Below are 70,246 nucleotides of genomic sequence, written 5' to 3'. Positions count from 1 at the left end.
CTCGTACCTGCAGGGGCTCCCCAGCCCCATCCAAGTGCCCAAGTACCCTCAGGGACTGCCCCATTCTCTCCCCACAGTGCTTGCAGTACACCCAGGGCTTCCCCATTCCCCCTCCCACTCCCCCTGTCCCATCCCACTGTAAAAGGGGGAGTCAGGGAGGATTCTTGCTGGAAGGTTTCTCAGATAAAAATGAAGCACAAACATGGCAATATTATATCTGAGAACTGTTTATTGATAAAGGAGGGTAAGGGTTCTTACCAAAGGGGGAGAGAAGGGAGTAGAAAGGAAAAAGGACAGAGAGAGAAACAGAAGACAGGGACAGCGTTACCGCAAGAAGCCCGGGCGCTCTGTGGGCATCAGCTCGGCAGATGGAGTGTGTGTGCTGCAAGCCAGGGCGAGCCCACATGGCTTTTGTGAGTGGCTGGGCGTGATTTCCAAGGACGGCACCTGCGTGTCTCTGGCATTGCGAGCGATGGCTGCAGGGGCTGCTGTGGGCTGGCTGCGGGCTGGTGCTGGGCACTGGTGGCTCTGGGCTGGCTGCCGCAGGCTGGGGCTGCCGTGGGCAGGTGCAGCAGGCTCGGGGCTGTGGGCAGCGTGGGAAACGCGGCAGAGGGGGCGGGTGGGCGCAGGCAGCATCCGCTCCATCGGGGAAGCAATGAAGGAACGTCCAGGAGGAGCAGGAATGAGCTGCCTCGGGGAAGCAGTGAAGCAGGGAAGAACGGGTGTGGACGGGGAAGAAGGACCACCAGGAGGAAAAGGTGAAGGCGGGAGGGAGTATGGGTGATATTTTTGCCTGACAGCTGGGAGGAATGATGCACCTGACTCCATCTTTTCAGAAGGCTAATTAATTACTTTATTATACTCTATTATTCTATGCCATATTACATTACATCTAAACTGAATCTGCCAAGCACTCAACTGCACTCTAATGCACACAATCTCATGACTGTCACCCAACAGTCCCCACACACACACACCTGGATTCAATTGGTCAGTGAATCAAAACACTCACACCAGAATCCAGTTACTAATTCCCTTCAGGTACACAATCTTCCACAATGCATTCCACTTGTGAAAAACACAGGAGCAGTAAATGAGGTAAGAATTTTTTTGATCATTTTTTGCTTCTCTCAGTGCTTCTCCGAGGTTATGAGAATGTGAATCCCACAGGGGAGGAGGGCCAAGCTGACCCTCTGAGCAAGCCCCTGATCCCTCCAAGAAACCCAAAGCAAAACGCTCCTGTTGTGTCACAGTTTGCTGCTTTGGTTTGCAAAGGCTCTTCCCACAGCCGGATTTCCTGGGAATTTTTCCCAGACATTTTTCCCGGGCATCTGTCCCACCAGCCAGTGTGGGTCACTCACAGCCCGATCACTGAAGCTTTCTCTCCCCTGATTCTCTGTTGTGTGAAGCCTCGCCAGGGACAGGGTTCCCAGCACATGGACAACCACAGAGTAATTATTCAGTCATGTGTAGCATATGTTAAGACATAAATCAAATTGAGATTTGTTCCTCTTAACCCCAGTGTGCTTAGTGGCTCTGCAATCCCCCTCCCAGTGCTCCCATTAAGGTGGCCTGCTGGTGCCCATCCCAGGTCCAAAGGGGTACAGGACCTGGTTCCCTGCTCCTGGGACAAAAATGCAGCTCTTTGGTTAAACGGGCAGAAATGGTGTTTCTTTGTTCTGCTCTGTCAAGGAAGCTGAACAAGGTGGGAACCTCCATTGGAATGGAAAATACAACCCCCATCACTCTGAACTATTGTAACATTGAAATTACGAGGCTTTTAGGCAAAGATGTGAGAACAGGAATAAGAGCTCTTTACTGGTATGTATTGTGAGAAACAAGTTAATGGAAGTTGACTTTTGCTGGATATTATATGAATTGATATTACATTATTGGTGATATTGTTGATTAAATATTGTGATGTTGTTAGTGTTGGGACAGTGATGTGTATTGTGGAGTGGCTGATGTTGTTGGGGTGTCCATTTAATACTGGGGCCCAGCCGGGGCCCAGCCATGGCCCAGCCCCACTGCACAGGGATGGCCATTGCCCAGCCCTGCTCTGCCCAGCCCCAGGTGGCAGCCAGCGGCTGAGGGTCCCCCCTGCCCCCTTGGCTTTGATTCTGGCAGCTTTAGAGCTGCTGCAGAGGGGAGAATTCTATGAGGGAGAAGGCCTGGCTGTGGTTTGCTCAGCGCTGCAAGAAGCACAAAGCCCAAAGGGAGCCCAAGCAGTGGCTCTGAGAGGGCTTTTGATGGTTTTCAGAGCAGGGCTGGCTGGAAAACTTCCCCTGCAGGGGCAGCTGAGAGGGAACCAGTCCAGAAATGCAGCAATTGATCATTTTGTCCCTCTTGGCAAGGGACTGAGGGAGCCCCAGAACTACTGCAAAGACAACAACACTCTGCTCAACAAGCTGAAGTGGGCCGTCTTTTTTAAAATAACCTGCGGCCTTCTGAAACCTCATGGAAAGAATGTTTGGCCTCAGGCTGTGGTCATCAGATAAGAGAGAAAAGTGTGGAAATATCGAGCAGGAGCTCTGGCCATTGTGGGGAGTGACCCTGTCTGGATTCCAGGTGGCCCCAAAGCTGCTCCATCCCTACCGTCCTCATCTGAGTGAGAGGCTGAGGGTTTGCAGGAATTGTGGTGTAAAGCCACCAGAGATGCTGTTGTGGACCCGAAACCTGCCTGGGGTCAGGTGCTGCCTTCCTTCCATTCGGGATCATGGAGAGCGGTCGCGGGTGTTGTGCAGGGCGTGTGCCTGCCCCGGGACACTGCTACGCTGCCAGTGGGCACTGGGATCCAACCTGCTGCCTTGGCGGCTTCTGCCCGCTGCCGGTGGTGGTGCTGGGACCGATTGGTGGCTGTGAGTTTGCAAAAGGAGCGATTTCCCCTCCTCCCTCCCGTCTGAGGCCGCCATGGCCCCTGAGGGGATGGAGCTGGAGCAGGGCGCCCCCTGCTGGCCGGGAGTGCTCCCTGCAGCGCCCCCTGCGGGCCGCGGTTATAACTGCCACAAAAACCAACCACGCTGAGCGGGAGGGAAAGTTCTGGGTTTCTGTTCTTTCTTCTGTTCTGCTTTATAAATTTCCCGGTAAAGACCTGTTATTCCTTTTCCCACATTTTGGCCTGCAAGCCTCATCATTTTTCAAATTTAAAAAATTTTAGACATGGGTCTCTTTCCATTCCGAGAAAATTCCCTCTTTCCTTGACAGAGATTTCTCATTTAAATGAACGTCTTGACCCACCCCTGCCAAACACAGCTGTTCCAAAATGTCTCCAGTCATCAAATTTTCCTGTCTCTGACAACCCGCCCTGTACCATGGCTTGATCCCGACTGCCCTGGCAAAAGGGGAGACTCCAGAACGCCCACAGGGCATTTGTGAGATCATCGTGAGGGGAACACGGCAGAGAAGAGGTTTGGGACAGGGAACAAGAGAATCCAGAGCCTCCTGAAGGCTGCTTTGGCCACCAGAGCAAGGAAGGTCCAGGGCCCTGCCAGTTCCTCTGGTGGAGAAACGTGCTGAGGGAAACATCTGAGGTTTGTTCCTTGTTGTGGCTTTCCCTGGAAATCGGTCTTTGCGTGACCATTTGGACTCTCAGCCTTGTTGCGGTTGCTGTTGGTTTCATTCTCTCTCATTGCTCTTTCAGGAAATTGTTCTTCTCTCAGCCCTTTGGCATCTTTGTGCCTCAATGGGGTGCAGGAGGGGCAGTTTTTAGTGGCAGCACAGACACGAGTGGGTGCCCATGGGTGGGGACCCCCAGTGCCCCCAGTTCCCCCCAGTGTCACAGCACATTCCCATAGATGTCACCGGGTTCTCATGTTTGCCCCTGGGGTCCCCGTAGCTCCGCGTTGGTCACCTGGGGATGCTGGAGGGTGGTGGCACAGGGGGATGCTGCGAGAGACACGGGCTGTGGGATCTGGGTGGGGTGACACTGGTGGGTGACGTGTCCCTCTGCGTTTGTCCCCCCTGCACTGACCCCCTGCCCTCTTGGTGACCACGACGTGGGTGTACAGCACCTCCCCCTCCTCTGGGGATCTGGGGGGCCCCGAGGGAATAAAGGGGATGTGCGGAGGGAATGGGAGGTCCTGGGGGTTGTGGTAAAAGGGGAGAGTGTGGTTTGAGCCCCCCACTCACCTTTCTTGCTGCTTCCTGGCAGCTTCAAAAGAAAGAGGGGAGGGGTGACTGTGGGCGTTCCCCAGGGCCCTGACCCCTCTCCGGATTGTTGAAACCCTGCAGGACCCTCAATTTTCCTCAGGACCCCAAAAAATCTCTGGAGCTCCCAGAATCCATGAACCTCTCCTGTGCCCCCTACCAACTCAGCCTCAATATCCAAAGCCCGGCAGGGAGAGAGACCCCCCCAGATACCCCCAGGGCCCCTGAAAGAACCCCCAACATCCCCACAGGACCCTCCAGCACCTCCCCAAACCCTATCAGCACCCCCAGCCAAGGTCACAGTTCTGGGGCTATGGGTGCTGCCCTATTGCTCTCCAACTCTGGGGGCCTCTACAGCTCCCTGGGACCCCTGTCCCCCCATTGTCACCCACCCAGGTGCTGCCACGGGCACCAGGCTACAATGACACCCACAAGCAGGAGCAGGAACAAAAGGGCCCCACCAAATCTGGTGGCCACTGCAAGTAACAGAAGGGGACACATCAGGGTTACCCTGAACCCTGGGTGTCCTGCACTCCCTGATGACCCCGTGTGGCCCCACCTTTGTTGCAGTGTCACAGCCACGTCCAGCTCAGTGCTGGGTGCCTGGAACACGCAGTGCAGGTCCAGCTGGTTGGTGGCCACACACCGGTAGGTGCCTGAATGTCCCACATCGATGTCCCTGAGCTCCAGGAGGGGACCCCGGGCCACCTCCTGCCCGTTGTGCAGCCAGGTGAATGTGAGAAGGGCTGAGCCCACCTGCACTGAGTAGCGCAGTGTCACCGTGTCCCCCTCCAGCAGCGCCTGCGCAGGCACATGCAGCACCAGCCCGTCTGGGGGACAGAGGGATCCTGTCACATCCCATGGCACCAAGACCTCCCCACTGGGTCACACCCAGTGCACCAGGGGTTCCCAATGCCAACACTGGGATCCCCTCAGTCTGGGATGCTCTGGAATGTCCCCAGAGCAGGGGATGGGCTCTGGTCACACAGGAGGTGACCCATGGAGCGGAGCCCACCCAGACTCCTTGGGGTCCCCGTGGGTGCCAGGCTGGGGACACCCAAACTTCCATCACCATTTAAGACAGTCACAGGGGGGCTGAACCTGGTGCCGGGTCTGTCACACTCACAGGTGCCACTCTCAGTGAAAGTGAAATGGTCAGGTCCCTGCTGCCCCCATGGCTGCCCATCCTTGTACCAGGTGGTGGCACCAGCCGTCCCCAAGCCCTGGCAGGTCAGTGTCACCCGGTCCCACAGCATCACAGGTCTCCAAGGGGGCTCCACCAGGAGCTGGGTGGTCTGGGCACCTACGGGTGACAGGGAACACCAGCCTGCCAGGGCCAGTGTGGGGCTGGGGACAGCGGGGTGGGGCCATGGCATCCCCCGAGGACTCACCAGCGAGGCCGAGGGTCTGGGCTGGAAGGGAGAAGGGACAGGGCTGGGTGGGGGTGGCACTGCGGGGACAGAGGCACATTAGGCACAGTGTGTGGGGGCTGTCCCCAAAGTGTCCCCATGGGGACAGCCATTCTTGTGAGAAAGTGCGTGGGGGTGGCCCCCAAAAGATTTGGCAAAGCAGGGGGCTATGTCTGTGTCACAGCCACCTGTGCACCACATCTGTGTGGCACAGATACCCTCGGAACAGGAACTTGTCCCTTTCTGTCCCTGCATCCCAGTTGCCTTGTCCCTCACCCTATCCCCACAGCTACCGGAGCCCAAAGGTGCCAGTCCCCACATTCCTGTCCCCACATCCCCATCCCCAAATTCCTGCCCCCTCTTCCTGTCCCCAAAGTCACCCTACATCCCCAGTCCAACCAATGTCCACTGTGGGTAACACGGACTGGCACTGCTGGCACTTGGGACCTCAGGGGACCCTGCTGCCCCCCTTTGCTCCCTCCCCTCCTCATCCCCAGGCTTTCAGGCCCATGCCCAGGGCACTCACCCCAAAGGAACAGCATCACCATCCCAGCCATCCCAGTGTTGCCAGCCATGTGGACTGGTGTGCGAGTCTGTCTGAAATATCCCTCATCTGCCTCACAATCATCATTGGGAGACCACTGAAGAAAAGACCCCCCTGTCTAGCCCTGTAGGAGAAAGTCATATGCCAGCCAGGCCCCGAGACCTGAGAGCATTGCTAAAGTTTTGTTTTCACAGGTGTATTTACTATATGCTACACTGAGCTCAACAAGAAGAAAGAAGGACATTCTGACCTTTTGCAACAATAGCTGTGGGATTTTTCTCTTGGCCTGGCTGAACTTCTCCTGAGTTCTGGCTGGTCCTCCTAAGAAGACCCCTCTGGCTCGTTTGCAATCACCGTGACAGACAAACTGAAATGTAAGAAGCCTCTTCACCAGAGAAAAACCGAGACATGAAACTCCTATGTGAGAAGGCCCCCTCTCATACTTTCCAAGGTCTGGGACTGAAACCCCCAACCAGGGAGGTGTGCGGGGGGAGGCAAGCTGACCAAAGCAAGATGGATGTTGCAGGTGGGAGCATTGGACCACGAAGACAATGGCTCTCACACACTGCAGAGAATATGGACTGTGTGTACCCTTTCCAAATACCATTCTTTTCCCCGAGGATACAATAGACTACCTTTGATTCGGTTTCAATATCTATTCCCCTCCCCCCATCAAAAAAGGGTATTATTAGAGTGCAGATGGACTGCACTCCCTGGACGTGACCTGGTGAACTCCATCGGCTGGACACCGAAGGACTCCGCAGTACTACGTTTGCTAGCTACATTCCTTTTTCTTTTTCCTCCCTCTTTTCCCTTTTATTTTTCCCTTTCCCCCATTTCCTCCCCAAGGCATTTTCACTGTGGTTGTTTCAATAAAGGTGCATTTGTTTTGATTATCACTGCAAACCCCCTTCGACCGTGTCGGTTCTTCTTGCACTCTGAGATCACGAACCATCACGAAACCGATCCGTGAGGACGGCTTGTGACAACTGGCTGTCACTCACTGCTGTGGCCACCGCTCCCCTGGCTGGCGGCTCTTCGGATGAAGGGCAAGGAAGCGAGGTCACATCTTGTCCCAACATGGAGGTGGCCCTTGGTGGGGGCAGGGTGGCCACAAGCTGGGCACAGGCTGGGGACATGGTGGGACAGTCTGGGGACATGGTGGGGGATGGTCTTGCCAGGACTGGGGGGGCTCAGGGGATGTAGGGAACCAAGGATGGGTGTCCAGCAGAATGGGGGTGCAGGGGAATTGGGGTCTCCATGCCTGGGGGCATTCAGGGATGGGGGTGCTGTGGGAACATGGTCCCCAGGGATTTGGGGTCATGGCAAGTGGGTGCCAGGGCTGGGGGTTCAGGGGGAAAAAGGGGACCTTCGGGAATAGGGGTTCCGGGGAAGAAGCAGCCCATGGGATGGGATCAAGGCAATGGTGGTGCTGGGCAATGTCAGTCCTGGGATGGGGGTCCCCAGGGAGGAGAGACCAAGGCAATGGGGGTCCCATGGTTGGGTTCCCAGGGGAATGGGGGTGCCAGGGATGGGCAGTGGCTGGGTGGGCACGGGGGTCACAGCTCCTTCATGGGGTGCCTCAGATTTTGGGGTGACCCAGAGCCCAGCACAGCCCCCAACCTGCAGCACCCCAGGGCTGTCCTGGGAGTCTCTGTGTCCCTGCCCCACTCACCCCTGGGTCAGGTCCCCCCATTTCCTGGCTCAGCCATCCCAGGCAACACTTGATACCAAATTGGTTCAGACAAAATTACACACCCATAGAATAAAAGCAAAAATCTTTCCCACACCATTGTTTTCCCAATAAAGAACAAACTCAGCAAAAATCAATCTGACAAGGTATAAAATGCTCTGGTTTGTAAAATCCTTATAACGCTTTCTGTCCCAACAAGTCCCTCACAATAAAAACACAAACAAATCACAAAGAAATGAGACTTTTTGGGTCGCTTTAGGAGCCCCTTGGTGCATCCCACAGTCGCGTTTTCTTGTGGATAACACAGAGGGTGAAATCTCCCTGAGTGTCCAACAGCTCCATGGGATTGTTCCCTGCCTGCTGGGCAGCAACCCAGCACCTAAGGAAGCCTTTCCTTGGGCCATATTTAGGAACTCTTCCCATTTTGCTCGTTCCCACCCTGAAACTTGATTGACTTCTCTTGGAGGAAAGGGAGAAGCTCTGTCCATGCTTGGGACAGTGCACAGGAATCTGTGGAAATGCCCCTGTGTGCCTCAGGGTCTGATTCCCTGGTAAATCCACTCCAGCCTGCCCTGAATTCCCCTGCCTGGGCACTCCCTGCTCCTGCTGTGACACCCCTGTTCCCCAGCCCCTTGTGTGCAGCCCCTGCTCAATATTTCCACACTTTTCCCTCTCTTCTGCTGTGCACATCCAGAACACAAACATTCTTTCCATGAGATTCCAAAGGGCTGCAGGTTTTGTTCTAGAAGGAGGGCGCGGGTCAGGTTGTTGAGCAGATTGGTGTGGGATTTGCAGTTGTTTTGTGGTATTCTCAGTCCCTTGGGGCAAGGGACAAAATGATCAATTGCTGCATTTCCAGACTCGTTCCTTCACAGTCGCCTCTGCAGGGGCAGTTTCCAGCCAGCCCTGCTCTGAAAACCATCAAAGGCCCTCACAAAGCCACTGCTTGGGCTCCCCTTGGGGTTTTGTGCTTCTTGCAGGGCTGTGCAAACCACAGGCAGGGCCTTTTTCCCCCACAAAATTCTCACCTCTGCAGCAACTCTAAAGCTGCCAGAATCAAAGCCAAGGGGGCAGGGGGGACCCTCAGGTGCTGGCTGCCACCTGGGGCTGGGCAGAGCAGGGCTGGGCAATGGCCATCCCTGTGCAGTGGGGCTGGGCCATGGCTGGGCCCCAGCCTTGCATTGACAGGGGTCCCCAGGATGTGCCACCCCTGGGACAGGCACCCGGCCAGGAATGTGCAGGGACATTTCTGGAACTGCCATCCCTGGGACAGGAGCCCCCATGCCAGGATGTGTCAGCCCCTGGGACAGGATCCCCCCAGGACAAGAGCCTCTGGATGTGCCACCCCTGGGACAGGCACCCAGCCAGGAATGTGCAGGGACATTTCCGGAACTGCCATCCCTGGGACAGGAGCCCCCATGCCAGGATGTGTCACCCCCGGGGACAGGATGCCCCCAGGACAGGAGCCTCTGGATGTCCCCCCCCAGGACAGAACCCCCCCTTTCCCATCTGACTCTCAGCACAAACGGCCTCTTCCTTCTTGTCCAGGAAAAGGAAAGTGAAAGTGTTGAGGGGGCACAGCCCAACACCTCCTTCCCCCCCAGCCTCCCCACCATTCCCTGCACCCCCTGCTCCCCATTTTTCCTCCCCCCCTGGCTCCCCCCAATCCATTCCCTGCTCAGGTGCTCCCCGGGATTGCTGAGCCAGGAACGGGGGCAGAGGGCACCTGGCACAAAAGTGAGGAAAATAAGGAAAAAAGAGAAATAAAGAGAGGAAAAAGTCAAGGGCAGGGGAGGGCACAGAGGCAGAGCTACCCAGGACCCCCATGTGATGCCTGCACAGGAAATGAGCACCCCAGGGGTGGCAGTGCTGGGCCCTGGGTCACACCAAAATCTGAGGCACCCAGGGAAGGAGCTGAGATCCCTGTGTCCATCAAGCCACTGCCCATCCCTGGCATCTCCGTTCCCCTGGACTCCAACCATGGCACCCCCATTCCTTATGTCCCACCTTGCCTGGGAGCCCCATCCCTGTACTGACATTCCCCAGGATCTCCATGGCCCAGGAACCCATTCCCAAGGAACCCTCTCCTGTTCATTCCAAGCCCTGAAATCTCCCATCCCCCAGGACCTTCATCCTCTCAGCTCCCCCATTCACCCATCATCCACATCCAAAGAACCCCCATCCCATGACTCCAAATCCCTGGAGCTCACGTTCCATTAGGATTCCTATCCCTGAGTCTCCCCAGCCCTAGGATCCATATTTCCATGCCCCCCACCCCAATCCTAGGTGACTCCCCCTCTTCAGGACCCCCATTGTTCAGGGACCCCATCCCTGGGACCCCCCATTCTCCTGCACACTCATCCCTGACTCCCCAAACCCATTGAGCCCCCCCCTCCTTGGAACTCCATGTCCCACCTTGTCCCACCCAGCCTTGTCCCCAGCCTGTCCCCAGTTTGTGGCCACCCTGCCCCCACCAAGGGCCACCTACACATGGGGACGGACGTGACCTCGCTTCCTTCCCCTTCATCCAAAGAGCCGCCAGCCAGGGGAGCGGTGGCCACAGCAGCGAGTGACAGCCAGTGCACATGGCTGGGGACACCGGGATGGCCGGGAAGGTGGCGCTGCTCCTGTGGGGTGAGTGCCCCGGGCATGGGCCTGACAACCCGGGGATGGGGAGGGGAGGGGGCACAGGGGGGCTGTGGGGTCCCCTGAGGTCTCCAATGCCAGCAGTGCCAGAGCATGAGGTCACCAGAGCCATGGGGTGGATGTGGGGATAGAGGAAGGGGGACAGGAATGTACTGCTGTCCACATGGGGACAGTTTGGGGACATCTCCCACACCTTGTGCCCCCGGTGCCTCTGTCCCCATGGTACCACCCCCACCCAGCCCTGTCCCTTCTCCCTTCCAGCCCAGATCCTCGGCCTTGCTGGTGAGTCCTCGGGGGATGGCATGGCCCTACCCCACTGTCCCCAGCCCCACACTGGCCATGGCAGGCTGGTGTCCCCTGTCACCCACAGGTGCCCAGACCACCCAGCTCCTGGTGGAGCCCCCCTGGAGGCCGGCGGTGCTGTGGGACCGGGTGACACTGACCTGCCAGGGCTTGGGGACCGCTGGTGCCACAACTTGGTACAAGGATGGGCAGCACTGGGGGCAGCAGGGACTCGACCACCTGAGTGTCACTGAGAGTGGCACCTACACGTGTGACAGACCTGGCAGTGGGCACAGCCCCCCCGTCAGAGTCTTAGATGGTGAGTGGGGATCTTAAATCATCTGGGTGGCCGCTGATAGATCTGGGTGGGCTCCACTCTGTGGGTGGCCTCACACCCCTTGTGTGGTGCCCTGCACACAGGAACATCCCAGTTCATCCCAGTGCACCCACATGTCCCCAGTGCCATGGGGACTCTCCTTGCACCTGTCTCAAGCCTCTCAGTGAGATGGGACCCTCCTGTCCCACAAATGAGCTGGTGCTGCAGGTGCCAGCACGGGCACTGCTGGAGGGGGACACAGTGACCCTGCGCTGCCGGGGCTGGCAGGACAACCCGGTCACCAGGGTGCGATTTTACCGGGAGGAGAAGGATCTGTGGGGGTCCCTCAGGGGAACCGAGCTGTTGCTGTCCCCCCTGCAGCTGCACCACAGCGGTCACTACAGCTGCAGTGGCTTTGTGAAGCCCTTTCATTCACGGTCAGCAGCAGTGACAGTGACAGTGCACGGTGAGCACCCCCAGGGCTGGAACTCCAATCTCCTGACACCTCCAAAGCCCCTTCCCAGCAGACTCAGAGTCACAGTCCTCACCTCCCCTCTCCTTCCCTGAGCTCTTCTCAGTGCTGGTGCGTGAGGGTCCCGCCATGCCCACCGAGGGATCCCCCCTGACTCTCAGCTGCCTCAGCACCCCCAGCCCCCTGAGGCCCCGAGCCCCCCTCCTGCACGTGTTCTACCGGGACGGGCAGGTGGTGGGGGGCCTGCAGGGGTCCCCGCAGCTGCTGGTGCCCGCCCTGGGGGTCTCCCACTCGGGGAATTACAGCTGCCAGGTGCACTCTGAGGGGGGGTCGTGCAGAAGAGCAGAGCCCGGCTCCGTGTAACGGTGCACAGTGAGTGCGGGGATGGGCATGGGGAGCCCTCACGGTCTGTTTGGGTCCCCCATCACTGTCTGGGGACCTCCATCAGTGCCAGGAAACCCCATCCCTCACTGGGTCCCTTCACCCCTTCCTAGGTTCCCTCCCCCCTCTCTGAAGTCCCATCACATTCCCCAGCTCTCACCATCCCCTCCCTTGGGTCCCTGTACCCTCCCTGGATTCAGCCCCCTCCCTCACCACGTGTCCCTTCCCTGACCCCCCAATCCTTCCTCGGAGTCCCTTTCAAGACCCCCCAGTCTCTTCGCAGCCTCTCCCTCACTGGGATCCCTCTTCCCCTCCCTTACCCCCCAGGTCCCTCACTGTCTCCTTCTGTCACCCCCTCCCACAGGGGTCCCGCTCTCGGGGGTGTCCCTGTCAGCACAGCCCCCCAGGGGACAGGTGGCACTGGGGGACCGCCTGGTGCTGAGCTGCACGGTGGCCGCAGGGACAGGTCCCCTGTCCTTCTCCTCGCACCAGAAGGGCTCAGGGACACTGCTGGGCACCAGCCCCCACCTGGAGCTGCACCACGTTGGGGACAATGACAGCGGCCAGTACCGGTGCCGGGTCAGCAATGGGTACAGCGTGGCCGAGAGTGACCCCCTGAATGTCACCATCCTGGGTCAGTGGGACCCTCTGGCTTGGGGTGACCCAACTGCAGCACCCCCATCCCACCTCACCCAGTGCCAGCCTTCTTTATGTCCCCACAGTGCCTGTGGCCAATGCCACCATCATCCCCAGTCCCCCATCACACCAGGTGCGTGCAGGTGACAACGTGACCCTGCACTGCTCAGTGCAGGTGGGCTCAGCCCCTGTCACCTTCACCTGGCTGCACAACGGGAAGGAGGTAGCCCAGGGTCCCCTCCTGGAGCTCAGGGACATCGATGTGGGACATTCGGGCACCTACCAGTGCATGGCCACCAACCAGCTGGGACAGGACGGGCACCGCGTGTTCCGGGCACTCAGCCCTGAGCTGGCCCTGGAGGCGACAGCGTGGGACACAGAGACACACAGGGTCACAGGTGGGGTCATACAAGGTTACTCGGGGATGCAAGACCCCTGGGGTCATGGGTGACCCTGACGTGTCCCCCTCTGTTTCTTGCAGTGGCTACAGGGGTCAGTGGGGCCCTTTTGTTCCTGCTCGTGGGTGTCATTGTGGCCTGGCACCGGTGGCACCGTGTCGGTGGGTGACAACGGGGACAGGGGTCCCAGGGAGTTGTAGAGGCCCACATAGTTGGGGAGCGATAGGGCGGCACCCACGGCCCCAGAAATGTGACTTTGGCTGGGAGTCCTGTAGGGTTTGGGCAGTTGCTGGATGGTCCTGCAGGGATATTGGGAGTTCTTCACGGGGGCCCTGGGGGTGTTTGGTGGTCTTTGTCGCAGCTGGGTTTGGGTGCTTGAGGCTGACTTGGTTGGGGCCACTGGAGAGGTTCACAGATTCTGGGGGGTTTCAGGGATGCTTGGGCATCCCATGGGGGTTCAGCAATCCTGAGAGGGGTCAGGGCCCTGGGACCCCACAGTGACTCCTCCTCTCTTTCTTTTGCAGCTGCCAGGAAGCTCAAGGAAAGGTGAGTGGGGAGCTCAAACCACACTCTCCCCTTTTACCCGAACCCCCGAAGACCTCCCATTCCCTCCCCCACATCCCCTTTATTCCCTCAGGGCCCCCCCGGATCCCTCGGCCCCCCCAGAGGAGGGGGAGGTGCTGTACACCCACGTCGTGGTCACCAAGACGGCAGGGGGTGAGTATGGGGGGGACACACGCAGAGGGACACGTCACCCACCAGTGTCACCCCACCCAGATCCCACAGCCCGTGTCTCTCGCAGTGTCCCCCCGTGCCACCACACTCCAGGATCCCCAGGTGACCTACGCAGAGCTGCGGGGACCCCAGGGGCGACTGCGGGAACCCGGTGACATCTATGGGAATGTGCTGTGACACTGGGGGGAACTGGGGGCACTGGGGGTCCCCACCCATGGGCACCCACTCGTGTCTGTGCTGCCCCTAAAAACTGCCCCAATCCCTCCCCGTGGGGGCACAAAGATCCCAAAGGGCTGAGAGAAGAACAATTTCCTGAAACTGCAATGAGAGAGAATAAAACCAACAGCAACCGTAACAAGGCTGAGAGTCCAAATTGTCACACAAGGAACGATTTCCTGGGAAAGCCACCAAAAAAGAACAAACCTCAGACCTTTCCCCCATCACATTTCTCTCACCAGAGGAACCTGGCAGAGCCCTGGACCTTCCTTGCTCTGATGGCCAAAGCGGCCTTCAGGAGGCTCTGGATTCTCTTGTTCCCTGTCCCAAACCCCTCCTCTGCCGTGTTCCCCAAACAAGGATCTCACAAATGCCCTGTGGGGTTCTGGAGCCTCCCCCTTTCTCAGGGGAGTCAGGATCAGGCCATGGCACAGGGCGGGGTGTCAGAGACAGGAAAAGTTTGATGTCTGGAGGTATTTTGGAACAGCTCCATGTGGCAGGGGTGGGTCAGGCCTTGCTTTTGGTGAGACAGGACCCCACCTGTCCATCAATCTGTCAGCCATGGCACACTGGGGACAGTGTGATGCTCTTCCAAAGCCAGCTCCTGAGTGGCCGGGTGACCAGAAGTGCCAGCTGGGAAGAGGGCCCGTGGTGGCCCAACTGGCTTTTAAATGGCAGAGCATGAGGTGGCCAAGTCCCCGACCCTGTCTCCTCTTGCATCGTCTGTCCCATCGATGCTGGAACCCAGGAGCTGACAACTTGTTTCAATGAGAAAAATCTGCTCAGGAAAGTGGGAACATTCCTGGAATGGAAAGAAGACCATACCTAAAATTTTCTTTAATTTTAAAGAATATTGGGCTTCCAGGCAGAACTGTAGGAAAAGCAATAACAGCTCTTTACTGGAAAATTTATAAACCAGAACAGAACCAACAACACAAACCCAGAACTTTCCCTCCCGCTCAGCGCTGTTGGTTTTTGTGGCAGTTATAACCGCGGCCAGCAGGGGGCGCTGCAGGGAGCACTCCCGGCCAGCAGGGGGCGCCCCGCTCCAGCTCCATCCCCTCAGGGGCCATGGCGGCCTCGGGCGGGAGGGAGGAGGGCAAATCGCTCCTTTTGCAAACTCACGGCCTCCAATCGGTCCCAGCACCACCACCGGCAGCGGGCAGAAGCCGCCAAGGCAGCAGGTTGGATCCCAGTGCCCACTGGCAGCGTAGCAGTGTCCCGGGGCCAGGCACACGCCCTGCACAACACCCGCGACCACTCTCCATGTTCCCAAATGGAAGGAAGGCAGCACCTGACCCTGGGCATTTCTCGGGTCCACAGCAGCACCTCTGGTGGCTTTACACCACAATTCCTGCAAACCCTCAGCCTTTCACTCAGGTGAGAAATGCAGGGATGGAGCAGCTTTGGGGACACCTGGAATCCAGACCGGGTCACTCCCCAGAGCTCCACCATGGTCGCAGCCAGAGCCCCTGCTCGGTATTTCCACATTTTCCCTCTTATCTGATGGCCACAGCCTGAGAACAAATATTCTTTCCATGAGGTACCTCAAGGCTGCAGGCTTTGTTCAAGAGGAGGGTCCAGGGCAGCTTGTTGAGCAGATTGGTGCGGGATTTGCTCTTCTTCTGGAGCTCTCTCAGTCCCTTACCAAGAGGAACAAATGATCAATTGCTGCATTTCTGGACTGGTTCCCTCACAGCTGCCCCTGCAGGGGCAGTTACCAGCCAGTCCTGCTCTGAAAACCATCAAAGGTCTTCTCAGAGCCACTGTTTGAGCTCCCATCAGGGTTTCTGCTTCTTTCAGAGCTGCAGAAACCACAGGCAGGCCTTCCCCCCCATAGAATTCTCACCTTTGCAGCAGCTCTAAAGCTGCCAGAATCAAAGCCAAGGGGGCCGGGGAGACCCTCAGGTGCTGGCTGCCACCTGGGGCTGGGCAGAGCAGGGCTGGGCAATGGCCATCCCTGTGCAGTGGGGCTGGGCCATGGCTGGGCATCACCCTTGGATGGGCACTGGCTTCATGGAGCAGGAGTCTCTGTCTCCTTCCAGGCTGGGGCTCTATTCCCCAGCTCCTCTTGCTGGCTCAGATTCTACAGGGGACGAGCAAGAATGGAGAAGTCTGGACCCCTCCAAAGCTGCCATGCTCCAGGACAGAAGCCCCTTGTCCATCACGTGTCCCCCCTGGGACAGGATCCCCCCAGGACAGGAGCCCCCTGGATGTGCCCCCCCAGGACAGAACCCCCCCTCCGTGTGACAAACGTGTCAAACGGCCTCTTCCTTCTGCTGCAGGAGAGAGAAAGTAAAAGTGTTGGGGGTGTAAAAGCTGGGCACCCCCATCCCCCACAGCCTCCCCAGCCCTCCCTGCAGACCCCTCACCCCTGCTTCCCCCACCCTGGGCTTCCCCCAACTCGTTCCCTGCTCAGTTGCCCCCAAGGATCATCAAGGCAGCAACTGGGGGACTGTCGCAGACATCTTTCATGAAAAATCCTTTCTTAGGATTTTTCCTTGTGAGAAGCTGCAGTTTCAGCAACCAAAAGTAAACAATGGTTATCTGCTGCTTTGGAATTCAACAGGTAGACCTGTGATTGGTCTCCTGTGGGTGTTTGGATTTCCTGACCACTCATGGCAGAGCTGGCTCTTGCTCTGTCTGAGACACAGATCTTTGTTATTTCATTCTTTTCTATTCTTAGCTTAGCTAGCTTCTGAAGAAACCCTTTCCTTTCTATTGCTTTTTAGTATAGTCTTAATGTAACATATATCATAAAATAATAAATCAAGCCTTCTGATCATGGAGTCAACATTCTCGTCTCTTCTTCATCCTGAAAACCCTTGTGACCAGGGTCACAGGGGGCTTGTGAAATTGAGGGGTAAAATGATGGAAATGGAAATGAAGAGAGGGAAAAGTCACTGGGGCTGTGGGAACAGACCCAGAGCCCCTTGGAATCTTTCTGGGGTGATCCTCCAGGTGTATTTCCCCCGCCTATTTATGCATCTGCTCTTCTAAGTGTTCCTCAGCACTCTGGATATGCCAGAGGATGTCGATACCTGTGGGAAGTTAGGGACAGGCAATCGGACAGGCAATCACGTTGTACAGGCAGACAGAAGCCCTCCCCTCAGCTCTTAAAGTTATTTAGCCCCCTGTTTGTTGGCCAGTGACCCCCATTTGTGATGCAAGCAGAAACGAGGTTATATAACCCCATGTAAACAGTTAATAAACGCCATTTTGCCATCCACCATATAAGTGTCTGTGAGCACGTGGCCTGAGCAGCTGGAGGTTTGCCGCCGTGCCGTTCCTGAACCAGGTCACTACATCTCAGTGGAGGCAACAAGTGGTGCCAAAACCCAGGAAATTAGCCGGGAAACGGGAATCTCCTGGACGGGTGAATGGTAGCCGTAGTGGCTGTGCCTGCTCGGCGGGGAGGACGCTCCTGGACCAGCGAGGAGGATGGAAGCTCTCGCGAAGGTCGTATTTCAGATCCATAAGTAATGGGGTATTGATTGTAATCCAAAAGACTTTACCCTCACAGTGTCGAGGCTGTTACAAATTGGGGTCATTGACCAGCCGATGAACATACTCGACCCAAAAATATGAGATAAATGTACCAAGGCTCTAGCCAAGGAAACAATGTCCTCAGGTTTGGGGAGAAATCTTAAATCATGGGGAAAAGTGGTACAGGCTCTGCAAAAGGCTCGGCAAGAGCAGGGAACTTGGAAAGCCACGTGGGACTGTTTGCTAGCAGTGCCCTGGCTGGGTGTTGGGGCAACTCCGCAGACTATGGGCGATTGTGGTTCTGCCGAGTGCAAGGATTTGCAGCCACGGGGATCCTCTTTACAGCTCCCGAGCCCAAGCCCACCGGCTGAGGGATAAGAGCAGGTGGGGTCTTTTTGGGACGGGCTGTCAGGGGAGGCGAGGAGCGCCGCCATTAACTTGGAGTCTGAGGGTGCCTGGGAGGGACCTCCACCTTACGCACCACAGGGTAGTGCCGAACCCCAGAGAGACGGGGGGGACGCGGACGCGGTCGGTGGGAATAGAGAAGGTTTGCAGGACAGCACAGACACGTGCGAGCAGGAAAGAGGGTAGAGATGTGGAGGGGGAATCAGAGCCCCTCAGAGCGTTCGTTTGGAAACATATTCCTGTAAGAGGTGAGCCTCCCCCACCAGGAGGCAGGGCGAGCCTAGAGGGAAGGAGCTGCCCAATGCTAGAAAAAAGGGGCGGGGTCAAAGCCTGAAAAAAAGGCTCTGGAGTCCGTAAGTATCCAGTCAGTCGACTTCTGGACCTGAGTCAGACTCGAGCTGGGATGAGTGGTTAGACAAGCGGTCCGTAGCTGACTCCGATTCCGACTCCGACAAGGAGGGAGCGAGAGTATGTAAGATTAGTAATCACAACACTCCTGCTTGGGTTAAGGGGAAGTTAGAAAAGAGACGAACTCCACTTACAGACTGGAGGAAAATAAAAATAGCATGCGCCAATTGGGCCCCATCAGCCACGCTAGCTTTCCCAGTCTGAGTGGGGGGGCACGGCGGAAATCAGAGAACCTACTCGCCGGTAAACCCTAAGGATGTGCAAGCCATTGTTAAAGCAATTGCAGACAGAGGGATTAATTCAGCTATGGTTTCCACTCTTATCGATAGCGTTTTTGGAGGAGATGAGTGCTCCCATTTGATATTAAATGAACTTGCAGATTAATTTTAAATGGGGCAGGGATGATCATTTTCAAATAGGAATGGGAGGACAACTGCACAAAGCAACTAGCCTTAGTGACTGGGGCAGACCACCCACTGCACGGTTCTAGTATACAGCGGTTAATGGGTACATGTCGTGAACGGCGGGAGAAATGTGACACACCATATGCGTGAATAGCAAATCCCAAAGTTTATTGAAAACCCACACATATTTATATTGGTGTTAATGAAGCTTATACATATTGCAAAAGCTGAGCTCATTATTGGTTAAAGCACACTTAGATCAACCACACCTACTTCTATCTTCTAACAAATATTTTGCTTCTATGTTTGCATTCTTCTAACTTCTCTACCTGCGATATCTACATTTTCTGGCAAGCGATTTTCTCCCCCGTCTTCCCATTTCAGAGAAGGTCATTGTGACCTTTGTCAGTGATTAGACACTGGTTGCTCAGTTCCCAGCTTGTTTCCCCTATCCTTATCCATCGGTATCACATCGAAATGTCCTTTCTCAGCTAACCAATTATCCAAAAAGCTCTCTACATTTCCCCCGTTTTTCTGTTGAACAAGCATGGTTTGATTAAATGCGGTAGTTATCATCTTTCTCACCATATTCTGCAAGCATATACAAAAACAAGGCAAGACTAATACTAACAACAAAGCTACAATAGCTACTACAATGCTAACCTTAACAATAGAGCGTAACCATGATCCTAGGTTTAAAGATTTGAGCCATCCATCAATACTAAGGCCTGATTCTACCTGTAAGTTCCCAGTTAACTTCCGTAACTCAGAGAGCTGTGAGTGTACAGACTGTGCATGATCAGAAAGATTCATGCAACACATGCCCTCAAATTCATCACAGCCATGGCCTTGTGCAAGTAAGAGAAAATCAATTGCAGCTCTATTTTGAAGTGTCGCATGGCGAATAGAATCTCCATTAAGCAAAAGACTGGAAATTGCTAAAGAAGTTGCATTTGTTTGTTTAGCAAGCCAACACCCTAACTTATTTAAAATAGCATGAGCACCTGCTGCCGATACCCCTGGAGTTAAGAAAGATGCTGCAACTATGGCCGCTGGGGACCAAAACTTTACATCGTCTCGGCAGTCAGCTGCAAAGGCATGAGCCATTCATTTACTTCTACGATGGCAGCAGCTCATGTTCAGTATCATGGACATGTTAGGTGTAAGTAGAGACAGCCGTCCAAGTGTACATGGTCCCCCGTGCAGCATTGATGGGATACCGGCCCAAGCACGGTCTCCACATATCAGGAAATATCCGGCTGGCAATTGAATAGGGTCATTTGATGAGACTGACACTCTCTTTGTTGTATAATTGCACCAGGCCGATGCATTTCGGTAGACAGTCATGCTGGAAGTTATAACATTAGAGTGGTTCTTGACTGACAGCAGGCTTTTATGGTTAAAATGAATGCATGCATCTGCCATCACTGACCCTAACAACTCTAACTCTTGGGGCTCCTGTGGTGCTATAGGAAAGCGGGAAATCCACTGATCCCAATTATCCACATTCATCCTAGCATTGCTGACCTTACAAGTTGGTACATGTAAAGGGCACGGCCAGGGATCTGCTGGTAATCCAACCAAACAAGTTGTGAACGGATTGCCAGGAGAAGACAGTGACAGGCAAATAGTCTCTTGTTTGGTTAAGTTTGCCAGGGTGACCCATATGTTAGTTTTGGGCTGCGGTGGGGCCCATGCCTGATGGTCTACACTGTCCCCAAAAGAAGCAAAAATTAATAAAGCAACACCATAAAGTTTCCATCCCATCTTGATTTTCCCAGGCACCCTTTTGGGCCACTCGGCCATCATGTCTGTCACAAGCTCTAAAGAACGTCTCTTTCTCCTCAGCTTCAGCTTCTTTAAGTTCTTCAGACAATCTTCCCACACTTGGTTGGGATCTTGACCTCCCAAAATAGGACCTATCACGTTCGACTGTGCCAGAGGAATATTTCTACCACACAAGTGGAAAAAATATACTGTAGCCAAAATACCACTTTTGAAATGAACAAATAGTTTAGATGCCTGATCTGTGTGAAGCCTTTGTTTCAGTGAAGTCTGATGTATCAACAAAGTCCTTCATCATCTTGGTTAGACACAGGAAACAGAGAAAAATGACTCAGAACTAACTCACCTATAAAATATTAAGAAATACAAATCAAATGACGTGTTTTAGATCAGATGTTTGAGACAAATAAGCAGTGTAGAATAACTCATGTGCTTGTGTATCTTCTTATGCAAAGCCAGTGAAGAACTTAACACATGAGAGACAAGCTACAGCTCACACTGGTTATTTTCAGAGGGAAAAAAAATATAAGAAGTGATGGAGAAGTTACAAGTTGAGTCAGGTGCTTAGAGTATTGTGGGTTTGCTTTAAATTGAACAGGTACAAGAAATATGTTTCTGAGTGCAAAGGGACGTTAATGCTGTGGTATGATTTTTAAACCCATATTCTCTTTCAGATTAAAATGTAAATTAAATGAGAGAATATTTTAAATGACATATTGTGTTCTCACTTGGACAAAGAAAAAGGATAGCAACTAAGTACAAAATACTCTTTGTTCGATGTTACAGGAAAAGCTAAGCAACAGTTTTCCTGTAGACTGAAATCATTATTCAAACAATAGAATGAATGTTTTCTAGGCTTCAAACATCAGTGTTTATGTTTTATGTTTTAAAAGTCAATTGATGCTTGAACAGTAGGGATGAATATATTCTTTTTGGTAATTATTTATCAGAATTGTCCCCAATAATAATAATAATAATAATAATAATAATAATAATAATAATAATAATAATAATAATAATAATAGTATTAATTTTATGGTTGGAAGTCTATTATATATTTTAGTATTTGTTTTGAGTGGGAGTTTTGTTGTTTTTGTTGTTTGGAGGGAGTTTTTTTTTGCGCAAACTAACATTCAGGTTAAATTATAGTTCTAAATGTTACATGACATCCAGTCCAGTTTTCTAAACATATAAATATGTACAATGAGTAACAGTTGTTTGGATTTTCTTCCTGCATCTGTGTAAGCAGTTATAGCATCCGATAAGGGCTTTAGTGATCTTTTTGGGCATTGAATCCAACCACATTGTCCTATCACGACCTTTTTTGAGCAAATCAGCTAAACTTTCAATCTTCTGAAGAAGGGTTTTATGTTGTTGAAGTGGAGGAGATATCCATTCCAAGGCCCATGTCTCCCCCGTTTTTCTGTTATGCTGAGTAAGTGCACCCAGTAAAAATTTTGGTCCACACCAAACTGTCAGCTGTACAGGGAGATCAAGATCACGTGTCTGAGCACTGCCTTGTGTAACACAGTCTAATATCTGCTGCAGTGTCTTAACCTGTTCAGGGGTTATACGAACAGGCTGTGCTGGATCAGTTCCCTTTAAAAAAGTTCGAAGTTCATCTAACAGTTCATTGTTCGATTTGCATAGGTGGAAAAGGAGTATACAGCATAATAGAAATCTCTCCTGTATAATCAGCGTCAATTATTCCAGATAAAACAAATAATCTCATCATTGTAGCCGAGGAACATCCTAAAAGCAAAGCTCCCATAGGTAATCCATCAATAATAAGTGGTCCCTTCACTCCAGTTGGAACCTTTTCTGGGTGAATAGTTATCAGGGTTACTGTCCGCCGTTGCTGCCAGGTCCACTCCGAGGCTCCTCGCGGTGGCGGGCTGGAGGCCGGTTGAGCCAAAGCGGTGACAGCTGCTACTTGTGTCTGGGCGCGGCGGCTGGTGGCCGGGAAGCAGAGCTGTGCCGGGCAGCCGCGGGGCGGGCGGACCTCCCGGAGCCCACTGCTCCACAGGGGGTGGGAGGCCCGTCCTGCCGCCCCCTCAGCTCGGGGGTCGGGGCGGCTGCGGAGCGGAGCAGGCGGCGGAGGAGGTGTAGGGTTTAACACTGGGGCAGGCAGCACAAACGGCACGGCTGGAGTACACGCGGGGGGGGGCTGCTGCCCAAAGCAGGAGCTGATAGCTGCAGGGAGCTGCTGTCTGGAGCGGGAACTCGTGTCAGCAGGGAGCCGCCGCTTAACATAGATGCCGGTGCCGGCAGGGGACCGCCGTATGGGGCAGGAACCGAAGTCGGCGAGGGGGTGCCACTTAAAACAGGCACTGATGTCGGCGGGGCCGTGTTGCTTAGAGCAGGCGCCGATGGGGGTGGGGAACTGCCGTTTAGAGCAGGAGCTTGCGTCGGCGGGGAGCCAAATCAGTCTCTGTAACTCCTGTTTCTTTCACGGGCTGCACTAGCCTGCTGGGCAGCTCTTTCCTCTGCCTGGTATTTCAAGAATTCAGCATGCACGACTCGCCCTAAATTTCCCAACTTTCTCGCGGCTTTATCATCATCTATGACTGCCTGCCACAACTAATCCCCAAATATACGGCACTCTGATAACCTATGCACCGTGCAAGGAGTCCGAAAAAGTCTTTGAGCATACCCATGAGCTAACAACCCATTAAGCTCTTTCTGCAACTCTATACTCTTAACTTTACGCTTTTATAAAAAGCTAGGAAATAAATTATATACTGCTTGCCTTTCTTTATCCGTGTTGAACGATAACAGCACGCTTCTTGCAGCTCTTTTCAGGCTCCGGCAGCACGTATCAGCCGGGCCCCCCTCTGGGGTCACCCGGGGCCTTCGCACCTTCCCTTTTTCAGCCATGCTTTTGCCGTCCTCAGCTGCGATAGGACCTGACTCCGCTCACGCCTCCGACCGTGGCTAGTCCCGACGTCCGGGGTCACCATTTGTCGTGAACGGTGGGAGAAATGCGACACACCATATGCGTGAATGACAAATCCCAAAGTTTATTGAAAACCCACACATATTTATATTGGTGTTAATGAAGCTTATACATATTGCAAAAGCTGAGCTCATTATTGGTTAAAGCACACTTAGATCAACCACACCTACTTCTATCTTCTAACAAATATTTTGCTTCTATGTTTGCATTCTTCTAACTTCTCTACCTGCGATATCTACATTTTCTGGCAAGCGATTTTCTCCCCCATCTTCCCATTTCAGAGAAGGTCACTGTGACCTTTGTCAGTGATTGGACACTGGTTGCTCAGTTCCCAGCTTGTTTCTCCTATCCTTATCCATCGGTATCACATCGAAATGTCCTTTCTCAGCTAACCAATTATCTAAAAAGCTCTCTACAGGTACAGACCCAACCATGGTCACCCCGCAGGCACAGGCCTTCGGGCCTTCGGGCCCATGAGGTTATGACAACTACCCGTGTCACTAGAGAGGCTATCCTCTCTAGGATATGAAGCAATGACCTGCTTCTAAGGTCATTGCTAGACCATCACCATGGTCTACTGTAAGAAAAGTGAGAGTCAAAGTTTTACACAATTTGTGGACCACCTCCAGGTAGCACTTGATTCCTCAGCCCTACCCTCAGAAGCGAAGGGCCCTTTGTTAGCGGAGTGTTTGCGCCAACAATGCAATTCAGCCACTAAGGACATTTTATGGTCATTACCACCCGGGTCTAACATCGTGGACATGATTAGGCATGTCGCAAAAGAAAAACATCTAGCCCCAATCCAGGCAGCTGTCCACACTGCAATAACTAGTGTGATAGCATGCTTTAAGTGTGGCCAGGCAGGTCACGTTGCAATGAACTGCCCCCAGTCAGGGTATCCACCAACAGCTGTTCCCCCATGCCAGACGAGACCATGGGGGCCATGCTGGGCATGTGGCAAAAAGGGGCATTTTGCCAAAGAGTGCAGATCTAAATATCAGGGAAACAGGAGGCGGGGGGGGCACCCGGGCCGCACACAGCTCCCTCCCACCTGGGACATGAAGCGGCCCAGTTATGCCAATTCTCAATGGGGCGCAGAGCTCCCGCACCCATGGCCCCCTCCAATGACCAATTTCTCAACTCAACCAACAGCTCAGCCAAACCCATCTACACCCCAGGAATACCAAGAACGGCTCCCTGGGGGCGAGGTGGCCCTGGCCATGAAAGCGTGGGAGCGGAACCCCTGGGTGGCCTTCACTGTGAAGGTGGGCAGACACCGGCTGATAGTGTGGGCAGTTTCCTGTCTCCATAACAACTCTGATGACTCTGCTATCTGCCTCCCCTTTTGGGTTGATACGGGTTTAGAAGTTACCGTCATCCCAAACATACACTGGTCTTCACAGTGGAAACTGGAAGAAGCCCCCATGGTGGGTGGGGTTGGAGGGCTGTCTTGGGCCCGAAAAAGAACCCAACTGGTAGCGATAACGCTCTGCACCGAAAGAGGACTGGGGAGAACTATCACCCTTTCCCCATATGCTATGTCAGAATGCCCAGCCTTGCTGGGGAGGGATGCCCTAACCCTGTTGGATGTCAGGATGACAAATTTATTCTAAGGGCCACTGCCGCGTACCCGCCACTACCCATCAAAATAACATGGAAATCAGCGGACCCAGTATGGGTGGAGCAGTGGCCCTTGTCAAAGCCTCGAATGACTGCCCTTCTTGAGCTAATTAGCTGTGAGCTACAGCGGAACCACGTAGAACGCTCCACAAGCCTGTGGAACACTCCAATCTTTGTAATACCCAAACGTTCCGGTGAGCGCTTCAGCCTCCTGCACGACTTGCAAGAGGTGAACAAAAGAATTCAACCAATGGGTCCTGTACAAACTTTGCTGCTGATGAATTTGATGATACCAAGAGGACAGCCCTGTGCAGTTCTTGACATTAAAGACTGCTTCTTTTCCATTTCCCTGCACGAGGAAGACAAAGAGCGGTTTGCCTTTTCCGTCACCTTCCCGCACAGCCAGCGGCCCAACCTGCGCTTCCAGTACAGAGTATTGCCTCAGGGAATGGTCAACTCCCCTACCATTTGCCAAATCACGGTGTACCAAGCACTAGCACCAGCTCGGCAGAACGATCTGACTGCGACCATTATTCAATACATGGACGACATCCCGATCGCCGCACCATCAACGAGCCAAGTAGACTGGCTAGTGTCGACAGTCTCGGAGACCTTGAAAATTAAATGGGTTCAAAATCACAAGTGCAAAAATAAAAAAGGGACTGTGCGTAACTTTTTTAGGAGTGAGAATCTCGAACTCCTATATAACTCCTCCCCAGATAAAAATTTGCCGAGACATCAAGACGCTCCATGACACGCAGCAGCTGGTAGGATCCCTACAATGGCTCTGTAATATCATCCTGATCCCTCCCAAGGTCATGGACCCCCTAAACTACCTCCTGAGAGGGAAAAACCCATGGGAATGAAAAACTCTGACACCAGAAGTGATAATTTCGCTCAATTTTATCGAACATCAAATGTCAGTGAGTACGCTCACCAGATGGGACTCAGGTGCGCCGATTGACCTGTATGTCCACTTTACAAAGAAAGGGGGAGTAGGAGCCCTAACCCAAGGGCCCCCCAACAAAGCCCAACCGATACAATGGGTGGTCTTGGGAAAACCATCTTGCGCTTTTTCCCCAGGAGTTGCGTTCCTTAGCAGCCTTATCATGAAAGGCAGGAAACTCGCCCTAAGGCATTTGGGCATTGAACCTGCCAAGATATATCTGCCCTTCTGCACGCAGCTTTCCACACAGTCAGCGACAATATTAGAGCATCTAGCCATAGCCCTTGCTGGATTTGGAGGAGAGATTCGCTATGCAGCAAAATCCCCTTGGACTCAGCTGCTTGTGATTGTCAACATTGATCTCCCGCCAAAAATAACTGACCGGCCGCGAGCAGGATCCACGGTTTTCACGGACGCATCTTCGCTAACCTCCACTGCAGCAGCAGTATGGCAGTCAGGAGAACAGTGGCAATGCATCAAAACGACCGATCCTACGCTTTCAGTCCAGCAACTCGAAGCAGCCGCCATAGTACTAGCATGTGGACTGTTTCCAGAAGAGCACATCAGCATCGTAACCAACTCTATATTTGTGGCTAAGCTTTGCCTAGCCATGTCTGGACCCGGCCTGTCAGTGTCTGCGGTGGCGATGATGCTCAAAGAGGCACTTTTTTCACGAAAAGGCACCATATCTATCATCCACATTAACAGCCATAATACGGTTAAGGGATTCTTTCAAATTGGCAACGACAAGGCAGATGCTGCCGCAAGAGGACTGTGGATGCTGAGAGATGCCCATCAACTACATGAGTCTCTTCATATCGGAGCTAAAGCATTCGCGAAAAAATGTGGGTTTTCGGCCGCTGATGCAAAGCACGTTGTCGCCACATGTCCCCACTGCCAAAAATTACCACTGTGGTCTAGCGGCATCAACCCCAGAGGCCTCAAAGCTACAGAAATATGGCAAACAGACTTTACATTAAGTCAGCTGCTTAGACCCCAAGCGTGGCTTGCAGTGCCTGTGGATACATATAGCGGAGTGATCATGACCACACAACATCAAAAAACTGATTCCAAAGCAACCATCCAACATTGGTTAACGGCCATGGCATGGCTTGGTGTTCCAAAGCAGATCAAGACAGACAATGGCCCGAATTTTGTTTCAAAATCGATCCAAGCATTCGTTTCAAAATGGGGTATCACTTTAGTACATGGCATCCCATACAATAGCACTGGGCAGGCCATTGTTGAGTGAGCAAATCAAACTCTGAAAGCCAAGTTAGAGGTATTGGCAAAACCAGAGGGTTTTACTAATTCCGTTCCCCTGAGAGACCAAGCGCGCATACTGGCAACTGCTCTGCTAGCATTAAATCAATTCCCTAGGGGGGACGAGACAAACAGCCCCGCCCAGAGGCACTGGGCCACCCGAGCATTAGAGGAAGGCCCACAGGTTATAATTAAAAATGAACTAGGGGAATGGGAACAAGGTTGGAGACTGGTGCTTATGGGGCGAGGGTAGGCAGCTGTTGAAAAAGTCAGTAGAGTTAAATGGTGCCCACTTATGTCTATCAAACCAGACCTTAAGAGTAGAACTAATGAGAATTGTGAAGTTTTATTTGCAGGACTGGACCCTTGGACGCCCCCGCAACCGGTATACCCCAGTACCTGAGGAAAAATCATCAAGCACCCCGACAGCTCCCAGGAATCCCACACCAGTGAGATCCAAGCGGCAACGGTATCTCTGTGTGACCTTGCTTTTCGGTTAGTTGGCAGAGGGCAGGCCAATGCAGGGCATTACCCTCACCAGCCATTCAGGTGGGTTTTACGTCACCTCTCAAGCGATAACATTATTAAAGAAATCATCACACCGGATAGCCCATCCTTTGAGTTTAAGCTAAGGGATGTAGTAAACCCCATAGATTTAGGAAAAGCACCATGGAGGATATGAACAATAGGAATGCTGAAACAGCAAAAGAAAATTCCTGGTTTTCTGTCCTCCACCCCTTAACCTACCTCTGTAACCCTATAAGGCAATGTCATGTTAACCCCTTACCCATTGGTCAAGCTTGGATCCTTTCCAACCCTATAAAAGAAGCATACTGTACCCCATTAGGGGAGAAAGAAGAAGAGCAGAGACCCTTCACGGACCTCCCTAAATAAAGCCATCTCCGTGGAACAGCCTGCGCCTTCTCCTTCTCCTCTCTCTCCGTCTGCTGCAGCCTCCAGCCCAGGGCACCACTACCTAGCAAGCAGAGCTGAAATCCTGAGAGCTTGCAATCACTATAGAGCTGATAATCACCATGCTTGCTAGATGGTAGCCCCGCGGCCTTGGCATGAGCGAGCTAGCTTCGGGCACCCGGTCCCTACCCAGGGACTGAGCTCCTGAGCCCTAGTGCTCTGCATTATGATAAGGCCAAATAAGAGGCTTTATTAAAAAGGGACATTTTCCCCCCACAACTAGGATTCCCCAGCTTTGGAGATTTATCACTATACAAGACCTATTGGTGACCTGCTTCCAACCCAGGCAAAAGTTTCTGTAACTATCCAGGGAACGGATATTGCAGATATTGCGGTTGTGAAACTATCGTGACAAGCAATAGATGGCAACCACAGCAACCTGATAAGTTCCTGCAAGTCAGGTATGCTCCCCATGGCTGTCTCGAACCAAAATTTGGAAGTGACAAGCAAATATACACGCCCCAAGACGGGAGAAAACACAATTGTACAAGCTACACAATGACAATTTTGCAGCCGAGCAATGAGAACTGGACCACGCTTAAGGTGTGGTCGGTGTTTGTCCGCACCTTTCACGACATTTGGGTGAACATACGAATTATCAGGCTCCTACCGTCAGTATCCCGATCAATCGGACCCAATCTAATTCTTACAGCAAGTGGGCCCAAGAGGGGGATCACAACTAGCGCCAATTTTACCCTTAATGCACAGGTAGTAAATTTTATCTCCTCCCCATCTGGTCTTTTAGATACACCAGCTCCTTACGACTCATTTTTTGGTATATTAAATGCTACCTTTTTATCACTGAACCAATCTAACCCGAACTTCACTAAATCATGCTGGTTATGCTATGATGCAAAGCCCCCTTTTTATGAGGGTGTTGCCTTTAATGTCCCCTTTACCTATTCAATGGCAGAGAATCCACACCAGTGGAGGTGGCACACCCCCTGGAGGGGAATTACCCTGAGTCAGGTCACAGGCCAAGGCAAGTGCTTTGGCAAAGCAATTTTAGCAAGGCAGATGGGCAACATCTGCACCGAATTTATTGAGCCTAATGGAGGGATCTATAAGTGGGCGATCCCGTCTACATCAGGAATATGGGTCTGCCAGCAATCTGGAGTAAGCCCCTGCGTACTCCTTGATAAATTCAATAACTATTGATTTTTGTGTCCAAGTTCTAATTGTTCCTAGAGTCCTGTACCACCAAGAAGAAGAAATGTATCACCTTTTAGAAAAACCTAACTGGCTCCACAGAAGGGAAGTAATAACGGGCATAACCATTGCAATGCTCCTCGGTCTAGAAGCTACCAGTGCAGCCACAGGTGTCTCGGCCCTTGTATCTCAACACCATGGACTTTCTGAACTGCAGATGACCATCGATGAGGACAGACAGAGAATTGAGAAATCCCTCTCCTTGCTTTCAGTTGTCCTGCAGAACAGACGAGGATTGGACCTCTTGCTCATGCAACAAGGAGGCCTGTGTGCTGCCTTGAAGGAAAAATGTTGTTTTTATGCAGACCATACCGGGGTCATACGAGACTAGATGGCTGAACTAAGAGAAAGGCTAGCCCAGAGAAAGAGAGAAAGGGAAGCTCAACAAGGATGGTTCGAGTCATGGTTCAATCGGTCCCCATGGCTGAGTACCCTTGTTTCAACTTTAATAGGCCCTCTTAATATGATACTCCTGACCTTGTGTTTTGGGCTTTGAATATTGAACAAATTAGTATTGTTTGTTAAAAACTGTTTGGAAGACGGTAACATTTTATTTGTTGGCCACCAGCAATTGCTTTGAGGCGCACTTGTTGCAGATATGTTGCATTGTCTTTTACCATTTGTCGGTTTTACCATACATCAGTTTAAGACCCTTTGCAATTTTATAACGTTTCCACTTCGTATGTTTTTATTAATCATGAGGGAGGGGGGAAACATGGGAAATTAGGGAAAGGCAATCAGAAGATATTGCATTGTACGGGTAGACAGAACCCCTCCCTGCAGATGTTAAAAATACTTAGCCCCACGTTTGTAACGTGTGGCCAGTGCATGAGATGAGGCTGCAATGACTTGTGATACTCCCTCCATGCCAAGCACAGCTCCATTGTGGCACAGCTTCCCATCCATTGACCAGTCCATTGTTTCCCTCAAGGGTCAAATTCCCACCAGTTAAACCATAAGGTTTCCTTCATTGTCTGTTCTTCATTATCTTGTTGACACGCACAACAGCGGACCAAATATGGCAGGGCCTTAGACACCACTTTGGTCCTGACACACCGGCTCCTTGTCCCACTGCTGGCCTCCAGTGTGCTCAGCAAGATCTGGATCTGCACAGTGCTCTGCAACTGCACCTTCAGCACAGGGACCTTTCCAGCCTGGCCTGCCCTTGTTCCTCTGGCTCTGTGCACAAAACATGGCGTGGCAGAGAATGGCAGCAGGGGCCTGTGTGTCCCAGGGCCGCGGATTTGCTTCACCTCCACAGGCATGCAGGCAAAGTGAAGAAGCCAAACTGTTTATTCACGGAAGGCCAAGCAAAGGGAGGAGTGGTGAGGGAAGAAAGGGGACGGGCAGGGTCTGAGGGCTGGGGAGGCACGCAGTTGTCAACAGGCAGGGAGAAGGCAGGAGCTATGGCAACTTCCCACAGGCTCAACTGTGCCAATCATCAGCTGTGCCAATCATCAGCTGTGCCTGAAGCTCCAGCTGGTCTCTCCTGGTCTCTTCTGGTCTCTCCAGGTGATCTCCTCTTCCATGGTGTCTTTAGGCCTTTTAGCAGCAATGGTTCTTCTGAGCCGCCAGATAAACGGAGTTCTGCAGATCTCTCCATGATTCTCTGCTGAAGCGCTATGTTCCTTTGGGAAGGGCTGTCATCTCTTCTCAGGCCTCGAAGGGCTGCAAGAGAGATGAGCAGAGCCACAGTCAGAGCCTGGATCTGCAGGTAGCCAAGCAGGCCTTCCTGCCAGGGCCATAGCTCCTAACTCTGGCCATGGACAGGAGGCAGCAGGAGACAATGGGATGGGTTAGAAGGTGCTGGCCACCAATCTCCCCTGCGCGTCTCCCTGAGATCTCTCTGTGCTTGTCCACACAGGGAGCGAAGCCTGCCGCAGCCAGGCCAGGATTTGCAGTTCCCCCAGCGACAGCCCCCGCTGTCAGCCCGCTGCCCGCACTCACCCTCATTGAGGAGCTGAAGCTCTTCCTTGCGGCCCCTCATGACCATGCCGGCCATCCCTGCCAAAACAGAGCCTGTCACGGCCCCAGCGGCGCAGCTCCCTGCCAGCGCCGCTGCCGGCGCCGCGGCCACACGGGCTGCTGGCCCGGCAGGGCTCAGCCCGCGCCCTTGCCGCACGCTGCCGCCCCAGGGCGCAGCTGCCAGAGGGCGGCAGCAGCGCCCAGCCCGGCCGGGGCTCCACGGCGCCGGGCCCGGCCGGCGCTGCTGGGACAGCAGGTGGAGCCGGGGCCGAGCTGTGGCGGCCCAGGGAGGGAGCCCAGGCTCGGGACTCACCGATGATCCTGACGGCCGCCTCTCACAGGGGCTCCTGTGGGCTCTGCAGGTAGCACAAGGCCCCACGCAGGTGCTCGGCCACTCGGCTCCTGTCCTCTGCCAGCTGCAGAGAGCGGCAGGAGGGAAGCGTTGGCGCGGGCTCAGCCCCTGGGCCGGGCGCTGCCTGCGCCCAGCCCCGGCCTCCCCTGCCCGCACCGCCCTGAGGCGTGGCCACAGCAGCTGCTGGCCAAGGGCTCCCGAGGGGAGGGGGCAGAGGGACGGCTGCTGCCTGGGGAGCCGCCGTGCCGCCCCGCAGCCCCGCCGGGCCGGAGCTCCATGGGCACTCGCCTCGGGCCCACGGGAGCCTGGAGAAGAGCCCGCGCGGCCTCTGCCTGCAGCAGCGGCCACGGGCACAGCTGCCAGTCCCGCACCCTGAGCACCGCCCTCAGGGGCCTTCTCCAGCCTCAGCCTGGGCCTTCATGGCCCTCCTTACCAGCACCTCGCTGAACTTTGACAGCTGCCCCTTCTTCACCAGCTGCTTCAGCTTCCTCCTCTTCAGGAACTTGGCCACACCAAGCAGCGTTTCCCGAGAGGCCTGCAGGGCACCAGACACCCACAGATGGCCCCACGGGCCAAGGCACAGGACCCACATCCCTGTGCCAAGGCCTGCACCAGGCTGCACTCCTGGAGGTGCCAGGGCAGGAGGCAGCCCAGCCCCCTCCCCAGGATCCACCAGCATCACACAAAACCTCACCTTTGCCACACACTGCTTCTCATCATGGCACTGGAAGAAGAGTGGAAGGAGGCTTTGGCTCAAAATCTTCACAAGGGGCTTTTTTCCCTCGTCCACTACCGACTCCATCACCCTGAAGAAGAGCTCAAGGGAGAGCACTTGCATGTGGCTGTTGTCCTGGAGGAATGCAAGAGGATCAGGCCTTTACACCAAATACTCCACGCTCACCTGGCCAAAGTTTCTGGGCAGCAGCCAGTGCCCGCAGCTGGGGACACAGAGCCTTACGTGGTCAAAGAGCAGCAGCAGTGCCTCAGCCAGCTTGGGGGCAGTGCTGCTGGATACCAGCATGTCTGCCTGGAGCACATTTGTCAACACATGCATGGACATGCTGACCACCTTTCCATCGGCCTCAGCCAGCAGCTCCAGAAGGCTCTCAGAAAGGCTGCACATTCTCCTGGCCTGGGTGGAACACAAGGCTGCGCTGCAAAGCCATGGACGGCTGCACCGCCAACACCGCCCTGGCACTGCAAGCCCACCCTGCTGCTGCTGCTGCAGGGCCCACAGGCCAAAGGCCTGAGCCAAAGCACTGGGGCAGCTGAGGCAGGAGAGCTGGGAGCAGCTGCCTCAGCTCCTGAAGCCCTGCACGCCCAAGGGGCTGCTTTCCACAGCGCAGCTTCAGCCGCAGCCCCCTTCTCACCATCCAGGGCTCCCTGCTGAGCACCACCAGGCCTCTGAGCGCCAGGCGCCGCTGCTCCCTGCTCTCCATCTGCAGGCAACTTGACATCATCTTCACAAGAGTGCCAGCACATTTCCTCAAGTGCAGGCACTTGAGGACCTGAAAGGCACGGGGCAGTGACAGGGGAACCATCCAGCAGGAGCCCAGAACCCCACAGGGCCAGGCCCAGGCAGCAGCACAGGGCGTGGGCACTGGACCAGGCAGCTGTGGCTCTGAGAGGCCAGAGAGCTGCGAGGCAGCTCAGCCAGGCACTGCTGGCCACCAGGCTCACCTCCACAAGGAATGCCAGCAAGGGCAGATCCCAGCTTGGCTTTTCACTGCTGAGCAGCAGGAGAAGGCCATATGCCACATGGGAACACAGTGGGCTCAAGTCATAACGCATCTCCCTGGCAGGGGGAAAAAAGGCACCGAGAGCCTAGGTGGGGGACAAACCTCTCCCAGAACTGACTCACAGAGGCCTGGTCTTTCCCCAGCATCCCTGCAGGGGATGTGGCTGCTCTGGGAGGTGGCCCCTTCTGGGCACTCTCCTCTCCCAGCCTTTTCCAGGCTCCTTGGCCGTCCCTCAGTGACGAGCCTCTGTGGCCCATGCCCACAGGGACTGCCTGGAGCACAGGGCACAAATGCCGGGGACAGCGGGGACAAGGGGGTCTCACCTGGCCAGCAGAGCCATGGCATAGTGCTGGCTGTCAGCACACAGCAGCGTCTCCCAGGCACACTTGCGCTCCATAGACATCACCACGTGCTCACACCGCAGTCGGCAGAGCAGAACCTTCATGGCCTGCACTGCAAACCTGTGTGCAGAGCAAAGCCCAGGTCACACTAGGAGCGCTGGCGCTGGCCACAAGGGCATGGCAAGGACAGGAGGACTGGCACCTGTTAAGCGTGATGGGAAGGCGCTGCTCCTCCTGGCACGCTCCCCAGAAGCTATCAACTTCCTCTGCTGGCGGCTGCTGTGTAGTGATGACAATATGGAAGAGCAGTGCCAGAAACAGTTGCTCAGAATAAGGGATCATGGCCTTGAGCCACCCGGGCACCTGCACAGTCACCAGAGCTGCCTGCAAAAGAAGCAGCCAGAGACAGCGCTCAGTGCCAAGGTGTCCATGGGGCAGGGCCCAAGGGCAGATGCAGGAGGAGCAGCGGGCCTGGTGCCCCCTGAGCCTGCCCCTAGCCCAGCTTTCAGCCCAGTGACTCCAGCACTGAGAGCACTGAGAGCTACTGCAGAGGCCACCTGGCGGCGAGCATGGGCCCAGAAACTCACAGCCAGGGCAAAAACATCCCTGTCATCACCATCAGAGGCGCATGCGCTGTGCAGTGGCCAATCCTCCATTACAGGGAGCAGTGTTGGCAGCACTTTCTCCATTGTTACTCCTGACGAGCCAATGCTTCTCCATATCCTCGCAGCAGCTCTGTGGGATCAGATCTCTGTGTCAGGGGCATCTCAGTCACAGTACCGTGCCCTGTGCAGCTGTGCGAGTGCAGGTGAAAGAGCCCCGGTGCCCTGGGGGGCAGGGGGGAGCATGGGCAGCAGGCTCGGGAAACAGAGGGGCCCGAGGCTCCTGGACCTCTCTGCCTGTCCAGCAGACCCCATAGCACAGGCTGCGCAGGGCCATGGGCCCTAAAGGCTGCTGAGCCCTGAGCTCTCCAGGCACGTGGGCCCCGTACCTGTCACATGTTGGGGCACAGCGCAGGAGGGTCAGCACCACGTTGGCAGGGTGCTCTTCAGTCCGCCTCACAATGTGGCTGTGCAGCCTGACATCCACAGTGCCATGGGACAGAAGAGTCTGGTGGATGTTTCTTACCAGGGCCGGCACCTGGAGGAGGCATGGGGGAGATTTGGAGTGCTGTCCAAGGGAGCAACTTGCCCAGCTTCCCCCAAGAAGTGCTTCCCTTCCCGCCACACTCTGCTGGCCTCAAAGGCTGAGGGGGCCCAGGGACCATGGCTTGAGGGGACACACCATCCTGGCAGGCCTCCAGGCCCAGCCCCAGGCTGCTTACCTGCTCCTGAGAAGGAGCAGCACTGTCCTCCAAAAGAACCTTAGTGGGAGCATGAATCCCAGTGAGAGTGGGCCTGCTGCCAGTATTTGAGATGTCCTCAGTCTCGGCGGTGTTGCTGTTTGTCACGGCCACATCCTCACTTGCTGCCTTGTCTGCCTTTGCCCTGTCCTCGTTCATTGCAGCCTCAGAGTCTTCTGAGCGCTCAGCCCAATCTGGGCTGACATCAGGCTCTGCCTGGAGCTCGGTCAGCCCCGAGGCAGGCTGGGCTGTGCCCTCAGCTGCTGTGGGGCCCACCTTTCTACGTCGTCGAATGCGCAGCAATTTCCCAAACATCTGCAGGAGAATAAAGGGCAGGGAAGCCAGGCATGCTCCGTGGCATGCTCCAAGCCTGCTGCTGGGCTGAGCAGGGACAGCAGGCTGGGACAGCAGGGACAGCAGGGACAGCAGCCCAGCTGGGGGTAACTGCAGGTACCTTCAGGGTTTTGCGCAAGCGGCCACGGCCGGCTTCCTGCTCTTGTGTCTTCTCCAGGGCTGCACCTGGCAAAGAGCGAGCGCAGCCAGAGCTGAGGGGCTGCGGGAGAGGCCGGAGAACACAGCCCAGCCCTGCGCTCCCCAGGCAGGGAGAGCCCGGCATGACCCAGGCGATGGAGCGCGGCCATTGTGGGCTGTCTGCTCTGCCCCTCGTCCATCCTGTCCATGGGCATGGGCATGTCCCCAGGGCATGGGATGGGATGGCATGGGGCCAAGCTGGCTGTAGCCATCAGCCCTGTGGCCCAGCTCTGATACTCACCATCCTGCAGCGTCTGGATCTGCTCCGGGTCTTCAGGCTCTTGTGCTGGGGCGGCTCCAGGGCTTCTCTTTTTTTCCCCCCTGAACACTTTCAACAAGCTGGGCAATCTGGCTGCCATGCCAGAGTCTGTTCTTGAGGGTGCCTTCAAGAGAGATGCCTCAGGATATCGCCAAGTCAACAACTGCACTTGTGCCTTCAAGGCACCTGTGACAGACAAACCTCAGGAAGGCTGCAGGACAGCAAGTCCTGCACTCTGCTCTTGAGGGCTCCTGCCACAATGACAGGAGACTCCTCCTAAGCCATTCAGGTGACCAAATCCCACCATCTGGACTTGATGGCGCTGGCCGCAGGAATGGCAGATGCCTCAGAAAAGCTCCGAGTCACAGAGTCCCGCAGGCTGGCCTCGAGCTCAGCTGCGGGAATGACGCTGCGGAAAAGCTCCGGCTGAGACGGGAACGAGCGAGCTGTGCGGGGGCTCCTCACGGCACCGCTCTGTCCCCTTCTGTCCCGTCGCCTGTTCCGAGCACCCGGGCAAGCTTCTATTTCCCACGTGTCACAAAGGGCCCTTGGTCACTGGCTTCCATTCCATGCAACGCTGTCCCTGCTGCAGCGTGCCAGCCAGGGCCCTTGCACACACTGCCGCCTGCCCTGGGGCCGCCCCCAGCCCGGCCAAGTGGCCCAGGCTGGAAGCAATCCCTTCACCCAGGTGTCTAAGGCAGCCCCACAGGATCTCTTGCAACTGCTCCAAACATCAGCAAATGCTGCCCTGCTCTGTGGGCTCGGGCCATTTAAGAATCCTCACTTCAGGAAAGCTTTACTTCCCATTGCTCAACTCAAGGACTTGCAAAAGTTGCAAACTTCTCCAGTGAATAGCCATGAGAATGGGAATGCTTTGGAAATTTCTTCCCTTCTCAAAGCAGCAACTCCTTTGCCTTAACATCATCCACTGCAAGTCACTTGACCAAACATAACACTACACAGAGCCAAAAAGAAGGCCATTCTTTGATTGGCAAGTGCTTTTCCAAGAAGGGATGATCATCTCCTCATTCTCTTAAAGGAATAAAAGCTCTCAAGAAATGAAAGACCACTCAGCGTTACAAGAGTAACCCAAACAAATGAGTAGATGGCAAAAGGGCTAATCCTCCCCCAGTACTGATATCTAAGTGGCCAAGAAAGTACAGCTCTCCCCTCTTGTTCCCTGCAGGAGAAACAGGACCAGGAAAAGAAATAGTCACAGAGATTTTTTCTGCCCTCCAGAACCAAAGCTGTGCCAAAGCACAGATGCTGCCTTCAAAGGGACTCAAATTCAAGCCCAGACCTCTCACCTTCCAGAAAACTCCTTCCCCAAAACCCACCCCCCAAACACCCCCAGAGAAGCCCTCAACACCCCGCCAGGACCCCCAGCTCTGCCCGTCCCTCCGCAGAGCTTTCCCAGCCTCCAGCAGGGCCCCTGCTTCCCTGCACCTGCCGTGGGATGGCACTCAGGAGGATCTGCTCCAAGGCCTTCCCTGGCTTGGAGCAAAGCCAGCCTGCCAGGACTATGGTTCCTGGGTCATCCTTGCCAGCCAGCCTTCCCGTGCACGGCTCTTCCATGGGCACATCTGCGCTCAGCTCGTACTTCTCCACTCTGGCAGGCCTGCTGGGAAAGGATCCAGAGCAGCCTGGCAAGCTCTTTCTCCCGCTCCTTCTTCACTCTTGGGGGAGCTAGAACATCCCACAGAAAAGACACTGCTGCCACAAGAAGTGGGTGGCATCAGGCAGCTCTGGGGAGACCCCTCAGCACTGCTGTATCCTGAGGGAACGCTTCTGGCCATCCCCTGTGCGTATCCGCAAAAGCTTCAAATCAGCTGCCTCAGCTTCCAGGGCCTCTCTTGGCCAGCATCCTGATGTGGATGCAGGGCTGCTGCCAGGCACCGCTGGCACCCAGCGGGACAGGACCGGCTGTCTCGTGTCCACGCAGCAGCCCTGACACACAGCCAGGGCCATGCCGAAAGCAGACAAACTCTCCCGGCTCAGCAGAGAGGAGCAAGGAGCACTGGACTTCTCTCAGCCTGTCTCAGCTGGGCTCACTCCACCACACACCCCCATTTTAAGGCTGGCTGATTCCCAGCTGCCAGAAATCCTTGCCTTGTTCTCTCCAAGATGCACAGGGTGAGCCAATGAGCAGGACACCTTGGGAGGCCTTTTCCTAGGCCAGGGACACACCAAGATCAGCCAAGACTCTCCGCACTCCCTGGCCCACACATCCGCGCTCTGTGCTTGCCCTGGCTCACAGCAGCTCCCACCAAGCAGGAGGCAAATGCATATTGCCAAGAGTTGAAACACAGCAGACAGGAAAGATGTGAAAAGTCTGTGTGTAAAGGCCTTTTAATTCACAGCTCTCACAGAGGGCTTTGGGGCTCATGGCTGGACAGAGATGCTCCTGCTCACACCTTTGTCCAAAGGGGGTAACATACCCTGCTGCAGGTGCTTGGGTTGGTTTCCACAGGTCCAGGCAGATTCCAAACCTACACTTCACTGCCTTTTCCGTGCCCCTCTGCCAAGTTCAACAGGCCTTAAGGACTGAAAGGAGCACAGAAGAGAGCCAGAGGGTGACACAGACTAGCCTCACTGGGAGCTCCCTGGGAAGCTCTTTCCTTGAGAAGCAAGCCCCTTTCCTCCAAAGGCGTTTCCCCAAATGTGCAGCTTTCCTAGGGAACACCAACACACCCTTAAGAAAAGCTGGCAAGGCTGAATGACTTCAGGTCCTTTCAGGACAGGCACTCCAGCTCTAGCTCCTATTCCCCCAAGTGAGTTTCCAGGTGCAGGTTCAGACGTGCAGCCCCAGGTCCTCTACAAACACAAGCTGCCCGCTGCCTCTTCACCTGCCTCAGCTCCTGCCTGCGCTCACAGCACCAAAACCAGGCTGCTCCTGGCCAGGGACCAGAGCCCTGTTCCTGCAGGGTGCTCTTGCCAGCACCTTCCAGGACTCTGTGCTGTGCACACAGCGCTTTTCATGCCCGCTCCCAACAGGCTTTGGAACACAGAGCACAACCTGGCTGGCTCTGCCACCTGCACAGCCCAAACACAGGTGGAGGAAGAAGAAGCAGAGGCTGTTTTGCGGCCATGCCCAAGAGAGACTGGAAGGGTGCCCTCCCTCTGCTCTCCCTTGGTTGGCTTTCTGCCTGGGTCTGAGCCTGGGGCTGCCATTCCTCACTTGTGGGGACCAGAACCACAGCCGGGATCCCGGCACTGCCTGACAGCGCTCCGGGCTGTCGCAGTGAGGGTGGCTGTGACAAACCTTTGGGTCCCCTGACTTCAGGGTGAACGTGGTGCAAAATAGGAGAGAAGGAGAGGGAACAATGGAGTGCCCAACAGGGAAATTACTTTAAATGAGAAATAAAAATGGGAACTATGCTTAGGAACAGAACACAACATAGGGAGAAGCTCCAAGGGCCACAAACAAGGAAGAGGTAAGAATATATAGTCTTGGGGGTGGAACATTCTAGAAACCATACTCTATATGGAACACATGTAACCAATAGGGGAGTGGAACTTGGACTAATGAGCATAACTACTCCAAAGGCTCTTGGGAGGAGATCTGAGGCTTGCCCTGATTTAGATGAATGTTTCCCAGACCTTGAAGATCAGGCTTGGTTTGTTTGGTGTGAAGTCCAGCTGACCCTATGCCTTAGTTTGGTTGACTCCAACATCTTACTCTTTTCTTGTAAAGCTAGAAATAAAAGTAAGGGAATCTTGTAGAATTCCATAGACACTGCATTTCTTGCAGTGTTAGGAGAAAAAATGCAACTTTATGGTCTCATTTTTCAATGGAACACTTCTGAGAAAGATCCTTTGTTAATCACACAGTGGGTTTTTCTTCCTTATAGGTCTCCAAAAACAATTTTTACAACCATGGAGATGACAGCTGAAATCATAATTAGAGCCAGAACGAGATTGCTAACGATGGCAAGCCAAGATTTTGTATTTATTTCTTTACCTGTGAAAAGGGTTGATTGGGCTTTGCAAAATTCAGACTTGCAAATTGCATCGCTAAATTATTCAGGTGTTTGTTCTATTCATTACCCAGGCCACAAATTGTTGCAAGCTAAATTAAGTTTTAGAGAAAAACCCATGCTAAGTGAGGAGCTTTAAGTGCTATAACTCTCCTCACTGATGGAGCAGGGAAAACACACAAATCAGTAATAGTATGGCAAAATCAAACAACCAAAACATGGGAGTCAGATGTTCAAACAATAGAGGGCTCTCCTCAGATTGTTGAACTGGCTGCAGTAGTTTAGAGCATTTCAGCTCTTTTCAGAACTTTTGAATTTAATTACAGATTTATCTTATGTTGCTAGTATTCTTAAAAGAATAGAAACATCAGTTTTAAAGGATGTTACAAATGATATTGTTGGCTTTCATGTCTTTCTACAATTTTGACACTCAGAACTAACCAATATTTTGTCTCTCATATCAGGGTTCCTCACTTCCAGGATTCATGGCAGAAGGAAATGCGAGAGCCGACAAACTGACAATGGTTTTTTCAAACACTTTGCCAAACATTTTGAACAAGCAAAACTGAGTCATGCTTTTTTCCATCAAAATGCACAAGCACTGGTGCCAATGTTTGGCACAAGCATGATTAGCACAGATCAAAACTGCACTTTTGGCAGCTGCAAAGGCACATGAGAGGCACAGATGTCAGGAATTTTCAATCCCCCCATTTACCTTCCAATTTCTCATGGAATAACGGCATTCCAGGCATTGGGAATTTTGAATGCTCCAGCTGCTCTCCCCAATTCCCATGGAATAATGGCTTTCCGGCCATGAGGAATTTGAATCCTCCAGCTCTCCCTCCAAATTCCCATGGAATAATGGCATTCCAGGCATCAAATCCTCCAGTTCGCCTCCAAAATTCCCCCCAAAACTATGGAATAATGGCATTCCAGGCATTGGAAATTTTGAATGCTCCAGCTCCTCTCCCAAATGCTCACAGAATAATGGCATTCAAAGTGTTGGGAATTTCAAATCCTCCAGCTCCTCTCCCAGATTCCCACCAAATTCCCATGGAATAACAGCATTCTGGGTGTCAGGAAGTTTGAATCCTCCAGCTCCAATGTCATATTCCCACCAAAACTGGAGAATGGAATGACTGCATTCCGGGCACCAGGAATCCCAAATCCTCCAGCTCCCCTCCCAAATTCCCATGGAAAAATGGCATTCTGGGCATCAGGAAATTTGAATCCTTCAGTTCCCTTCCCAAATTCCCATGGAATAATTGCATTCCGAGCATCAGAAATTGAGAATCGTCCAGTTCCCTTCCCAAATTCCCATGAAATAACTGCATTCCAGGCATTGGGAATTTCAAATCCTCCAGTTCCCATCCAAAATTCCCCCCAAACTATGGAATAATTGCCTTCTGGGCATTGGGAATTTTGAATCCTGCAGCTCCCTTCCCAAATTCCCATGAAATAATGGCATTTGGGGCATAGGGAATTTGGAATCCTTCAGTTCCCCTCCCAAATTCCCAAGGAATAAGGGTATTCTGAGTGTTGGGAATTTAGAATGCTCCAGTTCTCCTCCCAAATTCCCACCAAAACTATGGAATAATTGCATTCTGGGCATCAGGAATTTCAAATGAGTCAGCTCCCTTCCCAAATTCCCCATGGAACTCCCATGGAATACTGGCATTCTGGACATTGGGAATTTTGAATCCTGCAGTTCCCCTCCAATATTCCCAAGGAATGAAAGCATTCCAGGCATTTAGAATCCTTCAATTCCCCTCCCCAATTCCTATCAAATTCCCATGGCATGGGAAATTCCCATCAAATTCCCATGGATTTCTCACCCTTGTGTACTGTTGCTACTATCAATCCAGAAAAGGTATCAGGAGGAACATGGACATATTTAAATGTCCCAAAGCTCGAGAAGTGTGTTACATCTGTTTGCCAGATGTCATTAGGTTTCAACCCTTGTGAGTTTGTACCTAACATTTGTGGCAAAGAAAGAGTCTGCTGACACTGTGAGCAAGGATTCCCTACATCCCGTGCTTGTGGCAAAGTCAGATGGAATTGTTTTCCCAGTGCTCAGGCATTTTGATGGTAGAAATCATGAGAAAGTTTGGCCTGCCCTAACTTTTGTGGTATAGTGACTGTCATGGCGAGGCCATCTGCCTTCACATCACCTTCCAGTGCAGGTCCAGGCAGAGGGGTGTGTGATCCAAAGTGCAGAAGGTTGTATCGCTGAGACCTGGGAAGTGAAAAGTTGTACAGAGAGGGTAATAACAGAAAAAGAACTTTGTTAGAGACTTCCTTCAGGAATGAGTGCTGAATTCTCTCAATGATTCCTGTACCATAAAGAGAATCACAAACAATGTTAATACAGCCCGGGGACATCGCAGGGACAGCTCAGGGCATTCCCGGCATCTTCCTGGGGGTCATTCCCAGGGATATCCCTGGGACAGCCCGCAGACATTTTGGGGACATCCCAGGGACATCCCAAGGCATTCCCGGGGACATTCCCAGATCCATTCTTGGCAACATTCCCAAGGACATCTCGGGGCATTCCCTGGATGAGTAAAATCAGGATCAGGAACAATGGGATCCAGAAAATCAGGATCAGGGAAAGTGGGATTGGGAAAATTGGGACTGGGAGAAAGTTGGGATCAGAAAAGTGCGATCAGGGAAAGTGGGGTCGGGAAAAGCAGGATCAGAAAATTTGGGATTGGGAAGATGGAGATTGGGAAATTTGGGATAGGGAAAATCGGGCTCAGGAAATTTGGGACCAGGAATAGCGGGATCGGGAAAATCAGGATCAGGAAAAGTGGGATTGGGAAATTTGGGATCAGGAAAAGAGGGATCAGGAAATTTGGGATTGGGAAATTGGGGCTCAGGGAATCAGGAGATGCCCTCAAAAGCCGCGTCCTGGTGGGATTTGAGGATCCGCAGCTGATCCGCGAGCTGCCGCGGAGGCTGAGCCTCCTCCTGGATCCGCTGGAATTCATCGGTGCCAATGATGAGCGAGGCCAGGGGTCGATCCCTGGGAATTCTGAAGGGCCAAGATCAGTGACAGGGGAAAAAGATCCCAGATTTTGGGGGGAAAAACCACCAGATTTTCAGCCAAATAATCCGGGTTTTTTTTTTAATATCCTGAATTTTGGAGGAAAAAAACCCCTGACTTTTCAATGAAAAAATCCTGAATTTTGGGCAAAAAATTCCTGAATTTTGGGCAAAAAATTCCTAAATTTTGGGGCAAAATATGCTGAATTTTCAGTGAAAGAATCACAAATTTTGGGGCAAAAAATCCTAGATTTTGGCGGGGGAGGGGGGAAATAGCAAATGTTGGGGGGAAAATGTTGGATTTTGGGAGCCTCACATGAGCTCCTGGATCAGGTCCTGGTGATGACTCGGATACTTTTGGGTTTGTCCCAGAGCGAGGGCAGCGCTCTGGGGGCGGTGGTGACATTGGTGACATCATGGAGCAGCACGATGGGGCTGGAGCAGCCCTCGGGCTGTGGGAAAGGATGGGGTGAGACCCCAAAATCCCCTCCAAATTCTCCCAAAATCCCACAAAAATATCCCATAAAAATCGCCCCCAAAATACCATAAAAATCCCATGAAAATCCACCAAAATCAACCCAAAATCACCCCCAAACTCCTCAAAATCCCTACAACCCAAATTGCCCCAAAATCCTCCAAATCACCCCAACATCCTCCAAATTCTGCACAAAATATCCAAATATCCTCTAAATCCCCCAAATCACCCCAAACTCTCCAAAATCTGCCCCAAAATCACCCCAAATCTCACAAGACTTCCCAAAAATCACCTCTGAATCACCCCCAAAATACCTTAAAATCACTCCAAAACCCCTCCTAATCCCCCAAATGGCCCCCAAAATAATCCCAAAGCACCTCAAAATGCCCTCCATATCCCCCAAATCACCCTAAAATCTCCCCAGATCCTCCCAAAATCCCTCCGGTGCCCAGATCCCCCCTCCCCAGCCCTGCCCAGTTCCCCTCCCGGTGCCCCCTCGGTGCCCGACCCCGCACCCGGCGCTCCCCGGGCGGGCTCCGAGCCCCGAAGCTTCTGCGGAGCCTCCGCCGAGCCCGGGAGGGACCGGGGGGGTCAGGGGGGCCCGAGGTGTCCCCAGGAGGGTTTTGGGGGACCCGGGACCCGGGGTGTCCCCGGCATGGAGGGAGGCGGATCCCGGGCAGGGGCGGCTGTCGCGTGTCGCCATTGGGGGATGCGGATGTCGCGATTGCCGCCAGGCCTGGCCATGGGCAGCGGCAGCGGCTGTCGCGAGATGTCCCCAACGGCCCCCGGAGCGAGCGGCGCTGTCCCCAACGTCCCCAACAGCCCCGGAGGCGCGGGGGGATGGGGGATCGGGGGGTCCCGGAAAGGACGGGGTGAGACCCCGAAATCCCCCCTCGGGACACACCGACACCGTCGGTCCCCGCAGCCCGGGACAGTCCCGGCTCCCGCAGTGCGATGGCAGCCGCGACCGGCGACAGCGACCCGAGGCTGGGACTCCGCTCCCGCAGCGCCGGGGGCTCCTCCCCGGGGTCCCGGTCCCCTCCACCCTCCCAGTCCCCCCGGCCGGGGCTCCGCAGCAGCTCCGGGGCTCAGACGCCGCTCGGGGAGCGCCAGGTGCGGGGTTTGGGCACCGGGCGGGGATGGGCTGAGCTGGGGTGGGCCCGAGGGGCTCGGAAGCTGCCGGATCGGTGCCCGAGGTAACGGGGCGGCACCGCCACAGCTGCCCGAGCCCTTGGTCTGTGTCACCCCGAGAGGGGACAAACAGGGAGCAGCAGCTCCTTCCCCGCTGCGGGGCAGGGGTGAGGGAACCAGTTTGGAAATGCCCCAATTGATCATTTTGTTCCTGTTCCTAATGGACTGAGGGAGCCCCAAAAATCCTGCGAATCCCACAAGGATCTGCTCAACAACCTGACTGGAACCCTCCTTAATCCCGAGCTCGTCAGGCAGAGCTGAACAAACAAAAACCATTTCTCCCAGTTTAATCACAAAGCTGCATTTTGGGTACAATAAGAGGGACAAGGATCCTGTGCCCCCTGGCACTGCGGGAGGGAATGGGGAGCCCCTGGGAGCACTGGGAGCACTGGAACGAGGAGCTCTGGGCAGCCCCACATGGGTTGTGGGGTTGTGGGCAACCCCTGAGTATGGGAGCACAGGATCCAGGGGGGGAACACACAGGGAATTCCCTGGGGCAGGGACCCCCAGTGCCCCCAGTGCCCCCAGTGTCACAGCACGCTCTCGTAGTCACAGGGGTCCCACTGTCCCTTGTGGGGTCCCGACAGCTCCGCGTTTGTCACCTGGGGATCCCGAGGTGGGGCAGGGCTGGGGGACCCCCGTGGGGGCTGTGAGATTGACTCTGGTTGTGGGGACCTGGGTGAGGGGGGGGTGACACCTGTGGGTGACGTGTCCCTGTCCCCCCTGAATTCTCCCACTGCCCACTCGGTGCCCATGATGTGGGTGTTGAGCACAGCCCTCTCCTCCAGTGGGGGGTCCTGTGGGGATAAGGGGGGGTCTCAGTAGTCTGGGGAAGGAAAAAGGGGAGTCCCAGCCCAAGCCCCGACTCACCTGTCCTGGAGCTTCCTGGGTTCTGCAAGGGAAAGGGGAGGGGGTGACCGAGGGACACCGGGACCCCTGAACCTTCCTGGGACCTTGCAGCTCCAACCACCCAGGGGTCCCCCAAATCCCCACTGCAGCCCTGATTCCCACCAGATCCCTGATTCTCCCCAGACACTCTGAGCACCCCTGAATCCTCTGGAACTTCTGCACCACCGCAGGGCCCCCAACCCCCCTGGTGTCCGCAACCCTCTGAGCCCCCAGAACCCCAAGCCTGGCAGAGAGAGGCACCCCCAAACTCCCCCAGGATGCCAGAAAGATCCCCCAACATCCCTGCACAGACATCCAGGAGCTCCCAAAATCCTTCAGGAGCTCCCAGTGCCACCCCAATGTGCCACAAAGCCCACCCAGCAATGACCCTGGAGCCCAACCAAGACCCTCCAAATTGCCCCCACATCCTCCAGGACCCCCAGCCGAGGTCACTGCAGGCTCAATGTCCCCCAGCACAGGGGCCCTGGGTGCTGCCAATCTCTGCCCCCACTCTGGGGCTTCCCCTCACTCCAGGACCCCCATCCCCCCCATTGTCACCCACCCCGGTGGTGCCACCAGTGACAGCCCCCGATGACAGCCAGGAGCAGGAGCAGGAACAGGAGGGTCCTGCTGACATTCACAACCACTGCTGGGGACAGAGGGGACACATTGGGGTCACCTGGAACCCCGGGGGTCCTGAAAACCCTGGTGTTCCCGTGTGACCCGCCCTGAGACCCAGGGTGTCACCTCCAGGGCCAGCTCTGGGCTGAGTGCCCAGAACACGCGGTGCCCGTCCTGTCCCAGCTGGTTGGTGGCCACGCACAGGTAGGTGCCCGAATGTCCCACATCGAAGTCCCTGAGCTCCAGGAGGGGACCCTGGGCCACCTCCTGCCCATTGTGCAGCCAGGTGAAGGTGACAAGGGCTGAGCCCACCTGCACAGATCAGCACAGGGTCACAGGGTTACCTGCACGCACCTGGTGTGACAGAGGACCAGGGGTGATGGTGGCATTGGCCACGGAAACTGTGGGGACAGAGACAGGGCTGGCACAAACAAAGGTGGGATGGGGGTGCTGTGGGTGGGGTCACTCCCAGCCCAAGGGTCCTGCTCACCCAGGACAGTGACATTCATGGGGTAACTCTCGGCCTCTCTGTCCCCATTGCTGACCCGGCACCGGTAGTGGCCGCTGTCATTGTCCCCAGCCTGGCACAGCTCCAGGCAGGGGGCTGGAGCCCAGAGGTGCCCATGAGCCCTGCTCGTGCCAGGAGAAGGACAGCGGACCTGTCCTCACAGCCACCGTGCAGCTCAGCACCAGGCTGTCCCCGAGTGCCACCTGTCCCCTGGGGGACTGTGCTGACAGGGACACCCCCGAGAGCGGGACCCCTATGGGGGGACACAGGAGGGATTGGGGACCCAGGGGGGGTGTGGGTCACGGGAGGGGAAAGAAGGGGATTGGAGGGGAGCAGAGAGGATCCCAGTGAGCAGAAGGGGACCCTAGGAGGCACGTTGGGACCTGGGGACAATGGCGAGACCCCGTGGGAAGGGGGAGAGACCCAGGCAGGGATGGGGAACCAGACAAGAGACTGAGGAGCCTCAAGGAATGATTTGGGGTTCAGAGATGGGAGGACCCAGGGAAGGCAGAGAGACCAGAGGGTGGAGCAGGGACCTTGGAAGGGGTGGGGAATCCAGGGAGGGCTGGGGAGGACAAAGAGAGGGATGAGGGATCTGCAGGGGGAACTGGGCAGTCATGGGGGAAACCAAGAGGGACTTGGGAAATTTGGGGTGACCCAGAGAGGAGTAAAGGGAGGGATGAAGGATTCAGGCAGTGCTGGGGAAACCCTCAGAGGATGTCGGGCTTCCCTGTCCCCATCCCTGCACTCACTGTGCACTGTCACTGTCACCTGCTCTGACTCTCTCCAGAGTGACACCACCCGGCCCCCGCAAAGGTAGCGGCCACTGTGGTGCAGCCGCAGGGAGGAAAGGGAGAGCTCAGTCCCATCATGGAGCCCCTCCAGTTTCTTCCCATCATGGTAGAAGTACACATCCGTGAGTGGTTTGTTCTGCCAGCTCCGGCAGCGCAGTGTCACCGTGTCCCCCTCCAGCAGCGCCCGTGCTGGCACCTGAGCACCAGCCAGTCTGGGGGACAGAGGGGTCCTGTCACACCAGGGCCATCAGGAGGGTCATGATGGCACCAGGAGGCACCAGGAGCCGCCCATTGTGAGAGAGAAGTCTCCATGCACAGGGATGCTCTGGGATGTCCCCAGAGCAGGGGACGGGCTCTGGTAACACCAGGAGGTGACCCATGGAGGGGAGCCCACCCAGAGCCCTTGGGGTCCCCATAGGAGCCAGGCTGGGGACATCCAAACCCCCCTCACCATGTAAGACTGTCACCGTAGGGCTGTGCCCGGTGCCAGGTCTGTCACACGTGTAGGTGCCACCTTCAGTGACAATGAGGCGGTCACGTCCCTGCTGTCCCCAGCGCTGCCCATCCTTGTACCAGGTGGTGGCACCGGCGGTCCCCGAGCCCTGGCAGGTCAGGGTCACCCAGTCCCACAGCACCGCCGGCCTCCAGTGGGGCTCCACCAGGAGCTGGGTGGTCTGGGCACCTGCAGGTGACAGGGGACACCAGCCTGCCAGGGCCAGTGTGGGTCTGGGGACAGCGGGGTGGGGCCCTGGCATCCCCCGAGGACTCACCAGCGAGGCCGAGGGTCTGGGCTGGAAGGGAATAGGGACAGAAGGGACAGGGCTGGGTGGGGGTGGCACCATGGGGACAGAGGCAGAAGGCCATGGGGTGTGGGGGATGTGCCCAAAGTGTCCTTGTGTGACATGGACCCCTCAGGGACAGGGACACTGCAGCACCCCTTGCTCAGGCAGGACATGGGGACACTGTGGGCACCCCTGAACTGGGGATGTCACAGCCACCCCGTGCTGGCACAGGTCACCCCCACCTGCCCCATGTTGCCTCCCCAAATCCCTGACGCCCTGTTATTGTCCCCACATTCCCGTCCCCCTTTCCCTGTCCCCAAAGCCACCCCACGACCCCAGTCACCTCATGCGCTGGTTCTGATGGCCTTGGGGACCTCTGGGGACCCCGCAGCCCCCCTCTGCCCCCTCCCCTCCCTATCCCTGGGGTGTCAAGCCCATGCCTGGGGCACTCACCCCACAGGAGCAGCGCCACCTTCCCGGCCATCCCGGTGTCCCCAGCCATGTGCACTGGCTGTCACTCGCTGCTGGGGGTGGCTGTCCCCTGGGTGGTGGCTCTTTGGATGAAGGGGAAGGAAGCGAGGTCAGGTCTTGTCCTCATGTGTTGGTGGCCTCTGGTGGGGGCAGGGTGGCCACAAGCACAGGATCATGGGGATGTGGCTGTGGGGACAGGCTGTGGGCAGGTGGGGAACAGGATGGGGACAAGGCTGGGTGGGACACAGCGGGACATAGGGTTCCCACAAGTGGGGGATTTGGTGGGTTTGGGGACCCAGGTATGGGTGTCCAGGAGAATTGGGGGGTCCCAGGGATGGGAGGGGACTCAGGGATAGGAGTCCCAGGGGAACGTGGGCTCCAGGGATTTGGGGTCATGGGATGGGGATGCTGAGGGAATGGGGGTCCCTGTGGGAATGGGGGTCCCTGTGGGAATGGGGGTCCTGGGAGAATCAAGGTCCTGGGGGAAGGAGGGTTTCAGGGGATGGAATGAACAGGAGAGGGTTCCTTGGGAATGGGGTCCTGGGCCATGGAGATCCTGGGGAATGGCATTACTGGGATGGTGGTCCCAGGCAAGGTGGGACATAAGGAATGGTGCTCCCATGATTTGATTTCAAGGGGAATGAGGGTGCCAGGAATAGGCAGTGGCCTTGGGAGCCCCTGGGTCAAAGCTCCTTCCCTGGCTGGCTCCAGCAAAGTCCCCTCAGGGTGCTTGTGGTTTGGGAGCATCACCCCAGGTAGATTCCAAGAAGGTCGGGTCTGTGTCCCCATAGACCTCAGGGAGTCTTCCCCTCTTTATTTCCACTTCCATAATTTTACCCCCAATTTCACAACCCTCAATTTCGTGCCTTGATGATCCTGTGGAGGCCCTGAGCAGGGAATGGAAGGGGGAAACCCAGGGTGGGGGAAGCAGGGGTGAGGGGTCTGCAGGGAAGGCTGGGGAGGCTTTGGGGGATGGGGGTGTCCAGCTTTTACACCCCCAACATTTTCAGTTTCTCTCTCCTGCAGAAGAAGGAAGAGGCCGTTTGACACGTTTGTCACGGGGGAGAGGGCAGGGGAAGAGGGGCAGGTTCTGTCCTGGGGGGGCACATCCAGGGGGCTCCTGTCCTGGGGGGATCCTGTCCCAGGGGGGACACATGCTGGACAAGGGGCTCCTGTCCTGGGGGACGGCAGCTCCAGAGGGATCCAGACATTTCCATTCTTGCTTGTCCCCTGCAGGATCTGCGCCAGCAAGAGCAGCTGGGGAGTGGAGCCCCAGGCAGGAAGGAGCTCCCAAACTCCTGCTCCTTGAAGCCAGTGGCCATCCAAGGTTTGGGCCCAGCCATGGCCTAGCCCCACTGCACAGGGATGGCCATGGCCCAGCCCTGCTCTGCCCAGCCCCAGGTGGCAGCCAGCACCTGAGGGTCCCCCCTGCCCCCTTGGCTTTGATTCTGGCAGCTTTAGAGCTGCTGCAGAGGTGAGAATTCTGTGGGGGGGAAAAGGCCCTGCCTGTGGTTTGTTCAGCCCTGCAAGAAGCACAAAACACAAAGAGAGCCCAAGCAGTGGCTCTGGGAGGGCCTTTGATGGTTTTCAGAGAAGGGCGGGCTGGAAACCCCCGCCTAGAGGGGCGACTGTGGGGGAACCAGTCTGGAAATGCAGCAATTGATCATTTTGTCCCTTGCAGCAAGTTCTGAGAGAGCCCCAAAAACTCTGCAAATCCCACAAAAATCTGCTCAACAACCTGCCCGGGTCCATCCTCCTACCTGTGTCAAGCCTGCAGCCCTTTCTAATATCATGGGAAGAACATTTGGGTTCTGGTTTGGCTTCCAGAAAAGAGGTAAATGTGTGAAAATATCGAGCAGGGGGTCGGCCCTGCGGCCGTGGTGGGGCTGTGGGGAGTGACCCTGTGTGGATTCCAGGTGTCCCCAAAGCTGCTCCATTCCTGCCCTCCTCATCTGAGTGAAAGGCTGAGGGTTTGCAGGAATTGTGGTGTAAAACCACCAGAGGTGCTACTGTGGACCCGAGACCTGCCTGGGGTCAGGCTCTGCCTTTCTTCCATTCGGGATCATGGAGAGCGGTCGCGGGTATTTCACAGGGCGTGTGCCTGGCCCCGGGACACTGCTACGCTGCCAGTGGGCACTGGGATCCAACCTGCTGCCTTGGCGGCTTCTGCCCACTGCCGGTGGTGGTGCCGGGACCGATTGGTGGCCGTGAGTTTGCAGAAGGAGCGATTTGCCCTCCTGCCTCCCGCCCGAGGCCGCCATGGCCCCTGAGGGGATGGAGCTGGAGCGGGGCGCCCCCTGCTGGCCGCGGTTATAACTGCCACAAAAACCAACAGCGCTGAGCGGGAGGGAAAGTTCTGGGTTTGTGTTGTTTGTTCTCTTCTGGTTTATAAATTTCCTACTACAGAGCTATTATTCCTTTTCCAACACTTTTGCCTGGAAGCCCCATCATTTTTGAAACTAAAAAATGTTTTAGAGATGGGTCTTCTTTCCATTCTAGAAACATTCCCAATTTCCTTGGTAGATATTTCTCATTTAAATGAGATGTCAACTCTTGGGTTCCAGCCTGGATGGGAAAGACAGCCCAAGAGGAGACACAGTCAGTGACTTGGCTACCTTATGCTCTGCCCTTTAAAGCAGTTGGGCCACCAAAGGCCCTCTTCCCAAGTGGCACTTCTTGTCACCCGGCCACTCCGGAGCTGGCTTTGGCAGAGCGTCACACTGTCCCAGTGCGCCATGGCTGACAGACTGATAGACAGATGGGGCCCTGTCTCACCAAATGCCAGGCCTGACCCACCCCTGCCACATGGAGGTGTTCCAAAATGTCTCCAGACATCAAACTTTTCCTGCCTCTGACACCCCACCCTGTGCCATGGCCTGATCCCGACTGCCCTGGAAAAGGAGGAGGCTCCGGGAACCCCACAGGGCTTTTGTGACATTCTTCTGTGAGGAGCACAGCAGAGGAGGGTTTGGGACAGGGGACAAGAGAATCCAGAGTCTCCTGAAGGCTGCTTTGGCCATCAGAGCAAGGAATGTCCAGGGCCCTGCCAGGTTCCTCTGGTGGAGGAAACCTTCTGGGGGAACTGTCTGGGGTTTGTTCCTTTTTGGTGGCTTTCCAAGGAAATCATTCATTTTTTGCCCATATAGACTCTGCACCTTGTTGCTGTTGCTGTTGGTTTCATTCTCTCTCATTGCTGTTTCAGGAAATTCTTCTTCCCTCAGCCCTTTGGGATCTTTGTGCCCCCACGAGGAGCAGGAGGGGCAGATTTTAGTGGCAGCACAGACACGAGTGGGTGCCCATGGGTGGGGACCCCCCGTGCCCCCAGTTCCCCCCAGTGTCACAGCACATTCCTGTAGATGTCACCGGGTTCCTGGGGTCGCCCCTGGGGTCCCCGCAGCTCCGCGTAGGTCACCTGGGGATCCTGGAGGGTGGTGGCACGGGGGGACGCTGCAAGAGACACGGGCTGTGGGATCTGGGTGGGGTGACACTCGTGGGTGATGTGTCCCTCTGCGTGTGTCCCCCCCGTACTCACCCCCTGCCGGCCGGGGGATCCGGGGGGGCCCTGAGGGAATAAAGGGGATGTGGGGGAGGGAATGGGAGGTCTTGGGGTTTGGGGTAAAAGGGGAGAGTGTGGTTTGAGCCCCCCACTCACCTTTCCTGCTGCTTCCTGGCGGCTGCAGGGGAAAGAGAGGAGGAGTCACTGTGGGGTCCCAGGGCCCTGAACCCCCTTAGGAATCCTGTACCCCCACGGGACCCTCAATTCCCTTTTAAACCCCCAAGAATCCCTGAAGCCCACCGGAATTCATGCACCTCCCTGTGGCCCCAAACAAATCACCCTCAAGAACCCAAGGCCCAGCAGGGACAGAGACCCCCAAACACCCCCAGGGCCCCTGAAGAACCCCCAGCATCCCTGCAGGACCCTCCAGCACCTCCCCAAACCCTACAGGACCCTCAGCCAAAGTCACAATTGGCGGTATGTGGGTTGTTCTCTATGGTTCCCCAATTCTGTTGGCCTCTACAGCTCGCTAGGTCCCCCATCCACCCATTGTCACCCACCCACACGGTGCCAGCAGCGCCAGGTCACAATGACAGCCATGAGGAAGACCAGGAAGGAAAGGGCCCCACCAACACCTGCAGCCACTGCAAGAAACAGAGGGGGACACATCAGGGTCACCCTGAACCCCAGGGGTCCTGCACTCCCTGGTGACCCCACCTGTGTGACCCCACCTGTGACCCAGGGTAAACCAGGTGTCACCTCCAGGGCCAGCTCAGGGCTGAGTGCCTGGAACACGCGGTGCCCGTCCTGTCCCAGCTGGTTGGTGGCCACGCACTGGTAGGTGCCTGACTGTCCCACTTCAATGTCACTGAGCTCCAGGAGGGGACCCTGGGCCACCTCCTTCCCGTTGTGCAGCCAGGTGAAGGTGACAGGGGATGAGCCCACCTGCACGGAGCAGCTCAGGGTTACGTTGTCACCTGCATGCACCTGGTGTGATTGGGGACTGGGAGTGATGGTGGCATTGGCCACAGGCACTGTGGGGACAGAGACAGGGCTGGCACCTGGCAAGGTGGGAGGGGAGTGCTCTGGGTGGGCTCATCCCCAGCCCGAGGGTCCCGCTCACCCAGGACAGTGACATTCAGGGGGTCACTCTCGGCCACGCTGTCCCCGTCACTGACCCGACACCGGTATTGGCCGCTGTCATTGTCCCCAATGTGGCACAGCTCCAGGAAGGGGCCGGTGCCCAGCAGTGCCCCCGAGCCTTCCCGGTGCCAGGAGAAGGACAGGGGACCTGTTCCCATGGTAACTGAGCAGTTCAGCACCAGGCTGTCCCCCAGTGCCACCTGTCCCCCGGGGGGCTGCACTGACACGGACACCCCCAAGGGAGGGACCCCTGCAGGAGAGGGGGACACCAGGGGACAGTGAGGGACCCAGGGGGTTCAGAGAGGGGCAGGGGAACTCCAGTGATGGAGAGCAGGCGCAGAGATGGAGGGGGGGGTGTGCTTAGAAAGGAACCCTGAGGGATGATTGGGAGATCAGGGAGTGAACACCTGGAGAGGGATGTGGGCAACACCAGGGCAGGTAGGGGGACCCAGGGAGGGGATGGTGTGACCTGGGGAATGTGTGGAGACCTCAGAGAGGGGTGATGGGACCCAGGGAGGTGTGAGGGGACCCAATATGGGATGGAGGGAAACACGAGCCAGGAATGGGGGGACCTGGGGAGGGACCCGGGGCAGCAATGGCAGGACACGGAAACGGTGCCAGGGAAGGATGGGGGTACCCGTGTAGGGGCTGGGGGACCTGGTGAGGGACCCAAGAAAGGATGGTGGGAGCCAGGGAGGGATCCGGGAAAGGTTGGGTACCCCAGAGCAGGCATCAGGGAGGGCTGGGCGATGCCAGGCACTGTGGGGGACCCAAGGAGGCTGTGGGAGTTCCCCGTGCCCATCCCCGCACTCACTGCGCACTGTGACGCGGAGCCGGGCGCTGCTCTTCCGCACGGCCCCACCCTGGGAGTGCACCTCACAGCCATAATTCCCCGAGTGGGAGACCCCCACGGCGGGCACCAGCAGCTGCGGGGACCCCTGTGGGCCCCCCACCACCTGCCCGTCCCGGTAGAACACGTGCAGGAGGGGGGCTCGGGGCCGCAGTGGGCTGGAGGTGCTGAGGCAGCTGAGAGTCAGGGGGGACCCCTCGGTGGGTGTGGGGGGACCCTTCAGCACCGGCACCGAGAAGAGCTCTGGGAAGGAGAGGGGACATGAGGACTGTGGCTCTGAATCCCCTGGGAAGTGGCTTTTGGGTTGTCAAGATATTGGAGTTCCAGCCATGGGGGAGCTCACCATGCACTGTCACTGTCACTGCTGCTGACCGGGACTGCCAGGACCCCACCAAGCCCTCACATCGGTAGCGGCCGCTGTGGTGCAGCTGCAGGGGGGACAGGGACAGCTCGGTTCCCCTGAGGGACCCCCTGAGCTCCTTCTCATCCCAGTAAAATCGCACCCTGCTGAGATGGTTTTCCTGCCAGCCCCGGCAGCGCAGTGTCACTGTGTCCCCCTCCAGCAGTGCCCGCGCTGGCACCTGCAGCACCAGTGGGTCTGTGGGACAGGAAGGTCACATTTTACTGATGAGACCATTCTGAGGTGGGTGCCCATAGCACCAGGGACATCTGGGTGCTCTGGAGTGCACTGGGCTGCACTGGGATGTCCCTGTGTGCAGGGCACAAGCTCTCGCCACACGAGGGGTGTGAGGACACCCATGGAGTGGAGCCCACCCTGACCTCTCAGGGGCCACCCTGATCATTAAAGATCCCCTCTCACCATCTAAGACAGTCACGGGGGGGCTGAGCCCAGTGCCGGGTCTGTCACATGTGTAGGTGCCACTCCTGGTGACACTGAGGCGGTCACGTCCCTGCTGCCGCCAGCGCTGCCCATCCTTGTACCAGGTGGTGGCACTGGTGGCCCCCAAGCCCTGGCAGGTCAGTGTCACCCGGTCCCACAGCACCGCCGGCCTCCAGGGGGGCTCCACCTGGAGCTGGGTGGTCTGGGCACCTGTGGGTGACAGAGGACACCAGCCTGCCAGGGCCAGTGTGGGGCTGGGGACAGTGGGGTGGGGCCATGGCATCCCCTGCGGACTCACCAGCGAGGCCGAGGGTCTGGGCTGGAAGGGAGAAGGGACAGGGCTGGGTGAGGGTGGCACTACAGGCAAGGAGGCACACAGGGGCGCAGTGTGTGGTGACTGTCCCCAAAAACTGTCCCTGTTGGGACAGCAGTTTTTGTGGGAAAGTGTGTGTGGGTGGTCTCAAAAAGATTTGGAGAGGCAGGGGGACATGTCTGTGTCACAGCCACCCATGCACCACATCCCTGTGGCACAGACACCTTGGGAACAGGGACACTGAGGCCACCCTGGGCTGAGGCAGAACATGGGGACACTGGGGACACCCTGGGCACTGGGATCGAGGACACCACAGACACAGCTAATGATCCCATCCCCGTGATCCCATCCCCATGATCCCATCCCCATGGCCACATCCTCACCGTTCTTGTTCCCTTCTGTCCCTGCATCCCAGTTCCCTTGTCCCCATCCCCAGAGCTACCTGAGCCCAAAGGTGCCAGTCCCCACATTCCTGCGCCCACATCCCCATCCCCAAATCCCTGCCACCTGTTCTTGTCCCCAAAGCCACCCTACATCAGTCGCAGTCCCAACAAGGTCTACTGTGGGTAACATGGACTGGCACTGCTGGCATTGGGGACCCCAGGGGACCCCACAGCCCCCCTCTGCCCCCTCCCCATCCCTGGGGTGTCAGGCCCGTGCCCGGGGCACTCACCCCACAGGAGCAGCGCCACCTTCCCGGCCATCCCGGTGTCCCCAGCCATGTGCACTGGCTGTCACTCGCTGCTGTGGCCACCGCTCCCCTGGCTGGCGGCTCTTGGGATGAAGGGGAAGGAAACGAGGTCACGTCCGTCCCCATGCGTAGGTGGCCCTTGGTGGGGGCAGGGTGGCCACAAGCTGGGCACAGAATGGGGATGAGGATGGGTGGGACAAGGTTGGAGATGTGGTTTGCAGAAGTGGGGGGCTCGGTGGGTTTAGGGAGCCAGGGATGGATGTCCAGGGGAATGTGGTTCCTGAGGAGGGGGGAGTCATGGGTCTGGGGGTGTCCAGGGCTGGGGGGACTCAGGGATAGGAGTCCCAGGTGAGCGTGGGCTCCAGGATTTGGGGTCATGAGATGGGGATGCTGGGGGAATGGGGGTCCCATGGGAATGGCGTTCCTGAGAGAACCAAGGTCATGGGGGAAGGGGGATTTCAGGGCATTGAATGAACAGGAGAGGGTTCCTTGGGAATGGGGTGCTCGGCCATGGACATCGTGGGTAATGACAGTACTGGGATGAGGGTCCCAGAGATGAGGGGACATAAGGAATGGGGATCCCATGTTTAGATTCCCAGGGGAATGGGGGTGCCAGGGATGAGCAGCTGCTGGATGGGCACAGGAGTCTCAGCTCCTTCCCTGGGTGCCTCAGATTTTGGTGTGACCCAGAGCAAGCAAAGCCCCCCTGGGATGCTTGTTTCCTGTGCAGGCATCACATGGGGGGGGTCCTGGGTAGCTCTGCCTCTGTGCCCTCCACTGTCCTTGATTTTTTTGTGTTTTTATTGCTTTTCTTTCCTTTTTTTCCTCACTTTTGTGCCACGTCCCCTCTGCACCTGTTCCTACCTCAACAATCCCGGGGAGCACCTGAGCAGGGAATGGGTTGGGGGGACCCAGGGGAGGGGCAAATGGGGAGCAGGGGATGCAAGGAAGGGTAGGCAGGCTGTGGGGGATGGAGGTGTTGGGCTGTGCCCCCTCAACACTTTCACTTTCCTTTTCCTGGACAAGAAGGAAGAGGCCGTTTGTGCTGAGAGTCAGATGGAAAGGGGCAGGTTCTGTCCTGGGGGGGCACATCCAGAGGCTCCTGTCAATGCAAGTGTGGGGCCCAGCCATGGCCCAGCCCCACTGCACAGGGATGGCCATTGCCCAGCCCTGCTCTGCCCAGCCCCAGGTGGCAGCCAGCGCCTGAGGGTCCCCCCTGCCCCCTTGGCTTTGATTCTGGCAGCTTTAGAGCTGCTGCAGAGGTGAGAATTCTATGAGGGAGAAGGCCTGGCTGTGGTTTGCTCAGCTCTGCAAGAAGCACAAACCCCAAAGGAAGCCCAAGCAGTGGCTCTGTGAGGGCCTTTGATGGTTTTCAGAGCAGGGCTGGCTGGAAACCCCCACTGCAGAGGCGACTGTGAGGGAACCAGTCCAGAAATGCAGCAATTGATCATTTTGTCCCTTGCCCAAGGGACTGCGAAAACCACAAAACTACTGTAAAGACAAAAACAATCTGCTCAACAAACTGACTGGAACACTCCTTCTTGAAGAAAACCTGCAGACTTCTGGAACATCATGGAATTATTATTTGGGTTGGGCTCTTGCTGCCAAATAAGAGGGAAAAGTGTGGAAATATTGAGCAGGGACTGCACACGAGGGGCTGGGGAACAGGGGTGTCACAGCAGGAGCAGGGAGTGCCCAGGCAGGGGAATTCAGGGCAGGCTGGAGTGGATTTACCAGGGAATCAGACCCTGAGGCACACAGGGGCATTTCCACAGATTCCTGTGCACTGTCCCAAGCATGGACAGAGCTTCTCCCCTTCCTCCATGGGAAGTCAAACAAGTTTCAGGGTGGGAATGAGCAAAATGGGAAGAGTTCCTTAATATGCCCCAAGAAAAGGCTTCCTTAGGGGCTGGGTTGCTGCCCAGCAGGCAGGGAACAATCCCATGGAGCTGTTGGACACTCAGGGAGATTCCACCCTCTGTGTTATCCACAAGCAAATGCTGCTGTGGGATGCAGCAGCGGGCTGCTAAAAGGAACCAAAAAGTCTCATTTCACTGTGATTTGTTTGTGGTTTTATCGTGGTTTTATTTCCACTTCTTTGTGTGTTAATTGTGTTTTGATTTCCTCTTGTTGGGAAAGCAATGATTAAAAGGATTCTATAAACCAGAGCATTTTATACCTTGTCAGTATGGTTTTTCAGGAGTTTGTTTTTTATTCGGAAAATAATGGTATAGGAAAAGATTTATGCCTTTTTTCTATGGCTGTATAATTTTGTGACAGTCAATTGGGCATCAAGTGTTTCCTGAGATTGCTAAGACAGGAAATTTGGGTGACAGGAAAAAGCCCAGGGATTTGTGGGGCAGAGACCCAGAGCCTCCCAGGACAAGCCTGGGGTGCCCCAGGGTGGGCTCTGTGCTGGGCTCTGAGCCATCTCAAAATCTGAGACCAAAATATGACCCCAAAATTGTCCAAAGCAATTGGGCATTGGGGAATTCAACCAGCTTGATCCTGGGATTTACCATCATCAGGGCAAGGTCATAAAAGATGCCTCCTTAAGTTTGGGCACCCCAGAGGTCACAGGCCCCCACTGGGGACAGCGGGAATGCTCAAGGCCCACCCAGGACAGAGGACCCCAGGATGTGCCACGTCTGGGAAAGGAATCCCCAAGGATGTGGCACCCCCAGAACGAGGAGCAGCTCCCAGGGACAAGAGGCTGGGACAAGAGCCGGGTGTCAGCACAGCAGAGCTGCCCTTTTCCCTAAAGGCTGGACCCCTCTGGATGTGCCCCCTGGACAGAATTCATGTCCTTGCCTCAGCACAAACCGCTGCAGGAAAGAGAAAGAGTTGGGGGGTCACAGACAGGGAGCCCCATCCCCTACAGCCCTGAAACCACTGCCTGCACCCCCCAACCCCTTTTTTCCCTTCCTGGGATTCTCCCAGCTGTTCCCTGGGATGGTTCAGCCAGGAAATGCGGGGAGACAGGAAAAAGCCCAGGGGTGTGGGGGGCAGAGACACAGAACCTCCCAGGAGAGCCATGGGGTGCCCCAGGGTGGGGACTGTGCTGGGCTCTGGGTCACCCCAAAATCTGAGGCACCCCATGAAGGAGCTGTGACCCCTGTGCCCACCCAGCCACTGCCCATCCCTGGCACCCCCATTCCCCTGGGAACCCAACCATGGGACCCCCATTGCCTTGGTCTCTCCTCCCTGGGGACCCCCATCCCAGGACTGACATTGCCCAGCCCCACCATTGTCTTGATCCCATCCCATGGGCTGCTTCTTCCCCAGAACCCCTATTCCCAAGGGTCCCCTTTTTCCCCCATGCACCCCCAGCCCTGGCACCCACTTGCCATGACCCCAAATCCCTGGGGACCATGTTCCCACAGCACCCCCATCCCTGAATGCCACCAGGCATGGAAACCCCAATTCCCCTGGACCCCCATTCTCCTGGACACCCATCCTTGGTTCCCCACATCCTCTGAGCCCCCCACTCCTGGCAATGGCATCCCCCACCATTTCCCCAGGCTGTCCCCACCCTGCCCACAGCCTGTGCCCAGCTTTTGGCCACCCTGCCCCCACCAAGGGCCACCTACGCATGGGGACGGACGTGACCTCGCTTCCTTCCCCTTCATCCAAAGAGCCACCACCCAGGGGAGCGGTGGCCACAGCAGCGAGTGACAGCCAGTGCACATGGCTGGGGACACCGGGATGGCCGGGAAGGTGGCGCTGCTCCTGTGGGGTGAGTGCCCTGGGCATGGGCCTGACACCCTGGGGATGGGGAGGGGAGGGGGCAGAGGGGAGCTGTGGGGTCCCTGTCCTCGAGACATCTGTGCCACACCAATGCAACCACTGACACATTTTTCAGGGACAGCCCCCACTCCCCCTGCCCCCGTGCCTCTGACCGCACAGTGCCGCCCCCACCCAGCCCTGTCCCTTCCTTCTCCTTTCCAGCCCAGACATTCAGCCTCGCTGGTGAGTCCTCAGGGGATGCCATGGCCCCACCCTACTGTACCCAGCCCCACACTGGCCCTGGCAGGCTGGTGTCCCCTGTCACCCACAGGTACCCAGACCACCCAGATCCTGGTGAAGCCCCCCTGGACACCAGCGGTTCCATGGCACTGGGTGACCCTGACCTGCCAGGGCTTGGGATCCACCGGTGCCACCACCTGGTACAAGGACGGGCAACACTGGGGGCAGCAGGGACGCACCAATGTCACTGTCATCATGAAAGGCACCTACCAGTGTGACAGACCTGGCACTGGGCTCAGCCCCCCCTGTGATTGTCTCAGAAGGTGAGGGGGGTTTGGGTGTCCCCAGCCTGGCACCCACGGGCACCCTAGAGGGCTCTGGGTGGGCTCCACTCCATGGGTCACCTCCTGTGTGACCAGAGCCCATCCCCTGTTCTGGGGACATCCCAGAGCATCCCAGAGCGAGAGGACCCTGTTTGTGGAATTGATGACCTCTGGTGCACTGGGTGTGACTCTGTGAGGGTCCTGATGTCAGCGGGACCCTTGAGATCCCTGTGATGTGATGAATCCCCTCTGTCCCCCAGACTGGCTGGTGCTGCAGGTGCCGGCGCGGGCGCTGCTGGAGGGGGACACGGTGACACTGCGCTGCCGGGGCTGGTGGAATACCACGGTCACCTCGGTGTCCTTCTACCAGGAGGGGAAGGAACTGGGGGTGTTCCCCAATGTCACTGAGCTGTCCCTGTCCCCTCTGCAGCTGAGCCACAGTGGCCACTACAGCTGCAGAGGCAAGGTGGGATCCTGGGGGTGGAGGGAGTCACCACCAGTGACAGTGACAGTGCACGGTGAGCAGCACAAAGTCCCCACTCCGACAGAATTTTGGCCCCTCCCCAGGGACTCAGGGCCGAAATTCCCTCTCCCCTCTCCTACCCAGAGCTCTTCTTGGTGCCAGTGCTGGAGGGTCCCCGTGAGCCCACCCAGGGGTCGCCCCTGACTCTCAGCTGCCTCAGCACCCCCAGCCCCCTGTGGCCCCAAGCCCCCTCCTGCACGTGTTCTTCCGGGATGGGAAGATGGTGGGAGACCCGCAGGGGTCCCCACAGCTTCTGGTGCCCGCCCTGGGGGTCTCCCACTCGGGGAATTACAGCTGCCAGCTGCACCCTGAGGGGGGGTTGTGGGGAAAAGCAACACCTGGCTCCATGTCATGGTGCACAGGGAGTGCGGGATGGGCACAGGGAGCCCCACAGCCTCCTTGGGTCCCCTGATTGGGCATCTCCATGTCCCCAACAAAAATTTCTTTGGTCTTTCTATTACTCCCCTTGTGCCCACAACCTTCTGTGTTATGACCCCATTCCTGACATCCCCCATCACACCCATCCCCCATCCCTGTCCCCCCACACCGGCTGCCAGCCCCTCCCTGTGCCCTCAGCCCTGTCTCTGTCCCCGAAGTGCCCATGGCAAATGCCACCATCACCCCCGGTGCCCTGGACGTGACACTGCAGGACACAGGGACACACAGGGACACAGGTGGGGTCCCAGAGGGTCACCAGGAAGTGCAGGACCCCTGGGGTGATGGGTGACCCTGAATGATTCCCCTCTGTTTCTTGCAGTGGCCACAGGGGTCGGTGGGGCCCTTTTGTTCCTGCTCCTGCTCGTGGGTGTCATTGTGGCCTGGAACCGGTGGCACCGTGTGGGTGGATGACAATGGGAGGATGGGGGTCCCAGGGAGCTGTAGAGGCCAACCATAATTGGGGAATGATAGTGTGGCATTCACAATCCCAGAGTTGTGACATTGGCTGGGGGTGCTGTAGAGCTTGGGGAGGTGCTGGAGGGTTGTTCAGGGATGCTGGGGGTTCTTTCAGGGACCTTGGGTGTGTTTGGGAGGGTCTCTGTCCCTCCTGGGCTTTTGGTACTTAAGGCTGAGTTGATTCGGGACCCTGAGGATGTTCATGAATTCTGAGTAGCTCCAGGGATGCATGAGGGTCCTGTTGAAGATTGAGGGTCCCATGGGAGTTCAGGAATCCTGAGAGCATTCAGGGCCCTGGGGACCCCACAGTCACCCCTCCCCTCTTTCCTCTGCAGCTGCCAGGAAGAACCAGGAAAGGTGAGTGGGAGGCTCAAACCACACGCTCCCTATTTTCCCCAAACCTCAAGACCTCCCATTCCCTCCCTCACATCCCCTTTATTCCCTCAGGGGCCCCCCAGATCCCCCGCCCCCTCCAAAGGAGGGGGAGGTGCTGTACACCCACGTCATGGTCACCAAGAGGGCAGGGGGTGAGTATGGGGGGACACACGCAGAGGGACACGTCACCCACGAGTGTCACCCCACCCAGATCCCACAGCCCGTGTCTCTCGCAGCGTCCCCCCGTGCCACCACCCTCCAGCATCCCCAGGTGACCTACGCGGAGCTGCGGGGACCCCAGGGGCGACCGCAGGAATCCGGTGACATCTAGAGGAATGTGCTGTGACACTGGGGGGAACTGGGGGCACGGGGGGTCCCCACCCATGGGCACCCACTCGTGTCGGTGCTGCCACTAAAAACTGCCCCTCTTGCTCCCCGTGGGGGCACAAAGATACCAAAGGGCTGAGAGAAGAACAATTTGCTGAAACAGCAATGAGAGACAATAAAACCAACAGCAACAGCAACAAGGTTAAGTGTCCAAGTTGTCACACAAGGAACAATTTCCAGGGAAAGCCACCAATAAGGAACACACCCCAGACAGTTCCCGCCAGCAGGTTTCCTCCACCAGAGGAACCTGGCAGGGCCTCAACCTTCCTTGCTCTGATGGCCAAAGTGGCCTTCAGGAGGCTCTGGATTCTCTTCTCCCCTGTCCCAAACACCTCCTCTGCCCTGTTCCCAACACGAGGATGTCACCATCGCCCTGTGGGGATTCCGGAGCCGCCTCCTTTGCCAGAGCAGTCGGGATCAGGCCATGGCACAGGACAGGGTGTCAGAGACAGGAAAAGTTTGATGTCTGGAGATATTTTGGAACACGTGTGTGTAGCAGGGGTGGGTCAGGCCTTGCTTTTGGTGAGACAGGGCCCCGTCTGTCCCTCAGTCTGTCAGCCGTGGCACACTGGGTACAGTGTGACGCTCTGCCAAATCCAGCTCCTGAGTGGACGGGTGACCAGGAGTGCCAGCTGGGGAGAGGGCCCTTGGTGGCCAACCTGGCTTAAAGGACAAAGCATGAGGTGGCCAAGTCCCTGACCATGTCTTCTCTTGGGGTGTCTGTCCCATCCACGCTGGAAACCAGCAGCTGGCAACTCATTTAAATGAGAAATATCTACCAAGGAAAGTGACAATGTTCCTGGAATGGAAGGAAGACCCGTGTCTAAAAATCTTTTTAATTTCAAATCTGATGGGGCTTCCACACAAAAGTGTAGGAAAAGGAATACCAGCTCTTTACTGGGAAATTTATTAACCAGAAGACCACTAAGAACACAAACCCAGAACTTTCCCTCCCGCTCAGCGCTGTTGGTTTTTGTGGCAGTTATAACCGCGGCCAGCAGGGGCCGCTGCAGGGAGCACTCCCGGCCAGCAGGGGGCGCCCCGCTCCAGCTCCATCCCCTCAGGGGCCATGGCGGCCTCGGGCGGGAGGCAGGAGGGCAAATCGCTCCTTTTGCAAACTCACGGCCACCAATCGGTCCCGGCACCACCACCGGCAGCGGGCAGAAGCCGCCAAGGCAGCAGGTTGGATCCCAGTGCCCACTGGCAGCGTAGCAGTGTCCCGGGGCCAGGCACACGCCCTGCACAACACCCGCGACCACTCTCCATGTTCCCAAATGGAAGGAAGGCAGCACCTGACCCTGGGCAGTTCTCGGGTCCACAGCAGCACCTCTGGTGGCTTTACACCACAATTCCTGCAAACCCTCAGCCTTTCACTCAGGTGAGAAATGCAGGGATGGAGCAGCTTTGGGGCCACCTGGAATCCAGGCAGGGTCACTCCCCACAATGGCCAGAGCTCCTGATTGATATTTCCACACTTTTCTCTCTTATCTGATGACCACAGCCTGAGGCCAAACATTCTTTCCATGAGGTTTCAGAAGGCCGCAGGTTTTGTTCAAGAATGAAGGCCTATGACAGCTTGTTGAGCAGAGTGTTGTTGTCTTTGCAGTAGTTCTGGGGCTCTCTCAGTCCCTTGCCAAGAGGAACAAAATGATCAATTGCTGCATTTCTGGACTCGTTCCCCCACAGCTGCCCCTGCAGGGGCAGTTTCCAGCCAGGCCTGCTCTGAAAACCATCAAAGGCCCTCACAGAGCCACTGCTTGGGCTCTCTTTGGGCTTTGTGCTTCTTGCAGGGCTGAGCAAACCACAGGCAGGGCCTTTTTCACCCATAGAATTCTCACCTCTGCAGCAGCTCTAAAGCTGCCAGAATCAAAGCCAAGGGGGCAGGGGGGACCCTCAGGTGCTGGCTGCCACCTGGGGCTGGGCAGAGCAGGGCTGGGCAATGGCCATCCCTGTGCAGTGGGGCTGGGCCATGGCTGGGCCCCAGCCTTGCATTGACAGGGGTCCCCAGGATGTGCCACCCCTGGGACAGGCACCCAGCCAGGAATGTGCAGGGACATTTCCAGAACTGCCACACCTGGGACAGGACCCCCCATGCCAGGATGTGTCACCCCCTGGGACAGGATCCCCCCAGGAAAGGAGCCTCTGGATGTGCCCCCCCAGGACACAACTGCCCCCCTTTCCCATCTGACTCTCAGCACAAACGGCCTCTTCCTTCTTGTCCAGGAAAAATAAAGTGAAAGTGTTGAGGGGGCACAGCCCAACACCTCCATCCCCCCCAGCCTCCCCACCCTTCCCTGCACCTCCAACTCCCCATTTTCCCCCTCCCCTGGCTCCCCCCAACTCCTTCCTTGCTCAGGTGCTGCCTTGAATTGCTGAGTTAGGAACAGGGTGTGAGGGAACATGGCACAAAAGTGACGAAAATAAGGAAACAAGAGAAATAAAGAGCGGAAAAATCAAGGGCAGGGGAGGGCACAGAGGCAGAGCTACCCAGGACCCCCATGTGATGCCTGCCCAGGAAATGAGCACCCCAGGGGGCAGTGCTGGGCTCTGAGTCACCCCAAAATCTGAGGTACCACGTGAAGGAGCTTTGACCCCTGTGCCTACCCAGCCACTGCCCATCCCTGTGGGAACCATGGGATCCCCATTGCCTTGGTCTCTCCTCCCTGGGGACCCCCATCCCAGGACTGCCATTGCCCAGCACCACCATTGCCTTGATCCCATCCCATGGGCTTCTTCTTCCCCCAGAACCCCTATTCCCAAGGGTCCCCTTTTTCCCCCTGCACCCTCAGCTCTGGCACCCACACACCATGACCCCAAATCCCTGGGGACCATGTTCCCACAGCACCCCCATCCCTGAATCCCCCCAGGCATGGAAACCACAATTCCAGTGGACCCCCATTCTGCTGGACACCCATCCTTGGTTCCCCACATCCCCTGAGCCCCCCCAGTTCTGTCAAGACCATCCCCCACAATGTCCCCAGACTGTCCCATCATTTCCCCAGCTTGTGCCCACCCTGCCCCAACCAAGGCCACCTACGCATGGGGACGGACATGACTTCGCTTCCTTCCCCTTCATCCCAAGAGCCGCCAGCCAGGGGAGTGGTGGCCACAGCAGCGAGTGAAAGCCAGTGCACATGGCTGGGGACACCGGGATGGCTGGGAAGGTGGCACTGCTCCTGTGGGGTGAGTGCCCCGGGCACGGGCCTGACATCCCGGGGATAGGGAGGGGAGGGGGCAGAGGGGGCTGTGGGGTCCCCTGAGGTCTCCAATGCCAGCAGTGCCAGTCCATGTTACCCACAGTGGACCTTGGTGGCACTGGAGATGTAGGGGAGTTGTTGGGACTGGAACAGGGGACAGCAATTTGGGGATGGGTATGTGGGGACAGGAATGAGGGGACTGGCACCTTTGGGCTCAGATACCTGTGGGAATAAGGACAAGGGAACTGGGATGCATGGGCATAAGGGGACAAGAACCACGAGGATGTGGCCATGGGGATGGGATCATGAGCTGGTGGGGGTGACCTGGGCCAGCATGGGCTGTGTCTGTGGTGCTCTCGTGCCCGTGTTCTCCCCAGTGTGCCCATGTTCTGCCTCAGCCCAGGGTGCCCTCAGTGTCCCTGTTCCCATGGTGTCTGTGCCACAGGGATGTGATGCATGGGTGGCTGTGACACAGACATGTCTCCCTGCCTCTCCAAATCTTTTGGGGATGACCCAGACACACTTTCTAACTAGAACTGCTGTCCCGACGGGGACAGTTTGGGGACAGCCACCACGCCCTGTGCCCCATGTGCCTCAAGCCCAGCAGTGCCCTCCCCACCCAGCCCTGTCCCTTCTCCCTTCCAGCCCAAACCCTCGGCCTTGCTGGTGAGTCCTCAGGGGATGCCATGGACCCACCCTGCTCTCCCCAGCCCCGCACTGGCCCTGGCAGGCTGGTGTCCCCTGTCACCCACAGGTGCCCAGACCACCCAGCTCCTGGTGAAGCCCCCCTGGAGGCCAGCGGTGCTGTGGGACTGGGTGACACTGACTTGCCAGGGCTCGGGGACCGCTGGTGCCACCACCTGGTACAAGGATGGGCAATGCTGCTGGCCAGGATGCAACACCATCAGTGCCCCCCATAGTGGCATCTACTGGTGTGACAGACCTGGCACTTGGATCAGCCCACCTGTGACTGTCTCAGATTGTGGGGGGGGGGGGTTTGGGTGTCCCCAGCTTGGAACCCACAGGGACCCCGAGAGCTCTGGTTGGGCATTGCTCCATGGGTCACCTACTGTGTGACCAGAGGCCGTCTCCTGCTCTGGGGACATCCCAGATCATCCCAGAGCGGGGGGAACTCATGTTGGAATTGGGGACCACTTGTGCGCTGGGTGTGTCCCAAGGAGGGGGTCCCAGGGCTATCAGGTGTGATTGGACCTCTCTGTCCCCTAGACTGGCTGGTGCTGCAGGTGCTGATGCGGGCGCTGCTGGAGGGGGACACGGTGACACTGCACTGCCGGGGCTGGCAGAACAGCACAGTCACCATGGTGTCCTTCTACCACATTCTCCAAGGGTTTTTGCAGCACTGCCTGAATCCTTCATCCCTCCCTTTACTCCTCCCTGGGTCACCCTAAATTTCCCAAGTCCCTCTTGGTTTTCCCCATGACTGCCCAGTTCCCCCTACACATCCCTCATTCCTCTCTTTGTCTTCCCCAGCATTTCCTGGATTCCCCACCCCTTCCAAGGTCCCTGCTCCACTCTCTTGTCTCCCTTCCCTCCCTGGCTCCTCCTGCCCATCTCTAAATCCCAAATCATTCCTTGAGGCTCCTCAGTCTCTCGTCTGGTTCCCCATCCCTGCCTGGGTCAGTCCCCCTTTCCACGGAGTCTCGCCATTGTCCCCAGGTCCCAACGTGCCTCCCAGGGTCCCCTTCTGCTCACTGGGATCCTCTCTGCTCCCCTCCAAACCCCTTTTTTCCCTTCCATGTCCCCCACCTCCCCTGGGTCCCCAATCCCATCTCTGATCCCCACTCCTGCAGGTGTCCCACTCTCAGGGTTGTCCCTGTCAGCACAGCCCCCTGGGGGACAGGTGGCACTGGGGGACCGCCTGGTGCTGAGCTGCATGGTGGCCACGGGGACAGGTGCCCTGTCCTTCTCCTGGCACCGGGAGGGCTCGGAGCCATTGCTGGGCACTGGCCCCCGCCTGGAGCTGAAACACATTGGGGACAATGACAGCGGCCAGTACTGGTGCCGGGTCAGAGTCGGGGAAAGGGAGGCCGAGAGTGACCCCCTGAATGTCACCGTCCTGGGTGAGTGAGACCCTCAGGCTGGGGGTGACTCCACCCACGGCACCCCCATCCCATCTCGCCCAGTGCCAGCCCGGTCTCTGTCCCTACAGTGCCTGTGGCCAATGCCACCATCACCCCTGGTCCCCTGTCACACCAGGTGCATGCAGGTGACTCCATGAGCCTGCGCTGCTCAGTGCAGGTGGGCTCAGCCCCTGTCACCTTCACCTGGCTACACAATGGGCAGGAGGTGGCCCAGGGTCCCCTCCTGGAGCTCAGGGACATCAATGTGGGACATTCGGGCACCTACCAGTGCGTGGCCACCAACCAGCTGGGACAGGACGGGCACCGCGTGTTCCGGGCACTCAGCCCTGAGCTGGCCCTGGAGGTGACACCTGGCTCACCCTGGGTCACAGGTGGAGTCACACGGGGTCACCTGGGAGTGCAGGACCCCTGGGGTGATGGGTGACCCTGATGTGTCCCCCTCTGTTTCTTGCAGTGGCCGCAGGGGTTGGTGTTGCCATTTTGTTCCTGCTCCTGTTCCTGGGTGTCACTGTGGCCTGGGACCTGTGGCACAGTGTGGGTGGGTGACAATGGGAGAACGGGGGTCCTAAAAAGCTGTAGAGGCCCCCAGAGTTGGGCAGAGTCAGGGCAGCACCCACAGCCCCAGATATGAGACCTTGTCTGGGGGTGCTAATGGGGTTTGGGGAGGTGCTGGAGGGTCCTGTAGGGATGTTGAGAATTCCTTCAGGGGCACTGGGGGTGTTTGGAGGGTCTATGTATCTCCTGGGTTTTGGGTTCTTGATGATAACTTGTTTGAGGCCACTGGGGAGGTTCATGAATTCTGGGGGGCTTCAGGGATGCTTGCGGGATCCTGTGGGCAATTGAGGGTCCTGTGGGGATCAGGAGTCCTGAGAGGGGTCAGTGCCCTGGGACCTGACAGTCACCCCTCTCCTCTTTCCTCTGCAGCTGCCAGGAAGCACCAGGAAAGGTGAGTGGGAGGCTCAAACCACACTCTCCCCTTTTACCCCAACCCCCAAGACCTCCCATTCCCTCCCCCACATTCCCTTTATTTCCTCAGGGCCCCCCCGGATCCCCCGGCCCCCCCAGAGGAGGGGGAGATGCTGTACACCCACGTCGTCGTCACCAAGAGGGCAGGGGGTGAGTACGGGCGGGACACACGCAGAGGGACACGTCACCCACCAGTGTCACCCCACCCAGATCCCACAGCCCGTGTCTCTCGCAGCGTCCCCCCGTGCCACCACACTCCAGCATCCCCAGGTGACCTACACGGAGCTGCGGGGACCCCAGGGGCGACCGCGGGAACCCAGTGACATCTACGGGAATATGCTGTGACACTGGGGGGAACTGGGGGTCCCCACCCACGGGCACCCACTCGTGTCTGTGCTGCCGCTAAAAGCTGCTCCAATCCCTCCCTGTGGGGCCAAAAATTCCAAAGGGTTGAGAGAAGAACAATTTCCTGATACAGCAATGAGAGAGAATAAAATCAGCAGCAACAGCAACAAGGTTCAATGTCCAAATGGTCAAAAAAGGAATGATTTCAAGAGAAAACCACCAAAAAGGAGCAAACCCCAGATGCTGTCCCCAGCACATTTCCTCCACTAGACGAACCTGGCAGGGCCCTGGACCTTCCTTGCTCTGATGGCCAAAGTGGCCATTAGGAGGCTATGGATTCTCTTGTGCCCTGTCCCAAACCCCTTCTCTGCCGTGTTCCCCACATGAGGATGTCACAAAGGCCCTCTGGGGGTTCTGGAACTTCCCCCTTTTCCAGGGCAACCGGGATCAGTCATGGCACAGGGTGGGGTGTCAGAGACAGGCATAGTTTGATGTCTGGAGACATTTTGGAACAGCTGTGTGTGGCAGGGGTGGGCCTTTTGGTTAGACAGGGCCCCATCTGTCCATCAGTCTGTCAGCCATGGCACACTAGGGGCAGAAAGATGCACCAAGTCCTGAGTGGCCGGGTGACCAGAAGTGCAAGCTGGGGAGAGGGCCCTTGGTGGCCCAACTGGCTTAAAAGGCAGAGCATGAGGTGGCCAAGTCCCTGATCGTTTCTGCTCTTGGGGTGTCTGTCCCATCCAGGCTGGAACCCAGCAGCTGGCAACTCATTTAAATGAGAAACATCTGCCAAAGAAAGTGGGAACCTTCCTGGAATTGAAAAAAGACCCATCAATAATTTTTTTTCAATTTAAACAATGATGGGGCTTCCAGGCAAAAGTGTTGGAAAAGGAATAACAGGTCCTTACTAGGAAATTAATAAAGCAGAAGAGAACAAACAACACAAACCCAGAACTTTCCCTCCCGCTCAGCGCTGTTGGTTTTTGTGGCAGTTATAACCGCGGCCAGCAGGGGCCGCTGCAGGGAGCACTCCCGGCCAGCAGGGGGCGCCCCGCTCCAGCTCCATCCCCTCAGGGGCCATGGCGGCCTCGGGCGGGAGGGAGGAGGGCAAATCGCTCCTTTTGCAAACTCACGGCCACCAATCGGTCCCGGCACCACCACCGGCAGCGGGCAGAAGCCGCCAAGGCAGCAGGTTGGATCCCAGTGCCCACTGGCAGCGTAGCAG

At 56.3% G+C, this 70,246-nt stretch overlaps 2 protein-coding genes across 2 annotated transcripts; one reads left to right on the top strand and one right to left on the bottom strand.

Annotated features, from left to right (window-relative positions):
• The first annotated feature begins 10,395 nt into the window (after window positions 1–10,395).
• On the top strand, window positions 10,396–26,414 carry LOC143696218 (high affinity immunoglobulin gamma Fc receptor I-like). Its single transcript, XM_077191927.1, is given in 12 exon segments — window positions 10,396–10,426; window positions 10,700–10,720; window positions 10,809–11,065; window positions 11,253–11,502; window positions 12,254–12,523; window positions 12,612–12,923; window positions 13,007–13,084; window positions 13,448–13,469; window positions 13,561–13,640; window positions 24,471–24,583; window positions 25,297–25,518; window positions 26,325–26,414. Coding segments are annotated over 12 exon segments (1,746 nt in total).
• Window positions 26,415–42,717: 16,303 nt separating this feature from the next.
• On the bottom strand, window positions 42,718–56,386 carry LOC143696217 (Fc receptor-like protein 2). Its single transcript, XM_077191925.1, has 16 exons — window positions 56,378–56,386; window positions 55,945–56,026; window positions 55,238–55,258; window positions 54,919–55,149; window positions 54,442–54,696; window positions 54,063–54,341; window positions 53,229–53,498; window positions 52,837–53,139; window positions 52,666–52,749; window positions 52,262–52,283; window positions 52,142–52,171; window positions 47,344–47,568; window positions 46,545–46,684; window positions 45,996–46,082; window positions 45,416–45,437; window positions 42,718–42,868 (listed from the first exon to the last, which is right to left on the bottom strand). Exons 1-16 carry the CDS (start codon window positions 56,384–56,386, stop codon window positions 42,718–42,720), a joined length of 2,211 nt encoding a protein of 736 aa, XP_077048040.1.
• Between the last annotated feature and the right edge of the window lie 13,860 nt (window positions 56,387–70,246).

Source organism: Agelaius phoeniceus, chromosome 31, assembly GCF_051311805.1.
Source record: "Agelaius phoeniceus isolate bAgePho1 chromosome 31, bAgePho1.hap1, whole genome shotgun sequence".
Classification (NCBI taxonomy): domain Eukaryota; kingdom Metazoa; phylum Chordata; class Aves; order Passeriformes; family Icteridae; genus Agelaius; species Agelaius phoeniceus.
Note: the sequence above shows the minus strand (reverse complement) of the source record. Positions and strands in the feature narration are given on the sequence as shown.

Bases quoted from the DNA above. Each gene is read 5' to 3' on its own strand.
- LOC143696217 (XM_077191925.1), bottom strand. The intron at 45,438-45,995 runs GTGGGTGACAAT...TTTCCCTTGCAG, and splicing joins TCACTGGTGGCACCACCGGG to AACCCAGGAAGCTCCAGGAC. The intron at 42,869-45,415 runs GTGAGTCGGGGC...TTGGCCCTTCAG, and splicing joins CCCAGGAAGCTCCAGGACAG to AATTCCCAGGGATCGACCCC.